Below are 72,089 nucleotides of genomic sequence, written 5' to 3'. Positions count from 1 at the left end.
GATATGGGTTATTGCAAGTACATTAATTTAGTGAAGAGGTTTGCTGAAGTGTTTACTTAAGGGGGCGGTTCATTAGGAATTTGTTAACATTGGACTTGAAAATGTATAGATATCCGGGTTTTGCGTTAAATTCCCGTTAATTTAGTTAAGAAGTGAACAACACAATTTCTCCTCATATATTACTAACGGGGTGGGAGTGCCCAACTTTGCCCGGTCGTAAAATATGCCTAAATATGATATTTTAATTTGTCTAGATTTCGTATATATTGGGTTGGTGCAAATATAATGTTGTTCTTTGACGTTCAGCTTCAATTTCATAATAAACTTTATTAATCGAAGTAAGAACCATTAGAATCGACATATTTTTGCCAATCAGAAATAAGTTTTGGTGCATTTTCTCAATTTGTGGACAGTACTTCTCCGCCGTAATGAGTTGTGATGGATAAGACCGGCTCCAAACCACCAAACAGTCACCATAATCTTTTTGGGGATCAACTTCGGCTCTGGGAAGTGTTGTGGAGCTTCTTCGGCATCCACCTACTGTACCGAACATCGCCGGTTGTCGTAGAGGATCCAGTTCTCATCACACGTCACAATCCGCTCGAGAAATGGGTCGTTTTTATTGTACAGAAAGAGCATAGAAGAAACCTCAAAAAGACATTTTTTTTTAATTATTATTGTTCAATTCATACGACACCAATTCATCCAAGTTTGTTTTTACGTCCTTATTTTGCTTTAAATGGAAAACGACTGTTGAGTGGTCGACTTCGAGTTCAACAGCAACGTCTGTGATTTCTGAGGATCGGCTTCAATTAAGGCTTTCAAATGTACGTTATCAACCGCAGTCGGCCGGCCGTAACCGTCTTTATCTTCGGGGTTCTCGTCACCGTTGCGAAATTTCTTGAAGCAGCAGTGTGCCACACGTTCTTTAGTGGTTCCTGGGCCAAAAGAATCATTGATATCAGGAGCTGTCTCGGCAGATTTCCACCTAGTTTGAAGTGGAACAAGAAAATTGTGCAGATTTAAACGTTGCCCATGCTGTTGACAAGCCTGCAAAAAATAAATGAATAGATTGAGAACGCTTACGAATAACGGCAATCGATAAAGCAAAAAACGCACTTCAAAATAATATATAACATGGATATATATATATATATATATATATATATATATGAATTAATTCAAAAAATTCATATATAAAAGTAAAATATGTGAGAAAACGATATTGTTTTTGCACCAACGTGATATTATTATAGAGTCGTGTTTTAAAAGTAAATAAAGTATTTGAGTGCCATCAGCTAGAATCGAAACCGAATGCTTAACTGTAGCATTTTAAGCTAGAGACGTTATCACTGTACCAAGGTGACTCGCATATGAACTGATCAAAAATAAACTAAAATGAATGTAAAAATTTACAACGGTTTTTTTTTTTCAATTTTAGCTCTTTTTGACCCTTTAAAAGTATTTTAACTGGCTAAAGACCTATAGAAGAACGATCCATAAAACACCCAAGCATTTGAAGCCCCAAGAGCCGCTCTGTGACATTTAGTTTCGGAAGAGATAAAGTCTGAAAATTTGGATACAGACATAGCGAGTTTTATAAATTAGAGTTTTATTGAAACCCTTTGAGATGAGTTATGTGTGTGAATTCGTTCTTTTTTTTTCTTTTAGTTGTTGTTTAACTGCGTTTCGGCCAACTCATCCTCTGGCCTTCTTCAGAGACGTGGTGAGACAACAACAACAACTAGGAAGATAAGGATACCGGTCCGCAAAAAAAGAAAGAATGAATACACAAATTTTCTTCTCCCCAATTGGTCAGTTAATGGAGTTATTTCTTTCTTGTAGTTTCTTGGTCGTACCGAATTTCAAGACAAGAATTCATCTAGTCTGGTAGAGTCTTAATCTTAGTGATGATTCTATAGACAGCCTCATTAACATCACTATTGTCTCGGTGTTTCATTTTACTTCAGTCGAGGTTCTCAGAAATCAAGAGGCCTCTTTCCTGGGGCTAACACTTAATCTCTATATGATATGCATAGATATTCGAATATTCCATTAAAGTTCTCGTTTACCTCGCAAACACTGAATTAGTAAAGAAATTAGGAATGTAATTTTCCTTTCCCCAATTGACTAGATGTTATAGTAAATCGTTTTTTTTTCCGATTGAAATATGTTATAGTATAAATTTCTGTGGTTTCTTGATCTTACTGCATTCCAGAATATGTATTTATCAATGCTCCTGTTGTTCCCTGAGGTAACATCACTTGAAGAAGGTGCACTATTCCTCCTTAAAACCAGTGTGGATTAGACATAGCGTGGAGATCTTATTTGTCATGTGAATACTGTTATTTTTCATATTTGGTCAGGGTATACTTGCAGGGAAATTATATTCGTGTCAGATTTTCCTGACGAAACCCTGTACAAGAGACTTTAGACACTGAAGTATAATAGTGTCTAGAAAGCATTCAAGTTCTCTACCTATTTGTTTTATTTTTCTTCAGTCGAAATCAAGGGACCCACTTCCTGAGGCGAACACTTGAACTCTATATGAGATACATAGATATTCGAATGTTCCATTAAAGTTCTTTATCTCTCAGACCTTGAGTTAGTAAATAAATTGAGAACATACGTTTTCTCTCCCCAATTAACCATTTTCATATGGTGTAGTATTTCTTTCATTTAAGTCTTTTGGTCTTACTGGATTCCAGGACAAGAATTTATCTAGTCTGGTATAGTATCTATTTTAGTGTTATTACTTGAAGTAACATCACTTGCAGAAGTTGCACCATTCCTCGTAAAAGCTAATGTGGGTTAGCCAGAGAAAGAAGATCTTATTTGGGCTGTTATTTTAAATATCTGATCAGGGTTTACTTCTAGGGAAAATTAGCCTCATGCCAGGTAGTTCTGTACAGAGAGGCCTCAAAGTGTCTAGTAGGCCCTAAAGTCCTCTCCTGTAAGCATTCTAGTTCTCTCCTGTACGAATTCATGTTACCTTTAGTAGGCATTCATGTTCTCTCCAGTAGGCCTTATTATATAGGTATGTCTGTATGTCGGGTTAAATATCAAAACCGAACAGACACGCCCTTTTTAATACAATTATGGAGTAAATATACACGATTTTTTTTTACAACAACGATTGAGTGAAGGCTCCTATTTTTACTTAAAAAGTTGTAGAAGTACGAAGACAATAGTGTTGCCATTAAAATGAGTGTTTTTTGTGTTCTACAATTTATTTTTCTACATCTGTGCTTCGACGCACATCAATGGCAAGGCTTGCTTTCTTAGAGTGTCAAACCGGCAATATATGCAACAAAGAATTGAAACTTTCAGTTTCTGAATGCATAAGTACATTTATCATGGCAATGCAACGTGCAATCCTCTCTGGCCCATTATGGTGGAATAAAAAACATGAGGAATTAATCTTGGAACGCGCCTCGTATTTATTCTATGGCGTCAACTGAGACAAAATTAGTCAGGGGAGTTGATACTTAAAGTGATTTATGTTATTATCAAGTAATTTGGAAATAAATTTCTGTGCATGAGAAGCACTAATTCCTTGGCGGATCCTTAGTGCTGAGAGGAAAAACAACAAATTCAGCGTTGCCCGGGAGAAGTAACTTAAAACTCAAATCGAGGCAGTAAAGTTATTTTTGAAGTATTTAACAATTCACAATATTTAAACTAAAAAATGCGCATCCTTATAGTTTTATTGAAGGAGTTGGAAGGTCAAATAGTTTGCGTTGTCATAAAGCAATAATATTAAAACTGAAAGCTTTATGATTATTTTTTTTTTGTACATGTTTATTATTATTTCAATAAAATTAAACCGAGAAACGAGAATGAGCAGCGGAAGGCGAGGTAAAAAGAGAGAGAAATAATGGAAAGGAAGAGATGCGGAAAGGGGCGGAAAGAGAACGATTGAGGGAAGTAAACAGAAAGACATAAAGAAAACAATTATAAAAGAAGTAAAAGTAAATAATAAACGGTGACTTACAAAAAATTATACCGATTAAAAAATTATACCGATTAAAAAATTATACCCATTAAAAAAATTATACCCATTAAAAAATTAACACAGTGATGCGAGGAGTGTGAAATGGTTAAAGATAAAGAGGTTTTAAAAGTTTTAAAAGAAAAAGATTCACACATTTTTTTTACCCTTTCTATTTTATTGTTTCTGTCTCCGGACAGCCATACTAATCTATAATAATTATTCATTTTATTGTACTATACTTTTTCAATTTGTTGCAGTATACTATGTTGTTAAATATATATTGTTGAAATTTTAATAATTGAAATTCTATCTTTTAATTTGTCAAGAGAGATTAAGAAGAAAATAAATTAAACTATAAATACACGCTTATAATAATTATCTATATAATAAAATAAAGTCGGTGGTTTTCTGCATCTACAGTTTTAATAGGAAAAGTACTACGCATATTTTTTTAAAATAAATATTTCACTCACACTACTTGCATCACTTCCTAAATCGTGTTTCACGAAACTATGCGTGCATTTAACCCTCATTAAAAAGAAAAACAATTAAATTTATCCCGAACGAACAACTCTCAAACACAAAGTTTTAAAATTAAGGTAGCAAACAGGTAAACTCTCTATGTATTCAACACTTCGACTCTCCCCACATCACCGTGTGACTTTCTTAATGTTTACAATTATTCTTAAGTCACCGTTTATTGTTTCATTTTTTAACTCATACTTGTTCATATATAGAACACTAAATTTCAAAACTAAATAACAAAAGTGCCTTTGCATTCTACTTGCATTATCGTATCTAAAAAATGATGGAATATTCGTATGGGTTCAGTTAAACACTGCCATTTGACAATTCACGATACCCAGAGTTGCTTTTCGGAATAATAGAATAAATAAAGTCGCATTTACAGTTAAGTTTTAGTCTGACGTTTACGCGCTTTGTAAGCCAGTAAACAAGTACTAACATTTTTATTGAATAAAATGAACAACAACGATAAGTAATTTTAATTGACATCTTTCTTTTAAAACTTCATTTAAAGAGTTAATCGATTTTTGATCCCCCGACAAAAGGAGAGTGGACATGTAAATCCACCTTTGTTTGTTCGTCCGTCTACACTTTTCTCAATAAGTGCGCCTTAGGATTTTTTTAAAGTTTGCACAAACATTAAGCATGATATGCGTAAAAAAAAAAACAGAACGGATTTTCCGGGACAACTCCGGTTGCCTTCCTAGAGGAGCCTTTCGAGTTTAAATGGCTAAAGTTGACACTTTTGTGTTTATTTAAAAAAAAACTGATGCCTTGGATTTTTATAAAACTTTCTAAAAAGTTGTAACTAACTGATTTCTATATAATGTTGTTTGTCTAGACTTCACGATAACTCTTGGGTGTGCCCCAGGGGCTCTTTTAGGACTAATAAAAACACTCCATGTTTGGGATTACTTTACCATATTTGCCCAAAATTTTTCTGTGAATGTCTATTTAGCAGTTTTGCATGGTTCTGAACTCAAATTTAAATATGTTAAGGCCTTGGGGACTTTTGAGGCTAAATGGGGAGCAAATGGTGAACTTAATCATTTTTTTTTATTTTTGCATGGTGCAGAACTCGAATTTACATATGTTAAGGCCTAAAACTGCACCGTTTGTTCATTTTCACCAGGATTTGACGTCCCCTGGCACTTTTGAGGCTATATGGGGGGAGTCCTGAACTTTTATACGCCACGTTCACTGTGCACCCACGGGGGACCATGCATGTTTAACTTCTTAAATCTAAAACTACGTATAAAACTGATTCATCCGTATCATTTGGATTTTTCTGACAACTGTTCTATTCATATTACCAAATCTTTGGTCGTTGTAACCTCCGACCTTCTGCAAGTGCATCTTGTCGAACTCTGAAATTCCCAAAAGGTGTCTGTAGGTATTTAATTATTATAGTAAATAATATATATATATACATATATATATAGATATATATATATATATATAGAGAGAGAGAGAGAGATAGATAGATAGATAGATAGATAGATAGATAGATAGATATCCCGAAACCTCTGGCCATGATGGAGGGGAAATATCTGGTCTTGATGGTGGGGGTCGAGCCGGCTCAAACTTGCTATGGTTTGAAATTATCTAAAATAACAGGAAGGGGAGACTTGATTCCAAATATTTATCATGTTATATCTTCCCTATTTCCAATATAGGAAAATATAACATAGTAGAGATATTGCTTCTGAATATCACCAGTATCAATAGTCCTTCCATACTATGAGATGTAATTTATGTATGAAAACCAAAGCGGAGAGATATAACATATAAGAAATATTTGGAATCAAGTCTCCCCTTGCTGTTATTTCAGATCATTTGAAACCAAAGCAGCAAGTTTTTGTCTCCCCCCCCCCATCAAGGACAGAGGTTTTGGGGAAATATCAGATACTTTGACTTATGCAAAACTTGGAAAACAAATGACTGTGATTGAAACATTGGTAAAGGTGTAGTATCTTTCCACCCTTAAAAATCCTTTTAAATTATCTCCATGACAGTTTTTCCAGGGTGCTGAAAACGAAAATAACGTTTAACATTCCGGAGGGAAACGAGCACTTTTCAAGATTTGAGGAAATTACAGTTCCAAAAATTGGGGATCACTTTTCCATATTAATTTAACGTAAAATGAACACCCACTTTATAGCCACCATTGGGAGGAGGGCGTTGGAGTATTAAGCAATGTAATTATTTATGTCATAAATAGTGAATATTGTTCTTCGCACAAACGCGTATATTTTTGCTAAATAAAAAGGTTATAGTAAACACAAAACTCTTTCTGTATATATTTACGTAGTAATTTATAAAATATATATGGCGATTAAGCTACACTGAATATTCGGCGTTTCATCCACTCTAGGATTCGTCAGGCTTATGCGCTCTACCTACGTATTGAGCACTTTTGAAGTAAATACTTGAAGTTTACGCATAAATCTATACTTTCGTATATTAATTTATGTGAGTAAATGAAGTAGTTATATATATTTACGTATATATATTTTGGTTAAAAGATGTTTCCTACCAAACTCCTCCTAGAGTGTTTTGTCTACATACATGAAACCGCATATATAAGTTATTTGAGCCTATGCGAAACTTTATATTTGGATTTTAGGCCAGGAAAATGGGTACAAAAGTGTGACAATTAAAAAAAAGTGAAATTTGCCAGGTGAAGGTTGAACGACGGCATTACGAATATGCGCGCATGACGTATAAGCTATTTGTTTATGTCTTAATTTTTAGCTTTATGGCAAACATGTCTTCATAGCTCAATAATTACCGACAAAGAAAGAAAGAAATCGTAAGCTAAACGTTTGGTTTCGATACTTGCTGCTGGCGCCCGAGTCATTGGTTTTTAAAATCATTACTATATATTGGGTCTCATATAATCTATATATCTATAAAAGTGAAATTGTCTGTGTGTGTGTCTGTCTGTCTGTGTGTGCACTACCAAATTACTCTGTCAATTTTCAGTTTACAGGCTCGAGATTTGCCATAAGGGGTATTGAGATTTGGAAAAATCGTTTTGGTCGGTTTTCGGCCAGACATTTGGCTGTTAAGGGGCCAAAGTTCAACGATTTGATCTTTTAAAACTCTACCAACCCCACCTCCAATTTGAGATCTAAACACTTGAAATTTTAGATGTAGGTTACTTTGATATGGATCAAATTGTGTCTTTGTAAGATGCAGGACATTTGCTGGTGCATGTAATTTTCTAGCATTATAGAAGAACCCGCATTCTTTACAGAAGCCTAAAATCAATATTTTATAGAATAGTAGTAACTTTAGAGGCAACTTTAGACGGGATAACAGCGTTGAAGATTAACTTTATTAATGTAAGTCATCTTTCTATACGAAAGGCTATACTTTTGGTTTCTTGCAATCGTATTTATATTCTGCTTTCTGTCTCTTTCGAAGTCATTTTGGTATGTAACAAATGTTGAACATATTTGTTCATATATTTATACGAAGATGTTTTAACACTATATACGATATCAAGTTATTTAGTGATATTTTAAAAGTCAGACCTAAATAGTATTCAAACTCACGTATCAATCTTTGATTCTGTCTAGAAAAGGTTATTTAACAGTAGTATAGTATTTGTACTAAAATAATTGCAGTTTATTTTCAAAAATAGATATTGTCCCGTACAGCCTGATATATTAAGGGCATCACCAGGTTACCCTACACGTAATAGCTTGTTGCTTTTATGCCTTGTTCATTATTTCCTAAGAAGTTTCGATTGCCTTCGCCTCTTCGTAGAACAAAACATACGGATTTGGGATACAGAAACATATGTTGGAGTGGCGATTGTTTCCTTCGGTCGATGGGACAGATATGCGAACGGTTTGAATCAAATCGTAACATTTCCAGCTCGCCGATTGCAAACATTGGTTTTTCCCCGTACACAAGCTTTCCAGGGAGATTAATCCCATGGAAATCCGTGTCCTTCGAGACAAAATTGTATTAACGCCGGTTGCAACAGATGCGCTTCTCTCAGAAATAAATAGAAAAGTCAAGTGGGTAGGTGTCGACCGAGGAAATGAAAGTTGGATATGAGAAGAGCGTCCCTTCCCCTTGCTCGCATCCGCCGACATCTTATGTCATCAAAATAAATGTCTATCATCGTATTCAATTACGGAATATTATTCCCTGTATGCCTTGCTTAGATAATCAATACCAATGTGTATATATATATATATATATATATATATATATATATATATATATGGTAAAACTGGTAATTAGTAAACACATGAAGAGAGTGCTCAATACTATTGTAGAGCAAATACGTGTTTTATTTTTTATTACCGTTTTATCTGTTTGGTTATATATGTTTCGGATGTTGGACCGTGTTTACGATTTAACAGTCTCGTCAGGCTTACAAAATGGTCGGTTAGTATTAGTAATAACTGTTTTTAGAAGAAAAAAAGAAAAGAAAAAAGGAGGGGGGTTAGGGTAGGAGTTAATAAAGGGGAAGGCGTGTAATGACAATATTTCAGTTTTGAATGTTAAAATATATTAGATTGTATTGTGTGTGGGGGTCGTGGCAGATTCGGGTAGGCTTGGGTGAAGATATGTGGATATAGGGAGAGGGAGATGGCGATAGGATGATAAAGAGAAAAAAAGAGAGAAGGGGGAAAAAGGAGTTTCAATTTTGGGGTTTAAAAATTTATACTACTTTTTTTTCCTTATTCGATAAAGTATATTTATTAGATGAGAGGGAGAGAGAGAGGAAGAAAGAGAGAGGGAGAGAGAGAGAAAGAAAGAGAGAGGGAGAGAGAGAGATGGGAGGAAAGGAAGAGAGAGAGGGTAAGGGTTAGTGTAGCTGTCATGTTTGGCAGTTACAATGTTTTATTTACGTTTTTTCTGGTCGCTGTTCATATCATAGTGGGTTGTTTTTTAAGCAGTTAAGAGTTAATACCGACGTTGACGCACGCATAAAAACGCATAATACATATACATACATATTGCACATCAATATGTAGGCATATAGGCACGCACATATAAAAACAATGCCCCTGCAGATGTACATGGATCTACATGCAGACATATACACACATATACGCAACTCTCGTACACATATATATACTCCCATATATATACAGATATAAATGCCCACACACATATAAATATATACATACACACACCCATCCATATACATATAAGTGTATATACAGATCTCCAGTAAGAAGTATATGCACACTTACACATACACATACATATACATACAAGTGCATACACACGCACTGGCTTGCACACGTATACATAATTACATAAAAATATATATTTATAAAATATAAATATACAGACCTATATAGGCACATATATATACACATATACATAAATATATACATGTCCATACATACACATACATACACATACTGGCATGTATACATCTATACCAAGTAAATAAAGTAAAGTTAGGATAAATAATAATAATAATAATAATAATAAATAACTAAATAAGTGAATACATGGTTTTATTTAGTTAAGTAAGTTAATACCGCGGGGATTATATAATATATATATATAAGCATATACAACTATACAAGTATGAATAGTCATAAAAATAGAAACATACATACACATACATACAGACGTATATACATATATACACAGAGATGCGTAAATTTATGCTGAATAAGTAAAGTTAAGTTAGGGTACATAAATGAATGAATAGATAAAGAATAAATAAATAAGCGGGTATAGATAATGCAAGGTTAGGTGGACATGTTGAAGTTCGAAGGGCATGTTGTTGATTTAATTTTTAGCGGTCTGTATTGATTTGCTTTGCTTATTGGATGGGGATTATTTTTTAGTTTCTAGAAAAAAGGGGGGTTAAATGGGGAATAAAGGTTTAAATCTTAACTATTAGGTTCATATGCATAGAGGGGGGTCCTAACATGTTGCTTTGGGCAGTGGCCATGCTTAATTTATTTTCAGTGTGAAGTGTATTGTGGATATATGCATACACATACATACAGACACATATATGTATATAAATCACGCATAGCCACATCTGTACATATACGTAGAAACACATATACATATAGTCACTAGGACAGCAGATGCATGCATACAGATATATGTGCATGCAGGCATAGACATACAAATATATATCTATGCATACATACGACCCATGATCACACATAATTATGACCGCGTATATAGAGAAATAAACATAAATACAGACAGGGATACATACATAAGTCCAATCATGGCTGCACATACACATACATGTCAAGATACATGCATGCACATAGATAAGTAAGATGGTGCGTTAAATATAATAGTGTTTCTGGCATATCTACAAAAAAATACATACATATACATACAGATATCCATGCAAGTTGTCATGTATGCACATTCATATAAATGTGGGGAGTTTTCGTCGTAATTGTTAAGTGGGTTGGGGGTAGTAGGATTCATGGGTAGATTAATGTGTAATTGGGAAGGGTAATATAGGATATGGGGAGAGTTGAGTAAGGGGTTTGGTTGTGTTGATGTTACAGTAGTTGGGTGGCTGCGGTAGATGGGTGTATTGTGTGTATTATTATTCAGCGGTTCTGAAAAGATGTTGTCTAGGGGATGTTTCAGAAAGGTGCATAATTGCTAAGGAGGTGGGATTTGTAGTGCCAGCAATTTATGGTGGTTTAATGTTTTTTTTTATTTAGTAATTTGTCTCCATCTTTAAAACTGAATATAAAAAGGTTTTCGTTCAAGCAGAGGAGACATGGGAAGTCTAAAGATTTACATACGTTAGAGTTTTTAAGGATTTCCCAGGTAATGGTTGGTGTAAGCTTATTTTGGACACGATCTATATATTGGGAGGTTAGTGAGGTTTTGTTGGGGTTTGTAAAAGAGCATTTATGTACTCTAAACCTATTTTAAAGGAGGTGCCTATCAGGCCAATATAGTATTTTTTATCGTTTGGGTTTTCTTCGGGTGTAATTGTGGCTTATAGAATACTTCCGTTTGTAGGTATTATTGATTAATTTAGCACTGAAATTTGTTGGTGCAGTTACAATTATTTCTGCTGGTGTTATTTGTGTTCTAATCTTTGTTAAGTATTTTTCTATTGTGTTTCTTGATTATTTGTTCTAGGTTATCAATACAGCTGTAGCTAAGTTTAATTGTGTTTTTATTAAATATTTTGTGGTGTGTGATTAAGTTGAAAATGGTTGTTTATTAGTTGAAATAATTTTTCGCCTAGTTTCGTTTTAACAGTTATATTGAAGGGGGTGAACCAAATTATTTTCCTGGCTCTATTTTCCTTGTTTTGGGTATTGGATGGATTAGGTTCAATGTAGTTAAAGGTGGTGTTTGGGTGGCCGCTTTCTTTAAGGGCATTTTCATAAAATGCTTTATGTTTGCTGAATGTTTCAGGTTTAGAGGAATTATTACTAAGTTTTTTTTTCGATAGATGTTGGGATATGTTTAATGATATGTGTTGGGTGGTTTGATAGTGGGTTTATATAGAGTGGGTAAGTATTGTCTTTAGTGTAAGGTTAATATGAGTTATTTGAGAGGTTGAGAGTTATATCGAGAAAGTTAACAGTTTTTACGTTAAATTCAATGCCCAGATTTAGGTCTATTCTGTTCATTTCTTTAGTTCAGGTGTTTTTCAATTTTTCACATTTGGGGCCCTTTGAATTTTCAACTACGTTAAGGCCATCGCCTCTATATAGTCCTATGTTTTTGTTATCTATAGTTTTTGTGAGATTATATAGAATGAAGGAACCAACTAAGTCGCTTTCTTCTACTGAATCCAGGGATCACATTGAGATGGCAAATGATCCGCGTTGGTTCTTCTTAGTCCATTGGGTGTTTCGGCGGATTAGTACTGTTTTCCTAGATTTTTTGATAATCTCATTCGGATCGATGTAGGTCAGAGAGTAGAGAGGCAAAGTAATATAGTAGCTTTCAATGTCGAACTGGATGAATGCGGCCTTCTTTTTGTTTGGCGTATTATTGAACAATGTCATTGGTGTTAATCCATTGGTTTAGTTCATATTTGGTTTTAATTTGTAAGTTGATTCTTTCTAGCATTCTTTTATATATCTTTCCTATTTCTGGCTTCGTGGGGTTTATAAGTCTCGTTTGAGGTCTTATGGGTGTGTGTATGCATATATTTATGTGTGTGTGGGCATTTATATCTGTATATATATGCGAGTATATATATGTGCACGAGAGTTGCGTGTATGTGTGTATATATCCGCATGTAGATCCATGTACGTCTGAAGGGGCATTACTTTTATATGTGTGTGCCTATATGCCTACATATTGGTGTATAATATGTATGTATATGTATTATGCGTTTTTATGCGGGCGTCAACGTCGGTATTAACTGCTTAAAAAACAACCCACTATGAAATGAACAGTGACCAGAAAAACCGTAAATGAAGCATTGTAACAGCCAAACATGACAGCTACACTAACCTTTTACTTCTCTCTCTCTCTCTCTCCTTTTCCTCCCATCTATCTCCCTTCCTCTCTCTCTCTCCCTCTCATCTAATGTATATATCTTATCTAACAAGAAAAAATGTAGTAAAAATTTTAAAACCCAAAAATTGAAACTCCTATTTCCCCACTCCACGTATTACCCCCTCTTTTTTCTCTTTACAATCCTCTCTCAACCCCCCTCCCAATATCAAAATATCTCCACCCAAGCCTACCTGAATCTAGCCCCCTACACAATACAATCCAATATATTTTACCATTCAAAACTGAAATTTTGTCATTCAACACCTTCCCCCCTAATATCTCCTATCCAAACACCCCCTCTGTTTTCTTTTTCTTGTAAAGACAGTTCTTCCTAATACTGAACAACAATTTCTGTAAGGTCTGACCAGACTGTTAGATCGTAAACACGGGCCAACATACGAAACATATATAACGAAACAGATAACACGGTAATCAAAAAATAAAACACACAGACACAAATATATAAATAATAATATGTATATAATTATACATATATATGTAATTATATATATATATAACTATATATATATATACAATTATATATATATATATGTATATATATATAATTATATTTGGATTGTGGACATGTATATAAATATATATATATATATTGGGTTGTGGATATTATATATATACATATATATATACATATATATTATATATGCATATATATATAAATTATATATACATATATATATTATATAAACATATATATAATATATATATATACATATATATATTATATATACATATTATATATACATATATAAACATATATTATATATACCTATTATATATACATATATATTATATATATATTATATATACATATATATTATATATATTATATACATATTATATATATACATATATATTATATATACATATATATATATTATATATACATATATATAATATATACATATATATAATATATTTACTATACATATACATATAATATATACATATATATACATGTATTTATTATATATACATATTATATATACATATATATACATATATATATTATATATACCTATTATATTTACATATATATTGAATATATATATATTATATATATACATATATATATATTATATAAATATATATATATAATATAAATATATATAATATATAAATACATATAATATATATATAACATATACATATATATAATATACATATATATTATATATACATATATATATAATACATATATATCTATATATTATATATACATATATATATTATTTATAGATTTATATATATGATATATACATATATATATTATATATATTATATATACATATATAAAGTATACATATAAATATATATATTATATATACATATTTAGCAATGTGATTGATAATTTAAAATTTAACTATCAAATTATAATTAAATTAAAAATCCGTTTCATAAGAAGGAATAACAACAAAATCAATTATTTGTACGATCGTTTCGGAAAACAGTGTTTTTATTGTGGTAGACATCACGTTACGGACAGTAATTATTACATATAGTTCTTTAATAAACAAGGTTTCCTCATCAGCAAATTGTGAAGGTTTTTATTAAATTTAAAAGACACCATAAATAAAGCTATCATTAAAAGTAAGGCAGATGTATCTGGAAAAAATTAAAATAAAGGTCTGGATTTTAAATTGATTAGAAAATTAATATGGGTTTGAGATAGAAAAGAAATAGAGTAAAATATAAATTTGAATTTAAATTATAAATTTGGTTTAAGTACAATATTATACATACAAACATACACAAATATATGCATGCATATATATGAAAAAATAGACATATATATATATATATATATATATATATATATATATATATATATATATACATATACATAGATATACAGGTATATACATAAAAACATAGGTACAAGAATTTACCTTTTAATTTTTCGCCTTTTGAAATCAGGAACTATGGTTAAAGTACTCATATAGATGTTTGCTATAGCTTTTCACATCATCGAATGATGAATTTTCAAAAGGGACGCCCGTGCAATAAATAAATAACAAAATATTATATATACATATATATATAATATATATATTATATACGCATATATATATACCATATATACATATATATATATAATATATACATATATATAATATATAAATATATATATAATATATACATATAAATATATATTATATATATACATATATATATTATATGTACGTATATATATTGTATAAATATATATATATTATATATACATATATATATTATATATGTAAAATATATATATTATATATACACATATATCTATATTATATATACACATATATATATATTATATACACATATATCTATATTATATATTCACATATATCTATATTATATATACATATATACATATAATATATTCATATATATATATTATAAATACATATATAAACATTATATAAAAACATATGCATATTATATATACATATATATTATATATATATAGATATATTATATATATACATATATATATACAATATATACATATATATTATATATACATATATATATGGTATATATATTATATATACATATATATCTTATATACACACATATATTATACATATATATTATATATACGTATATATTATATATATTATATATAAATATATATTAAATATACATATATATATTATATATACATATATTTTATATACATATATAAATATATATACATATATATTATATACATATATATATATATTATATATACATATATTATATATACATATATTATATATACATATATATTATATATCCATATATATTATATATATATTATATACATATATATATTATATATATCGATATATATTATATATATTTTATATATACATATGTATACATATATTTTATATATACATATATATATATATGTTATATATATATAATATATATATATATATATATTATATATACATATATATAATATATATACATTATATATACATGTATATATATTATATACATATACATATAGTATATACATTATGTATATATATCATATAAATATAATACACATTATGTAAATATTATATATGTTATATATATATTATATATATTATATATATATATATTATATAAATATATTATATATATATTACATATATGTTATATATATTATATTTATATTATATGTACACATTATATATATTATATATATATTATATGTATTATATATATTATATACATTATATATATATATTATATATAATCTATATATTATATATATGTTATATATATGCTATATATATTATATATATTATATATATGTTATATATATATATATTATATATTATATATATATATTTTATGTATATTTAAAATATAAAATATATTATATAATAATATAATATGTATATATATTTTATATATACATATTATATTTATATATTATATATATTATATCAATATTATATACATCTTATATATATTATATATATAATATATGTACAATATAATATATATATACTATATATATATCATATATATTGCATATATTATACATATATTATAAATATAATATATATATATTATATTATATATACACATATTATATGTACATATATTATATATATACATATTATATGTATATATTATATATATTATATCAATATTATATACATCTTATATATATATATTGTATATATAATATATGTACAATATATTATATATATATTATATATATCATATATATTGCATATATTATTTATATATTATATATATAATATATATATAATATATATATTTAAAAGAGTGTAGCCATCAACAATTGTGGGTTTTTTTAAAAGGTTTTCATCATATCTTTATTTTAAAATATTTTTATAACGCGTTTCGAGCTTAGGGTGTGCTCTCTTCAAATGGTTTCGTAATAAGTTTTTCTGTAAAATGGGAGTTTGGAAAGTTATTTTTACCTCCGCTGATACTAAATGTGTTTTTCAGAGTAGTGTGTTGTCTCAGACATTCTGTCTCCAACCGTAAGTGTTCAAAGTGTCATGTCAAAGTTAGGTTCAAGGAGGGCGCTTTTTGTCTATTTGATGAAGGTTTTTATCGTTTTTAGGGCTTTTTTAAGGACTGTCTTTCCCTATGTATAGCACACACTCATACACAATCACACACGCATACATATACATACATGTACATGTACACATGCACACTCACGTAGGCACACACACATACACACACGCATATACATAGAAATATATGTAGGAGCATCAATATATACATACCCACCTACACACTCACACTCACACATCCACCACTAACATGTCAGGCACATATTGGGTAATTATTTTTATTTTTTTTTTTTTTTTTTTCACCAACCAAAACCCGCATGTATATATGCGCTTAATCATTCAGACATAAGTACTCGCACACACACACACACAAGTAAGATGGAGAATAGGTAGGAGGAGATACATATACACACATATACGTACATACACATATTTATATATACATACATGTATGTGCATACACACTCACAAATATCCACATGCTATGTAGGCACATACACATACACACACACATGCACACACATAGAGAGATATATGCAGGGGCTCACACATACGCGTATATCCATATCCACACGAACACATTTACCCACTTATACATATGCATACATATGTATATACATACACACACATACAGATGCGTATACATTCATCCACCCATATATATATATATATATATATATATATGAACACATGCACGCACAATCACACATACACATACATATTCATACATCCCACCTTATGTATATATTGGTTGAAGTTTTCTATCTTTTCTAATCCAAGCACATATGCATACATGTATTCGGTCACCCAAACATAAGTGCACGTACACACACAAACAAGATGAAGCACAGATAACAGATGATATATATATATACATATACACACACGCATACACAATCATATGTATACACTCACATACACACACATACATACATACATGCATACATGTGCGCACATACACATACATACGTATAATTTCTAATTGTTTGTTTAGTTTAGAGAAATGGTACTGTTCCGGGTATGGACGCGCGCACCCGTGAAAGTGTGCGCGTGCTTTATTGTGCTTCTTTTGTTTCGTGTGTGAGGGTGCACATTTACCCCAGTATGCATGCATGTAAGTGTATTCTGTGTTCTGCCTATTTATATGTATAATTATGGAGAGATGTTTAAGGCGGGGTTAAACTTTGCTATGAAGTTTTTTTCTTGTGTTAGCAAGTAGAAGTACTTGTCAGTTTGGAAGATGGGCATTATCTCGAATCTGCCTCCACTACATGTGTGTATATGTTGTGATACATGCAGGTGTCTATTTTCCGCGATTTTGATGTTGGATCGGTGTAGGGCTACTCTATTGCTAAGTTTTTTGTAGCGCCTTTGTAGGATTTATCGCATGCTGGACATTTTATTACATAGATCACGTTTTTTGAGGTGCAATCTAGTTTTTTTTTAATTTTGAATGTTTGTATGGGGTTCGTAAATGTGTATGTGTTTCCCTCTAATATTATGTTGCAGACTTCACATCATTGTTTGTTGCATTTTGTGACTCCTTTTGTTGCGTCTTGATTGAGTTTGGATGAGGTAAGAATGCGTTTTAGGTTTTTGGGTTGGCGTTTTCTTTTTATTATTTTTGTTGTTTTAAGAAAGTTGTTTAGTTTGCTATTTTGGTTAAGTAGGACGAGGTTTTTCGTTATCTCTGTAAAAAGCTCTGGGTTTTTTGTGTTGTGTGTGGAGACGTATGTTAGGATTTGTTCTTTGTTTTGTTCTTTAGGGGTTCTCAAATCTTCTACTGGTATATTTGTCGCAAGTTGGATCCCTTTGTCTATAAGTTGTGATGGGTATTTTCTTTTTCTTAAATTTATTCGTAGTTCCTTGAGTCGGATTTTCCAAAGGTTATTGTCCGTGATTATGGTGCAGATTCTACGTGCTAGGGTGTAGGGAATTGATTTTATGCAGCTTTTAGGGTGGTGACTTTTAAAGTGTAGATATTGTTGGGTGTCTGTAGGTTTGCGGTAAATGTCTGTGATAATGTTATTTTCGTTAATCTTTATCAGTATATCTAGGAAAGGTGATTCTGTAGAGCTTTATTCTATGGTGAATTTAATTTTTGGGTGTAGGTTCTGGAGTATGGTGTGTAAGTCTGTGATGTCCCCCCATGTGTGTTTCCATAGGATGAAGCAGTCATCTAAGTACCTTTTCCATGATTCTACAAACAGTTTTTTAGTGCTGTGGCCAAATTTTTGTTCTACTTTTTCATATAAGCTTTCTTCTAGGTAGGCCAATGTAAGGGTTGCGTAAGTCGGTGCCATTTTCGTTCCCATTGCTGTACCTAGTGTTTGGATGTAGTTGGCATTGTTGAATTCGAAGGAATTATTATTTAGGATTATGTCTATACTATCGATAATGAATGGTTTTGTGAATCTAGGATGTAGTGTTTGTGCGTGTCTGTTGATCCAAAATATTATTGCTTCTTTTCCTAATTCATGGGGTATATTACTATATAAGCTGCTAACGTCAAATGTAACTAATAGTGTCCCGTTTTTTACTGTATGTGGTAAGGTGGTAAGAAAATTGATGTCGTATCTTATGTAGCTCTTAACTTGATCTGTAAAAGGTTGTAATAAGATGTCTATTAAGTTGCTAAGTCTGCTTGTCGGACAGGCTGGTTCTGCTACAATGGGTCTACATGTAAGGCCATTAGGGTTTGGAGCGCTAATATATTCTGAGTTTTGTGTATTGATGGCAAGTTTTATTACGCCAGATTTATGTATTTTAGGCAGTCCGTAGAAGTTGTTGGTCTTTGTAATGAAATTTGTGAGGAAGTCCTTTTCTTTCTTTTTTATTATTTTGTTGTGTGTTGTACAAAGTTTTGTGATTTTTGAGATTGTGGTGTTATCTAGGTTGGTACTAATGGGTTTATAGTAGTGTTTGTTATCCAGTAATTCTGTAATTTTTGTTTCATAATACGTTTTGTCCATGATTACTACGGCACTGCCTTTGTCTGCTTCTTTTATTATTATGTCATTATTATTACGGATCTTTTCGAGTGCTTGTTTTTGCTTATGTGTGAGGTTGTTTGTGTTTTTGTCTTTTTTTTTTTTGAGGTTAAGGTTCCAGAGATTTTTGAAGTAGCTGTTTAGTTCTTTTGCGTTGTTCTGTTTGTTAGGGAAATATGTTGATTTGTTTTTTTACTAAATAATACACCTTTGACCCCTTTGTTATCTAGTGTTTCTATTAGTCTAAATGTCCGTTCGAATTCTTTAAGGTCATTTTTTATTTCCGCTATATTGCTTTTAGGGGTGGGGCAGAATTTGAGGCCCAGCTTCAGTATTTCCATTTCGTTCTTTGATAAGGAGTATGTGGATAAATTGATGATTTTGGGTCTAATTTTTTCTAACGTGGAATTGTTGTTCCCTGGGGGTTTCCTAAAAATAGTGGGGGTTGTTTGTTTCCTTGTTTCGAGGAGTGGTGTGTTTTAGGGTGATGTGATGGCTCCTTGTAAAATGAGTGTTGTAATGTCTGAGACCACACATCACTCTGAAAAACACATTTAGTATCAGCGGAGGAAAAATTAACTTTCCAAACTCCCATTTTAAAGAAAAACTTATTACGAAAACATCTGAAGAGAGCACACACTAAGCTCGAAACGCATTATAAAAATATTTTAAAATAAAAATATGATGAAAACCTTTTAAAAAAAACCACAATTGTTGATGGCTACACTCTTTTAAATATACATTTTTTTCTCTCGTTGGAACTACACAACCATCACTTTAAATATATATTATATATATCGTATATACTATATATATGTTATATTAAATATATTATATATTATATATATTATAAATATTATATATATATATATATTATATATACATTATATATATACCTTATATATATTATATATGTACATTATATATATATATATGATATGTATATTCTTTGAAGTTTTAAACCTTTAAAACAAACCAAAACTTTTTTTTGTCACTCGTTTGAAAACCATCTAGTCAGTAAGCCATTTAATCACCTGCAATCACTGCATCAACTCGCTCTCGAATTTATTATAATGTGAATAATATATTTTTCAAGGGACCATCAGTTGTTTACCATGAAACACTTTTTCGAGGATTTAAAAACAAAACAGTATATTACATGATGGCTCCCCAGCAGTGTTGATCAAACACCACCACCCTTAATCTTAGGAAGAAGACATGTTACAAACATTTGATCAAATTTCCTATTCTTAATTGCTATTTCTAACATTTTCATACTATAAAAATGAATATGTGTGTATATATATATATATATATATATATATATATATATATATATATATATATGATGTATATTATGAGATGATGAGATGCAGTACATCTAAGCACACTTTGGGTCTGACATTGTCTGTTGTGGATGCAATTTCTCGATTCTATATACTTGTGGGTTCTATCTTTATCGTGAAAGGTTTATGTGAACGGTATTTATATATATATACATATGTATACATATACACACACATATATACATATATATATACAAATATATATACATATATATACACACATATTTACACACATATATATACACATATATATACGCATATATACACATATATATACACATATATATATACACATATATAGATACATATCTATATACACATATATATACACACATATATATACACATATACCCACATATATATACACATATACATACACATATATATACATATATATACACATATACACATATACATACACATATATATATACACATATATATACATATATACATACACATTTATATACGTATATATACACATATAGCATATACCTACACATACATATACACACATATATATATGTATTTATACACATATACACATATACATGAACATATATATACACATATATACATACATAGATATATACACATATATATAAACATATATATACATATATACACATATACACATATATATACATATGATGCATATGACATGACCTGACATACATATATACATATATATACACATACTTGTATATATACATATATATACATGTATATACACACACATATATACACACATATATGTATACATATATATACACATATATATATATACATATATATACACATATATATACACACATATATATACACATACATATACACACATATATATACATATATACACACATATATATATACATATATATACACATATATGTATACACATATATATGCACATATATATACACACATATATATACACGTATATATACAAATATATACACACATATACATTCACACATATATATATTTACATATACAGATATATATATATATATATATTTTTACATAAGAATCCCCACATTATCAAGGCCCAGAGGCCACTCAAGGATAAGGGTTAAAGAGTGTACAGTAGAAATTGGACAATATAGTAATCATTAGTAATGAAAATTTGGTAAATTTGATAACTTATATGGAACGGCTCATCAAGAATTTATTTGCGTTAGACTTGAACACAACCATATTGTAGTCAGCCGGAAAGCAGGAAAATGGAAGACAATTCCACAGGCGTGCAGTTCTAAGAAAGAAGCTTTGTTCATGGAATCTACGTTTGGGTTTAGGCACAAATAAGAAGTGGGGGGAATTATTGATAGTGTTTACAGCTAGACGAGTGTTTCTTGTGAAAATTTGGCGAGGGGGGACCATAGATGGAAGCTCAGTCGAACACTTTCCATGAAAATAACGATACATCAGAGACAAACTCGCAACATCTCTTCTGTGAGATAGAGGTTGCAAGGAAGAGAAAAAGACATCTCCTACGAGGCTAAAAAGTCTATTTTGAACTCTATCAAGGCAGGACAAGTCCTTTCTAGCAGCTCCTGCCCAGATGTGGCAACAGTATTCCATCCTTGGACGTACCTGGCTCTTATATAGATAGAGAATAGCATCAGCAGTCAGATATCTACCGGATCGATAGAAAGATCCTACCATTTTTCCAGCGGGCTTAGCAACAGATTTGATGTACATGTTCCATTTAAGATCAGGAGTAATGGTCAGGCCCAGAAGCTTGTCAAAACTTGAGGCCTCCTTAAGACGAGAGCCATTCATTTCAATTGATGCCAGATGTGGATCAGAATGTCGATGATTTAAAGAGAGAAGCTTGGTTTTAGATGCATTAAAAGTGACCAGCCACTCCTTTCCCCATTTTACTACGTGCTCAAGGTCAGAGGAGAGAGAATTGGAGAGAATTTGGTCGTTTACTTTCTTAGATGTGCTACCATAAATGGTAGTGTCGTCAGCATAAATGTCTACAAATGATGTAAGATGTGATTTGGAAGATCATTAATGTAGATCAGGAAAATAATTGGGCCCAGGATGGACCCCTGAGGGACACCGGCATTAATACTGTGAGCTTCTGATTTTTGCCCCTCAACTACTACTCTTATGAACATATCAGAAAGAAATGATTTAATAATTAAGAAGACATTTTCAGCTATACCATAGCTAAGTATCTTATAAAGTAAACCTTTATGCCATACCCTATCGAAGGCCTTAGCTATCAAGAGCAATTGCCCTAGAAAGGTTGCCTTCGTCGAGAGATTTGCTAATCCTATGAGATATAACTGTAAACAGATCTGCTGTAGATCTATCAGAACGGGAACCATATTGAGTGTCACTAAGAAGGTTATTTTTGTTGAGATGTTTGATTACTTCTGTATTTAACACAGATTCTAGCAACTTACTCATGACGCACAGGAGACTTATTGGCCTGTAATTAGAGGGGGATGAGCGATCACCTGAATTCTTAAATATAGGGCATACTGATGAAATTTTCCAGGGAGATGGGAAACTATTCTCCTTAAGACAACGTTTAAACAGTTTTGTAAGTAAGGGCGCTAGTTCAGGTTGAAGTTTTTTTAGTACTATAATTGAAATACCGTCAGGGCCAGTTGCTTTACTCGAATCAAGGTTTTTGATTAGCTTGGCAACATCACGTACAGATATACGTATATCACATAGCGTGTTTTCTGATACAGAAGGAAATATTGGGGGTTGGCGGCCTTGGTCTCAAAGGGTAGAATTAGCTGCAAAGTTCTTGACAAAGAGTTTGGCTTTGTCTGATGCTGACGAGATTACCTCAGGTCCATTGATAATAGTTGGGATGGAGCACACGCTTCTGTTCAGGATTCTGTTTGCTATTTGCCAAAACTGGTGAGAAGCAAGCCGCTGCTCAACTACTTTGGACTTAAACGATTGAGCATACAACGCTCTTGCGTTCTTTATTACTTTCTTACAATGGTTGCTGGGAGTTCTGAAAGTGGCTTTTGTTTCCATACATCCATTACGTTGGAAACAGTGGAAAAAGTGATTTCTGTGCGCAATGGCAGCAGCACATTCTGGAGAGAACCATGGCTGGCTGTTAGGTTTTTGGTGAAACTTTTTCAAGGGTATGAAACGGTCAATACCTACAATTAACCATTCCGTCAGGTCTAATACTATAGAGGACACATCTTTTTTAAACATGAAATGCAGGGGTAGATCAGATATAAATGCTGAGTTACGTCTGGTTCGTTAAATGCACAAATAGACAAATTATAATTAATTACTGGGACAAATGTACAAAGCGAGCAAGCTAGAGAGAGATAGAGACAGACAGACAGAGACAGAGACAGAGAGAGGGAGAGAGGAATAAAGGTTTGCTTTTTCTTCGGCATCACCGTTAAGAAATGTAAAAAGCCAGTAAGAGAGAAAGAGAGAATTGGAAAGAATATATGCAGAGATATATAGGGAAGAAGGGAGTGCTTTTTTTTTCTTCGGCATCACCGTGAAGAAATGTAAAAATTAAGCAAGAGACAGAAAGAAGGAGAGAGTGAGAGAGAGACAGTTGGGAAGAATATATACAGAGAGATAGGGAGGTAGAAATGAGAGAGGACATGCAAACTTACGCTGTTTAATGTAAAAAAAGTGAACGCAACAATTTACACAGAAGGCAATAGTCACCATATTTGAATGGTACATTAGCGTTCGTTTAGCATGTAAATAAAGTTAAATCGGAATATAGGCATGGTCAGAGATCAGCCAATCAGATTGAGCGGAATTAGTCTGAGAAACTTTATTTATCTTTGAATTAGGAAAGGGGAAGATTATGTTATGTCTAGGAGTTTATGATCCAGTTACGAAAGGTGAAACCTCATATCTATCGAAAGTGCAAAATACCTCCCGTTGACGACTGGGGGCGGTAAGAGAACTTGATATTTAGAGGGAAAAATAAGTAATTACTTCCTGTAAAAGATGGTTGCGACTGTGATAATATTGCTCCTAGGATGAAATGTAGGATTATATAAGAACGAATAAATGTACCTAAAAGACGTTCTACAGCTTTATAAGATAGTAGTTTATAGTCTAGACATAATACATTTGAATGAGACACCTGTTGTTTTAAACCTACGTTACTTTGATCCAGAGGAAAATTTCTGCAATCGAAATATTATATATGGAGTTTCCATGAAGATTTTAAAATAAGATTTCTGCTGCAGGGTAAAATAACAAGTAAAATAAAAGCATAGATTTTTATAGAATTTAGCATAAAATAATTCAGTGGCCTTGGCAATGGTACGCGTTTATGTACGCGTTTCATTTCAGATCAGAAGCTTGTTAAAACATAGAGCATCCCCAAGACAAGAACCATTCATTTCAATTGATGCAAGATGGAAATTAGCGCTGTGATGATGTAAAGATAGAAGTTTGGTTTGAGATGCATTAGAAGAAACTAGCCACTTCTTTCCCCATTGTACCACGTGCTCAAGATCAGAGGAGAGTATCAAAGAGAACTTCGTCGTTTACGGCTTTTGATGTGCTGCCATAGATGGCAGTGTACTCAGCATAAATATCTGCGAATGATGTAAGGATGTGATTTGGAAGATCATTGATGTAGATCAGAAAGACATTTGGACCCAGAATGGATCCTGGAGGGACTCCAGCATTAATACTATGAGCTTCTGATTTCTGATCATCAACCACTACTGTTATGAACCTATCAGAGAGAAATGATATAATAATTAAGAAGATATTTCCAGCTATACCATAGCTGGAGATTTTATGAAGTAGACCTTTATGCTATATTCTATCAAAGGCCTTTTATATATCAAGAGCAATTACCATAGAAATGAAGGCTCCATTGAGAGATTCGCTAATCCTAAGCATATCTGCACGTCACTAATTATTTACTAAGTATTTTGCCAAATCTGAAATACAATATTTATTATCAAAACTTTTTAAAAGAAAGAAAATACAAATTGATTAAAAATGTTCAGCATGTGGTTAGAGATTCCGGCCGCACCCATCGTGTCATAACCTAACACAGAGCCAACACCTAATACTCGACAGCATCTAACTTATCGCATAGTTTGCTTCCACAAAACATGGAAGGGTTTTATGGTCAGATAGCCAAGTGCCTGTAGAAAAATAAGAGTACCGTTACAAGCGCCATAATGCACATTAGACCAAGCGGCAATAACATGCAAGAAAATACCACACCGCATGTAAAGTGGATTTAAAAAGTATCTCGAGTCCGAGATCAGTGCTGAATTTATAACACTGCATGACGACCAGTGTTTCACTTTTTTTCAACTTATCTCATCAATCGTTCCCATACTCTACATGCCCTCCCCACACCAAATGATTGCAACACCGATGTTTTGTGGTCACTTGCTGGGAAAGTTCTGTAAAGTTGTGAGTTAGTCCTCACATTCGTAGGGATAATGGTCTTGGTGGTCGTGCTACTCCTATGCTGCGTTATGAGATCAGACTCGTTGGTTTGTCTCTGATCGGGTCTTGGTTATCTTTCTCCATATCTTCGTCAGATGTGTCATCTGCGATTACTATGTCAACATCCATCTTTTTCACGTCCATCCTCTCGTGTATATCACACGGAAATACGCTGTCCTTCATTCTTGGCCTTTGTGGACGTGGTTGGGTGGTCGTAGTACAGGCGAATAATCTGCCTATGCATGATACATTAAATCCCCCGGAGAAAACGATGATTGAGTAGTGTCATCCTGCTACTTCTATCCAACCACATTTGGTATTGTCTATTACCTATGCTAACGACAACACTCCCCATTTTCGTCCATCGTCATGGATATGGTCCCTCCTGATTCTGCACCTAAATGGAATCGCCAACCTAGAGCTGTCAACAGCTAGGCATGTTGTACTGTACTTTGTTTAGCATCCTTCTATCGATCCAGTAGATATCTCACTGCTGATGCATTTCTCTATCTATATAAGAGCCAGGTACGTCCAAGGATGGACTACTGGTGCCACATCTGGGCAGGAGCTACTAGAAAGGACTTGTCCTGCCTTGTTCATAGCCTCGTAGGAGATGCCTTTTTTCTTCTCTGCAACCTCTATCTCACAGAAGAGATGTTGTGAGTTTATATCTGCTGTATCGTTATTTTCATGGAAAGTGTTACACTGATCTTCAATCTATGGTCCCCCCTTTGCCAAACCTTCACAAGAAACACTCGTCTAGCTGTAAACACTATCAATAATCCCCTCCAAACGTTGGTTCCATGAGCAAAGCTTCTGTCTTTGAACTGCACACCTGTAGAATTTCTTCCGTTTTCCTGCTTTCCAGCTGACTACAATACGGTTGTGTTCAAGTCTAACGTAAATAAGTTCTTGATTAACCGTTCCATATAAGTAATCAAATTTACCAAATTTTCATTACTAATGATTACTATATTGTCCAATTTCTACTATACACTCTTTAACCCACATCCTTGAGTGGCCTCTTGGTCTTGATATTGTTGATGCGTATGTAAAAAAAAAACGATACTTCCTCTCTGAATATTCCTGTCTCTATCTTGCGGGAGACGTCACGTATTTCGTCATACGGCATTTCTTCAACAATACTGTCTCTACTTTACAGGAGACGCTTCGTATTTCCTCATATGAGATTAGTTCATCGATACTTCTTCTCTTAACATTTTCGTCTACCTTACAGGAGAAGCTTCGTATTCCGTCATACTGAATTACATTGGCAATACTTCAACGATACTTCTTCTCTAAATATCCCCGTCTCTACCTTGCAGAAGATGTTTCGTATTTCGTCGTACGGGATTTTTTCAACGATACTTCTTATTTGAATATATCCCCATACGGGATCCACAATAGGAAATTTATGACATCAACAACTTCATACGCTTGAAGTACTTAATATAAAAAATCCCTCGATTATTTACTTGGACCAAAATTCCTGTTCCTTTTCTAAACCTTTTAATTATAGTTTACTCATTTCTTTATTGCGTACTTACGTCTCTACCGTACCGGAGACGTTTCAAAAGGAGCTGATAGAAAGGACTTGTCCTGCCTTGATAGACTTCAAAATAGAATTCGTAGCCTCGTAGGAGATATCCTTTTCTCTTACCTGCAACCTCTATATATAGATATAGAAAAGTATTGCTTAAAAATGTTTAACATGTGATTGGGTATTTATTGCAACTTTTTTTCTCATAAGACAATGGTCTTATGTATCCATTTTGGTGCACTGCAGCATCTGTTATGTCTATGCAGTTCGAAGCTGGAATTGACTCTCTAGATGCAGGCCTGAGTAGGTTATAAGGACCTTGGTTTGCCCAGTTACCAAGGTTGCCCCCTCGGCATTGCAGACAAAGTCTGACAGAAAACCAACCCATATGGTCGGAGTCAGTGCAGCTGCAAAAGCTGCCAAAAAATGTTGTAGTGTTTCACCATCCGCCAGTGGATCTCCAAACCAGATTTTTTTTCGGGCTTTACTTCTTTAGCATTTGACTTTTCCAAAGCATCTGCAAGTCAGTTGATTAGGAAATAGCTATAAAATAATTTGTCGTCAATAATTCCTGAGCAAAGCATGATTTACATATCGAAGTTGCCATAAAGAATTTTAATGCCTACTGGGAAAAAAACTCGAATGCGTACTGGAGAGAACTTGAACGCCTACTAGACATTATTCTCGAGTGTCTAAGGGTGTCTCTCTGCACGGGAGTTTGTCATGACAACCTGGCATAAGAATATTTTCCCTACAAGTAAACTATTATTACATTTTCACACCAAACAAGACACAGAGCCACTTTGATGTAGGGGGCTACGATCAGTAACATAAGTTGCAAGGATACTATGTATGGAATTGAGGAGCAAGATGTCTGTTCACATTACACTTGAACTTCTGCATGTCAGTACAGTTGGGGAAGCAGTAACCCAGAAGGGATTTCTAGAGTTCAGCAATTCTGGAGAAGAAACTTTTAAGTAGAAGTCTTTCTTACATCTAAAGATCTCTTCTGTGCAGCGGTGGGGTGTAGCTGCTTGTCAGGTTTAACAGGATTATTTACATTAAGGGGGTACAACGGCGTGTAGTTTGTCAGAGCATTCACCATTAAAATACTTGTAAAACAGGCAAAGGGATATGACAGTTCGTCGATGAGACAGAGGTTGATGCTTAGAGGACAGTTCAGGACCTTGTCCATGCGTGACAGACTAGTAGCAGATGCACCAGCCCAATGTGACAACAATACTCCATACATGGGCGAATGGTACAGGATACTTTCAGGCGTAAGTAACTTTCTAGCACGGTAGAAAGAACCTACTTTCTTTGCAGCAGCCTTGGCAATGCTCTCAATGTATATGTTCCAACTCATGTTTTCTTTGAAGAAGTACTCTTATGTAATATATCTTTAGCCATGACTATTAATGGTTGAGAAGTTTCTTATAATTATTGAAGGAAACAAGCTTAGTCCTGAATGTTACCATCCATGTTTGTTTGTTCCCATTCCACTCCAGTCCGGTGGTCTTCCTCTAGTGTTTCTGTCATTGCCTTAGATATGTGTTCATTTATTTTCCTCTTATGTCTGTTATAGAGTTTGGTGTCATCAGCAAATATACCCATCTTGGAGAAAATGTTATAATTGAGGTCATTAATGAATATTAGGAATAATAAAGGTCCAAGGATATACCCCTGAGGTACACCCGCATTTATATCATTTTATTCACACATATGACCTAACAGCCAGCCATGTGGTGGCTGGTTACATTTAATGCATCTAAAAACAAAGCTCCTATCTTTACATCATCAACGCTCTGATCCCCATCTGGCATCAATTGAAATGGATAGCTCTCGTCTAGGGGAGGCTCTATGTTTTGATAAGCTTCTGGTATTGATCTTTACTCCTGACCTGAAATGGAACACGTACATCAAGGTCCATAGAAAAATGGTAGGATGCTTCTACTGCTCCAGAAGATGTCTCATTGCTGATTCCATTCTCTATCCATATAAAAACCAAGTACGTCCAAGGATGGACTACTGTTGTCACATCTGGGCAGGTGCTAACAGTCTATCCTGCCTTGACAGAGTATAAAATAGACTTCGTGGCTTAGTGGGGGATGCCCTTTTCTCTTCCCTGCAACCTCTCTCCCACAGAAAAGACGTTGCGAGCCTGTCTTGTTTTATCGTTACTTCCATGGTAAGTACTCGTCTGAGCTCCAATCCCTGACCCCTCTTTGCTAATCTCACATGATAAACACCCGTCTAGCTGAAACCACTACCAAAAATTTTTCCCACTCTTTAACTGTGGCAAAGCCAAAACGTAGATTCCATGAACAAAGCTTCTCTCCTAGAAGTGCACGCAAGTAAATCTCTCACGCAAGTTAAACTCTCTTCTGTCTGCGTGTTTCTTACCTGACTCCAACTTGGATGTCTTCAAGTAAAGCATAAACAAATTCCTGATGAACCGCCCCCTTAATAAGACACTTTATCAAATCTCCAATACTAACGATTACTACGATACTATCACATTGATTACTGTACACGCAATAACCCTTATCCCTGAGTGGCTTCCGGGCCTTGATAAGTGGTGGCTTCCATGTAAAAAAAATATTAGATGGTATTCATGACTAAATGTGATCTCGGTATGACTAACCAACTGGGTTTTACGAGGAATTGTGTAAAACCTCACGATATTCTCAAGGTAGTCGGTCGCCCAACTGAGAAAATTCACCGGTAAATGAGTTAATTTAGAACTTTTCTGGTCATGGAATGCCCAAGAAAGTTCAACAGTTGTTTTCTTCACCCAAAACCACTCTCCCAATACGAATGTTTAGCCTTGATCGGCTACACATGGACAGGGTTTTTGGTCCCTTCAGCTTTCTTCACTCTATTTGTTGGGGCAACCATGAATGACGTAATCGATTTCTTGAGTCCAAGACAACGGGACACGACCAACGTTGTGATTAAGTTAATTTTTGTGTACGGTCACTCAAAATTAGGGCTAGTTCTTGCAACTAAAGGCACATTACTCCTTACAGCAAGCAAAAAAAAAAAATATCAATGAAGCCGTTGATAATTTTTTACCACTATAGGATATATTAAGAGCTAAATTATCTAATTACAAAGTCTATTATAATACAATTGTACAAAAGATGTGAATATATGTATGACTGTTTGAAATCGTGATGCCAATAGTCTATTCAAATAAATACCCTTTTCATATATCGTAAAATCAATAGTCACAAATAAGTGAATTCGTCTTTTCTTTCTATTTTTTAATGTTGTCACAATCAGTCCGTTTATATGGATTAAGGGGCGCCTTCTGTCAGCAAATCATCAAGTGATGAATGGTTCTAGCAACAGGGAAGTTTTCACTAGCCACAAATCTATTTTTGTCCAAGTGGAAAGTTTTGATTAGGTTACCCAACCAGGGGTCTTGTGGCTTGCTGGAGTAAAAATAAATGAGGTGCGATGCTCAACATTTACGTATGACTCAGTGGTCAGGGACTTGTCTAATTTTCATGCTCTCTTCTCAACTCTACTCTGATCTCCTCTCGATTGTCCAAAATCGCTTGCGCATGAACTTATAATATGAAGTAATGGGGTGGAGACTGATGCTCCAAAGTCAATTCTAGTCAATCGGTGATCACTGCCTCATATCACCCTCTCTTCTTATTGGTCCAGTGCAAACCATACATAATCGCTTATTGAGGTAATTTTCCACCTCTCGCCAAGAAGTCCTTGGGAGATTACGTCAGGGTCAGGTACTGTTCCCGGTTGTAGCCCAAATAACATTTCAATACCATTCTTCGAAATACTTTGTTTTCTTAGTAAAAAAAAAATACTATTAATATTTTATTATCAATCCCAAATCTAGTAGCTGAAGTTATTTTTCCTTGTTTTGGGTTGCATCATCGATCAAGCAAATGGAGTAAGCAAGGCAATCGAGAATTACCTGGGACTGTTCACATAATGAAAGCTCTTAGCTCTATTATAACCGTCATTAATGTAAAATTCGACCACCATAGATCAAAGTGCACCTTCTCAAAATGCTGCTACGTCAAGTAACAGCACGAAGCTGGATAGTGCACCAGAGTAGATGACTTCTTGACCTGGAATCCAGTAAAACAACAAGAAATGTATACTATAATATTTACATGATCAATTGGATCGAGGAAAATTATGTTCTCAATTTCTCTTCTCAGTGTTTGAGAGGTAAAGAAGAACTTTAAGGAATATTGCCGCTCGAACATAAGGCACTGCTAATTGGGATCACATCTACAGGATATTATGTAGGGGCGGGGGCTAAGCAGCAAGATGTCTCTTAGTGTTACATTTGTACGAGCCTTTTCTAGTCTCACACAAAAACACGCGTTCACATCTCAAGCTATATTACTTGTCACATGCATACGCGCGCACGCCCACACACGCACATATATTCACGTTCCCGTACATACACTTACATTCACGTGTATACACACACACACACACACGCTAACGTACGCACAGATGGACGACGTCACTTCCCTTTCAAAGGAAATCCACGCATGTGAAAAAAAACCATCGGAAACAATTTTAAAAGCAAGAGACAAGCTGTTTCCAGCCCTTTTAACTCTGGAGCTGAGCGGTCGTCGTACCATTCGCCCCCCCTGTCGGAGCGCCCACGTGCGTCACGTCCCCTGCTACTATGTAGGGGGCACGAGCTAACAGACAGTATGTACACTTTATACGCTTCTCTCTCCATGAACTGGATTAACATTCTCACTCTTTCTCTCTCTATCTACTACTTGTGCCAGAGAACACAACCGCGTAATTGACGGCTAACATGGCACACAATTTAACTGATGTCAACCTCTATGCTTTGTCTTTGTCTACACGCTGGACTATCGTTCCCATTACCCACTACATCCCTCACTTCTCTTCCCACGCGCGAACAAACGATAGTGACCCAAACGTGAGATGAACCTACATTTCCTTTTTCCTTCTATACTACCAATCCTGCAACAAACGATGGTTACACCCGCGCGTACATGAACATGTGTTATATCTAAAACATTCACTCTTTCAACAGTAAATAAACTACACCTTTATCTTATCCATCAATTGAGTTTTTGTTTCCTTCATTCCATTCGTTTCATTATTTTTTCTTTTGTAACAGGATAAGGATTTATATATCCTAGTCGTCTACACATTTAAATTTCTGCAGGATACTACAGTCTGAGAATGAGAGACTTTCAAAGTTTACCAGTCTGAGGGAAGAAACTATTAGAAGAGTAGAAGGATTTCCGGTATCTAGAGATTTCAGCGAGTGAAAGGGTGGTGTTTCGCTACTTATTGAGTTAGTCAATACAAAAAAAATATTAAAACCGAATGTACAAATAATATGTTTCTATATGAAACTAGCACAGAGAGCCAAAGTTGCCCAGGATTTAATGAGGATCATCGACTGTTCCACATTTTCGATACTTTTATTATCACCAAAATCAGCGAAGTAGCTCATTTTTCAATCAAATAGATTGGTTGCCTGCTCTTGTCGGGAACGCACTGCTACGCATCTGAACAGAGCTTCACATGCAGTGACTTAGTCCACAATACATTGTTGCCTACATTGGACTGTAGAGAACATAATTTGTATTAAAAAAAAATTACATAATGGCTTGAATCAAAGTTTAAGATGCAAAAGTCAAGTATCATGGTTTAGTTGTGTTTTGAACAGATACATTCTTAATTTTATGCGCCGAGCCCTTCTGTTTGTGAAGTTATAACACTTCCTGAATGCATTTGAAATGTTAGCTTGTATAAGGATGTTAACTTTGGTCGAAATTATACTGTTCCTTCTTTAATCGATTTTTTTCACTTACAGATTTTTAATAAATATCCTGGTGGGGGGGGCATTCCGATACAAAACCTGTCTAAGAATACTCCCGGAAACAAAAGGTATCTTTTTGTGAATTTCTTTTAAAATTATCCCAACCGCTTCGCAGTTCATAAGAAACGAACACACATATACACAGACAAAATTCTTTATATATACAAACACGCATATTATATATATATAAATATATATATATATATATATATATATATATATATATATATATATATATATATATATATATATATATAGATAGATAGATAGATAGATAGATAGATAGATAGATAATCGCAAAACCGTGGTGTTGCAAATTATTTTTTATTTGTTAAATTTTCTCATTCCAACGAAAAAGAAAAACAATATTTTTTTAATCATTAATTTTACCTGTAATCATCCAAAAATATAATAATCATTTGGGGAGGAGTTAAACAAAGCTCAAGTTGTTGCTTTTCTTTTCTTGTGAAATTGATTTAAAAATTCATTTAATATTTACTGTGGTATTTTAGTGTGTGATTGAGGGATATTTTTCCATGTACGAAATACTTAAAAAAAATTAAAACAACAAAAAAACAGAGGTTATCTCCCTTAGATCAGTAATATAAGAAAATAAAAGATGTTTACAGTTATCTCCCTTAGGCTACGTTATTTTCTAAAAGTTAAATTTGAAGTTTTTATTAATTGTATTGTCATTATCATTTGACGATTTTCTGCATAATTTCCTCCAAACTTTGTAAATATTGACTGATTGTATTTTTTTAAACTTCTGGAATCTTTATGTTGAACTCGGGAATCGATACGGAATTTTACACTGAACACATTATATGAGAAAGTGTTCTCATTCCGTCAGCCATGATCTAGTTAAATAATTCGCATCAGCCAAAACGTTGAAAGAATAACAACCAACACAAGAGTAGGAGTTCAACTACGAGGTGCCTTCAATAAATTTCCAGACTCTTTTTGTATGAGCACTTTTATTGATAGTACGCACATTAAACTCTAGTCCCCTTCAAAGTAATCTCCTTCGACTGTAATGCACTTGTTGTACCGTTCCAACAACCTCCAATTCGGACAAAATTCCGGACGTTGTATCAATATTTTTTCCTCTTTGGGTGTTCTATGAACGGCTCGGTGATTTTCCTTTTATTGCTTGAACGTCGTTGTCTTGAGGAGGCTCAATATCAAACGTGTCGTAGACGGTTTCAATAGCCTCTACATCTTGGGGAATTTATTGTTTTGGGCGAAATTGTTTCCTTTGGTCGGCAAGAAAAACGTTTTATTGCCATTTTCTCATGTATTAATCGGGATAATTTAATAAAACAATTTATTACTTGCGTGGGTAGACTCCACCACAAGTAATTAAGGGGCCAATAAACTCCACCTAGAACTCTGCTTGTCATAATCCGTCAGACAAGCAGCGATATTGTCCCAAGGGTTGCTACTAGAGTTCCTATTTACAATGTCTCCCCACAGGACAGAGTTAGACACCATGGTCGTTTTTAAATATGGAGAAAAGGAACAAAAATAAAAATTGTCTCAGTCGTGAAGGATTTCTCCTCAACTGACAGAGAACACCTGAAGAACAGATACTACACTTTGAGGTATTTATTTGCTCCCCCACTGAGCAAATTAGGCACAAGGCCGATTTTTAAAGTGAGGAGTGAAGGGGAAATCAGAAACCAACTCCCCGGGGAGTAGGGGAGCTGGATAGTGACAATTGGTATAAAGGGTTGCCCCTACATTGACCAAGGTCTTTATGTGGGGGTAACCCCACATATGGTCTTTGCTTGCAGTAATGTTCCAATACTGGGAAAAATACAGTTGCGACTATTATCCGTTGCGGTGTAGCTGAAGTTTCCTTATCCGGTGACAAACCGCCTGCAATCGCATGGACATTTACGACTGTGTCGGTTGGTGAGGGTGTCATCACTTTAGGACTAGCGAAAGCGTACTCTGCCTGATTTTCCTTCCTTGGTTTGTGAGCAGGTGCTGTTCTTGTTAGGTGAAGGCTATTTTTGTTCGGTTTACAGCAGTATCGGTTTGTTTGCGCTTCCGTTTGGCTTTTCGTGGCCTAGAACAAGAAATGTTTCCTTTTAATTTGTTTTTCAAGGCATGTGTGTTGTGTGCCTCGTTTTGCAAAACATTGCTTGGCTAATTTCATAATTTACATTCATGAACCCAGTCTGATCCGAATAGGTTAGTGGCATTCCTTAATAATGAGCTTTTAATTTTTTCATCTTTCCCAATAATGTTACGTTCGTTAAAAATTCACCCTGGAAGTTAAACTGCGTACACTTAACAACCCTCGCTGTTTTGTGTGTACTCGGCATTGTCGGTTCAATTTCTTCCAGGTATTTAAATTTACTATCGAAAGGTCTGAACCCGAATCGAGTTGCATTTTTATTTGTTTATCATGAGTTTTATAGTCACATAGTTTCACAATTCTTCTTTGTTATTTTCAGTCTCCGCTAAACACAATCGGATTTTGTATTTAATTTTATTTCTGCTTTGTGTCCGATTTTTATATATTAAACATTTTCTTTATAAATATGGACAGTCCTTAAGCTAATGCCAATTACTACATCGATTGCACGGAGAAAGATTTTTCTTTCTTCAAATTCTTTCTATGTGTTGATATGTGTATCTCTCTTTCCCAAATTGTTTTTTACGTGTTTTAACTTATCTGCGTGTATATTTATCTGCGCGAATCTAGCTTCGATATCCATCGAAGCTTTTGTAACAATTTCTATTTTCTAGCAGTCGGTCGTTTACTTTTGTAGGGTTAAGTTTGGTTCATTTTCTAATTTTGTTTGGATACGCCTCGTAATTTCTTTATCGAGACCAGAAGTCCATCCTTGCGCAAATACACACATTTAAAATTGTCTGCACTGAGGTCTGCAAGTTTGTATTGATCGCAATAGGTATTTACCATGGCTGCGTACGTTAGGAAATCATCTTCGGCATTCTTCTGTAAATTCAGACATGACCAACACTTATGAAATAAAGACTTTCCAGCTAAATAGTTCTGTAGGAAGTTCCACCATCTCGGCGAAAGTTAATTTCGACGTTTTCCATATTAAAATAAAACCCACAAACGTTTTATGTTCGACTGGCTCTGGTTTCCGTAATAGTAAACAAACTTTTTTCTGGCCCAACCACTGTTTGCAGTCGATACTAAAAAAAAAATCTTTATACCGACGAAAATAAGCTTCAAATGATTTACCATCTTCAGATCCATGATAGAAATTGTCAATCGCATTCCATGTTGATTCTTGTGAAAATGCGGTATTATTTTTTATGACTTGAGTAAGCAGCTCCTTCGTCTGTGCTGATATAAATATAATATAAATATTGCTGGACCTCTAGCCTCGTTAGTTGTTCTTAGTGTCTTTTATCTGCGCGCTTTTAGTGTTCAAATAATTGTTGTTGTCTTTCATTTGAGAATTTCTGGTGTTCAGTTAATTATTATTGATATTATTGTTGTCTTTCGTTTACGCATTATTGTTCAATTTGCAGTTTTAATAATTATTCCAATGTACTTCGTAATAGATACATTTTTGTATGATGGGTAACAAAACGGTATTTAGATTAACCAGTTTTAAGTATTTTAGAACAACTGGGGAAAAGAGAACAGTATTTCGTTTCCTTTAATAATTTTGCATACGAACGTTGAACGTTTAAAATTCCTTGGAAAGAATATTTTCTCCAAAAAGATTTTTTTCACAGACGAAAAAAATCTATATCAACCGAAATATTCAATATTTTTTCAAAGCATGTGTCTTATCCAATAGAATAGAAAAAATGTTGGTTGTGATGAAAAAGGCCGAAACCCGTATTTTCATTTCTTTTTTCTTCTTTTTTTTTTTGGTAAGTAAAAAAAATGTTTGCTGACGCACTTATTTAATGACGCGAAAAAAAAAAAAAAGAAAAACAACAAATAATTCGTATTTTTCCTTTTGTATTTGCAAATGCGCCAAGATGTCGTAACAGTCCCGAGCAAAGAGAAGAAAAATATGAAAATAATTTTACTTTCCGCAAGTTTGTAATTCAAAATTATTTTTGTCTACGCACGTATTTGGTTTTCACGAGTTCCTCTCTTTCTCCTTCACTCAGTATTTTCTGAACAATTGCTTGGTTTAATTCAGCTTTCCTTCATATGTTCTTTTGAATGTTGTGGGTATTTTAAATTCGAGAACCTCGGTGTGTTATAAATCCGACGTCGCCATTGTTGTAGCCCTGTTAAAAGGTTACAAAGAAAAACTCGAAAATAAAGTAACAATATATATTGCAAAGCATACATTAGGTGGATTTTTTGTTGTAGCCGACGAACAACCGAGGTTGGTTCACCAACTATCGACTGACACCTTACGACTTAGTCTTCTGGTATTTATTGAGATTGGTATAGTCTATTAGTAGGAAGCATAGATTAGTTCAGCCACAAAAGAATCCCTACTTATCAAATCTCGACAGCCACTCGAGGATAAAAGGTTAATCAGTGTCACGTGGTCGTTGAAACAGCACAATAATGATCGGTCGTGGTGGAAATTGTGTAGAATTTTATTATTTAAGAAGACGATTCAACAAGAATTTGTTTACATTGTACTTGAAAACGAACATATTGTAGTCAGCTGGAAAGCAACTTCACAGCCGGGCGGTTCTAGATTCAAAGATAGTTTGATCAGGAAATGGCAATAGATTTGATGTAGTTCTTCAATTTCAGATCAGGAGTGAAGATCAATACTGGAAGCTTGGCGGAGCAGGGTGCTTCCTTGAGTTGAAAGCCATTCATTTTGATTGAGGCCAAGTTAGGATTAGAGCGTTGATGGTAAAAAAGATAGAAGTTTGGTTTTAGATACATTAAAACTAATCAACATTTTTTTACCCCTTTGCACCAGGTGCACAAGATCAGAAAGATCTTTGTCATTACTAACATTTAAACTGTTTCTGTAGATTACAGTATCTTTATTTATCTCACTCTCACGGCGAGATTAGACACTAGGATCGGAAAGAAGGATTGAAGAACTAGCGCTCTCGAGAAAGAAGCAGTTTGGCCTGAAAAAAAAAGAAAAGAAAAATGTTTGGGCTGACCTGTTAGGGGCGCTTCGAGCAATTAGCAACAAACTAACACCTTCTCAAAGAGAGAAGGAAAAGCTTGGGAGGGTGGAGCTCCTAAAACTACACATGATCAGTAATATATCGGAAAGATAAAAGCCATTTCAGAAATGATATAAACTCTGTTGATTTTGGTGCCGTGGGTCTGCATAAACGTCGACGAATGTGATTTGGGAAGCTTCGCTTTTTTTTTGCTTTTTTTTTAAAGTGGGATTATAACGACACTTGCATGTTTCACTTGGCAAATAAATTTGACTGACGGACCATAAACGGAAAGGTTGTAACGGTTTTATAACAGCTAGCTCCTTTTACGAAGGGTACTAATTCGTTGCACGTATGCAAATTAACTCTTCAGAGCCCACCCGTCAAGCCAACTTCTTCCACACAATCGGTACGGTAGCGGTGTCAGAAATTTCGTGAAAAATAGTGAATAATTCCACCCCATCTTTCCAAGCTTATAACTCCTCGAAAAATGCAATTCAAGCCCTAATTTTTTTTTCAATTAAAGGAGCAAGGACCAAGATTTCATTAAAAAAAAAAAAAAAAAAAAACGTGTTTTTTTTTAAAAAAGGTTTTAAACTTCGGACTTTACAGGTAAAATTCTATAATAACACTATGTTTTTTTTTGTTTTAAATTTGAATATATTATGTATTGACCTTTTCTCTTCAATTTGTGAGTAAATAATTATGTACTCATCGGGTTCTAAATTAATTATTATTAGACATTTACAAAATGGGAGGCGTGAATTATTCGACCCCCTGTCTTTCCAACCTTATAACTCCTCGAAAAATGTAATTCAAGCCCTAATTTTTTTTTCAATTAAAGGAGCAAGGACCAAGGTTCCATTAAAAAAAAAAAAAATAACGTGGTTTAAAAAAAAGGTTTTAAACTTCAAACTTTACAGGTAAAATTCTAAAAGAACACTATGTTTTTGTTTGTTTTAAATTTGAATATATTATGTATTGACCTTTTCTCTTCAATTTGTGAGTAAATAATTATGTACTCATCGGGTTACTAAATTAAGTATTTACTTTTTAATAGATACTTAAAAATTGGGATGGGGGGGGTCGTGAATTAAAAAAAAAAAACGTTTGTCTAAAATATTATATTCGATTTATTGGGAAGAACATAAAATTTCACATTTACCCTGAAAATATCGTAAAAATAGAATCAATAGAAAAATTTTGATAGATTTTTAAAATTTAAAAATTGAAAAATATTGAGTTTAAAAATTGAAAAATATTGAATTCGGAAAATTCATTACTGTTTTAAAAAAAATATATTTCTATTACTTTTAAAACAATTGTAATAGTTTATTTTGGAAGTATAATCCATAAAGAAAATAAATAACCCACTTTTAACAGAGAAATTCCGAGATTTTTATATTGTATTCGCAGTTTCGTGTTAGGGGTGTCAAAAATTCCTACAAAAATTCTGATACCGCTATCGGTACGGTAATATTTTTTTAAATTCAATTTTTACCCCAAACAAAGCACAGTGCCACTTTGAAGTAGGGGCTAATATCTGGGACATAAGTTGCAAGCATATTATGAAGGGATGGGCAGCAGGATGTCTGTTCACATTACACTTGAACCTCTGCATGTCAGTACAGTTGGGATAGCAGGATCGCAGAAGGGAGTTCCAAAGTCTAGCAGTTCTGGGGGAAAACTATTGGAGTAGAAGGCTTTCTTACACCTAGAGATCTCTACTGTGTAGGGGTGGGATTTAGGTGTTTGTCCAGTTTGTCGGGGTTTTTACGTCGAGAGGGTACAAGTGCTTGTAGTTCGTCAGAGCATTCATTCACCATTAAAATACTTGTAGAACAGGCAGAGAGATGCAACATATCGTCGATGGGACAGAGGCTGAAGCTTAGACGACTGTTCAAGACCTATCAGTTTGGCGACTCTCTTTTGAACCCTGTACAGGAGGGAGAGACAAGTAGCAGATGCACCAGCCCAAATGTGACAACAGTACTCCATACATGGGCGAATGGTGGCCTTATAGAGGTGCAGGATACTTTCAGACGCAAGTAGCTTTCTAGTACGGTAGAGAGAGCCTGCCTTCTTCCCAACAGCCTTGAACTTCCAACCCCCTATTTAAAACAAAACAAAATTACAATGAAATGAAAAATGTCACACAAATATGAAAGTTATAACAATCCCGTGTATCTAGTGTGAATGACATGATAAAAATACAGTAAAAAATATGCTATTTTCGTTAAGCTAACATAAAGTATCGGCAAAAGAATGTATTGCCTACTTTACGTTAAATTGTCGTAAATACGTATTTTTTTATAAATTGCTTTGAACATTTGAAATTTACTATCTTTGCGTTAAATTGTCATGAGTGCGTATTTTTTCCATGAATTACTTTATGCTTTTGGAATTTACTACCTTTCGAAAACGCAAAACAGTCTGAAAAACGATAAAACACGAAGCTAAAAAGAAAAATCAATCATTTCACCATGTACATATGACTTATTCTTTGTTTCATTGTTAATGTTACCGTTTGTGTAAACGACACAAAAAAATAAAACGTTTTAAACTTTTCCACGTTACAAGGTATATTTCCCTTTTCTATTTTTCTTTAATTATTTTTATTTTTTAAATAAGAAAATTGGATTTTATTTTTTATTAACCAGAGATTTTACTTCCGGTAAGGGGGTTCTCCTATTTCGAACCGCAGCTAAAATTTTTTGCCGTTTTGCTGAAGGGGCTTTTTACACCATTGTAAGGTATTTTATACATATTGTTATTACTTAAACATATCGCCATATTTAATATATAATTTTATTCTTCAGATTATTGAAACATAATTCATATTTGAATAAAATAAAATACGCATCAATTGCGCTTGAAAGCCAAACACAACGTAATGTTAGAAAAATAAACAAATATTGTACTTGTTTGAAATTTATCACAAATATATTTCAGAGGTATCTTCCATCTTCAGCGTGTTGTTTCTAGGATCAAAAAGACGGATTGAAAAGCAAGAATGAGAGTTCATATAGAAACGTATATTTCAGAGGTATCCTCCATCTTCAATGTGTTCTTTCTTTTTTTTCCTTTCTTCTTCTATGCCATGTTGTAAATTTGGAGAAAGAAGTCTGTAAAGAGCCGCGCATTGTTTCTAGTGGTTGTATTTTGAAATGTTTGAACTGTGCGTGGGCAACGCGAGAATAACGTCAAGGAATGAGAGTTCATATAGAAACGTTGTTTTAATTTGAATTATTCAAATTAAAACAACGTTTTCATGTTGACGACCTACAATACTCATCCTCACAACACACTACTGACGAGAAATCTCCTAAAAGGTATTGGTTGCGAAACCGTGCTCTATTTTTCATAATTTCCAAGACTCGTTTCCTCGGATTATCATTTATTCCGAGGCTTACAAAACCATTTACATGTCTTTAGGTTAACATCGCGAGAGAAGATTGTATAGCAGCCATACGCAAAAGCAGGTATGTATTTTCTCTTGCGAATTAATGCCCATGCAAACAATTTGGTCGCACGCTGACCACTCAACTCGTCTGAAGCGTTGATTCCATCTGTCTCCTAATCAATGTCTTTAGCCCCTTTCTGAATAACAGTCGGTGAGCCGAGCCAAAACGCGACAAGCATCGAAGATAGACCTTATCTCTCTCCTGCCTCCTAAACAATGTCTTCAGCCCCTTTGTGAATAACGGTCGGTCAGACTAAAGAGGACCTAGAAAAATTGAAGAAGAACTTCTCTTCTCTCCCTATACTTTCCCTGTCTACTGGATGATCCAATATCGACAAACTTCGCCTAAAAGTAACAGCTGTCCGACCTTCGACAACCCATTCATCTCTTCCTTTTTACCACTCGGTCACTGTTCACTTCTCTGTCGCTAACATAAGGCTTTGGTGGTTCTTTTAGAAGAGGTTTTGTTTTTGTATTCCCTGCTACGTTTTCTAACAACTAATTAATTTGTAGAGGTGCAATCTCATATCTCAAAAATTGAACACAAGTTAGATTCATATTTCACACTCAAATCTAAAAAGGATTTAACAATCGAGGAATTTATAAGCTCGCTGACAGATGGAATGAAGTTATAGAGAGCAAAGCTCGTTATTGTTATGAATAAAGATTTCAGAAAACAGTTTTTTTTTTGTTTTTTCTTTTTATGATGAAATCTTAAATCGGCTGAAAATGTTGCACCGACCTGATGCATTAAAGTGATTCATTACTAGAAAAAAAAAAAACATCCAAAAATTCCAGGCTTAATTAGTTTTTTTTTAATTATTTTACTAAGTGGATAATATTGGTCACAGTTTATCAATGGCAAAAGTCACTTTTATGGAAATCGCCCCAAACAAGGAATAAAGCCACTCGATGTTAGGAGTTAAAAATACTATTTCAAGGTCAAAAACTTTCCTACTGTGAGTCTTAGATGGAATAAATCCTAACCTAAAAAATAGTAATTCTTCGATTTTTATCAGAAATATAAATCATGGAATGTGAGGACTAAAGGAAAAAGTAAGGTAAGTAACAGTTGGGAAAGGTTCAACATGTCTGACTGTAAACCCAGGAAAATGGCATGTGAACAACAATTGGATTCAATCAACAATAACCCTGATGACATAATCGACCCTAGAAAATATCGTGAAATCGCTGGTGAGTTTTATTTATTTGACGATCTGTACTCGGCCAGATCTGAGTTATATTGTCGGAAAACTATCACAACACCTATCCGAACGATATTACCAGCACTGGACAGCAGCCAAGCATGTACTGAGGTACATAAAGGGTATTATGTAGTACAAAAACGCACGACCAACTCCAGTTAATTGTATACAGCGAGGCAGATTGGGCATAAGACAAAGGCGACATATGAAGCGCGTCTGGGTAGTGTTTCAGTTTAACCAAAAATGGCTCACATATTTCCTGGAAACCCAAAAGACTATCCACGGTTGCGTTATCTACATATGAAGCTGAATGCGTGGCACTAGAAAAAATAGCCCCAAAAGTATGTACTTCACAGAAATGGATCCATATAAAAAATACGCCTCCATTAAGATATTTGAGAACAATCAAAGTGCTATAGCGCTTTCCAAGTGCTCTGTACGCTGAAAAAAGTGTAAGCATATAGATATAATATACCATTTTATCAGAGACTCCCTAAATGACAACAATATAGAAATAATGTATTGTCCCATAACAGATATACTAGCTGACATGACAAAACCTCCAACTTGAGCAAAACTAGAAACATTTAAAGGACTTTTATTCGGACTTTGAAGTTGTTTACCAATATGATTTTCTTACACATTTGTTATAAATAAAAACAGCACTTCTACCGCTCCAGAAGATATCTCAATATTAATGCAATTCTCTATCTATATAAAAGCCAAGTACATCCAAGGATGGAATACTGCTGCCACATCTGGACAGGAGCTGCTAAAATAGCCTATCCTGCCTTGACAGAGTGCAAAATACACTTCGTGGCTTAGTGGGGGGCGCCCTTTTCTCTTCTCTGCAACCTCTCTCCCACAGAACAGACGTTGCGAGTATGTCTTTGTTTTATCGTTATTTCCATGGGAAGTGCTCGTCTGAGCTCCAATATCTGTTCTCCTCTCACTAATCTTTCACACTCGTCTATCTGAAACCACTGTCAGTAATTTTCCTCACTCTTTATCTGTGCCTAAATCAAAACGTAGATTCCATGAACAAAGCTTCTTTCTTAGAAGTGTACGCCTGTGGAACTCTCTTCCGTTTGCCTGTTTCCCACCTGACTACAACTTGGATGTCTTCAAGTCCAACATAAAAAAAAATTCCTGATGAACCGCCCACTTAAGTAAAATCCTTTATAAAATCTCCAATACTAACGATTACTACGATACTATCCCATTGATTACTGTACACGCAATAACCCTTATCCCCGAGTGCTTCCGGGCCTTGATAAGTGGTGACCACCATGCAAAAAACAAAAAACAAAACAAACATAACATTATAAAAGAAAGTGGGAGTGTTGAAAGTCCGATAACTTTTTTCTTTTTATTATCTCCTTTTTGTCTGTAAATATCCAATAATCCATTGCTTGTATTCAATAAAAACACATCGTGTCTACCCGTCCACACGTGTCGCAACTTTCCGTCCTAGAACTTCTGTCTATTTCTTTATTCTTTCCACTCACAATGCAATGCATACGAAAGAAAACAGCTGAAATATTACGAAAATCATTGAGTGCGGAAACCAACTAATGTAGCCAGATAACACGGGCTAATTATAATTAAGATAAAATAAAATAGTCCTTCGAAAACTCCACGAGAATATGAGAAAACACGTATTAAGACAAACGCAAGGGATTAGCAAATTCGGCAGATATAGAAGAAAAAGAGTATAATATTTTTTCGTCCATCTTCACTCGACAAATGGAAATAATCGCAGAGGTGACATCATGGGTCAGTATTCTAGAAATAAGTTTTCTCGGTGTGACAGAATGGAAAGACCGGGGAGAGAAAACACCATGTAGACATCAACTGGAAAGACAAGGTGATTACTGGAATAAGGAAAAAGCTGATTGCCACTCGAATTAAAGAAAAACCCAGCGCCCGTTGTTTACGAGAAATAACAAACGGCTGTTGCCAGAACATAAAGGGATTTGCAACCTATTGAAATTTATACGTAATAACTACTTACGTGACAACTCGTAGTTAGTAAATAATAATAATAATAATAATAATAATAATAATAATAATAATAATAATAATAATAATAGAGACTAAGATATAGAAGAAACAGAAAAAAAATGAGAACAATCAGAAAACGGAGAAGTAGGGAAAAAAAAGGAGCAGGAGGATAAAGAAGAAAAAGAAGAAATAAAAGAGAAAGAAGCAATAGAAGAAAAAATAAAAAATAAAAGAAAAAGAAATAGACGAAAAGACAGAAAGAAGAAGGAAAAAGATGATATAGGAGAAAAAGAATCAGTAAAAGAGAAAGAAGACGAACAATAGAAGAACATGAAGAAGTACAAGTAAAAGAAGGAGGACGAAATTGAGGAAAAAAGAAGAAATAGAAAAAAAGAAGTAATAAAAAGAAGAAAAATAGAAGAAAAAGATGAGGAAAAAGAAGAAGAAAAAGAAAAATAGAAGATAAAAGAAGAAAAAAGTCTTAAATAATTTACACAGCTGTAAGGGACATAAATTTAAAAAAAAAACGGAATTGTTTTCTTTTTTCTTTTTTTGCTTGTCTTTCTAGACATTTCAACATTTTACGATTTAGTTTTGGTTAAAACAGGTCGTAATCAAATCGGCACAGAATCGCATATAACGTAAGTGAACGCATTATTACATTCTGTATTTTTTTTATAAACAAATCCATGAATAATATGAAAAAACAACATTTATACCATTTTACATAACTAGCAACATTTATAACATTTTTAAATAACTAGCCTTCCAATTTCTGTGTGTGTAAAAACAACGTCTCTACTTTCTAAATATTAGCTTTATGTGAATAACATATACGAATAACCTACATGAATAACATATATGAAATACATATATGAATTACATACATGAATAACTTATATGAATAATTTATATGAATTACATATGTAATTAACATATATGAACAATATATATGAATTACATATATGAATAACATATGTAATTAACATATATGAATAACATATATGAAATAGATATATGAAAAAATTTTAAATAACATATGTAATAAACATATATAAGGAAGATATATGAATTACATATATGGATAACATATATGAATTGCATATATGAATTACATATGTAATTAACATAGATGAATAACATATATGAATAACTTATATTAATAACTGTAACAAGGAAGTACAATGCAAAAGTAACGGAAAAACGCAAAGTGAAGCAGATGAATAATAATTTTATTGGTACAACTAAAAATACATGTATATATATTTAGATATTTCATACACACATTTTATTTGTTTTATTTATATTTGTACGTGATTACCTGTGGCAGCTGGTCTGATGGAATATCTGTGTTCCATAATATTTTGAGAAAGAACTCTTCATCAGGTATGTGTTTGACTTTGATTCAATAACATTAATAACGTATATTGATAACTTATATGAATAACTTATCAAACAAAATCTTTATCGAACGTTTGTGCGTCTCTATCTCGCCCATGAATAACTTCCATCAATAAATTTTTTTTTTTTTTATTCACAAGCAATCAAATATTTATTGAAATCGAAAATAAAATAATAAAAAACTGCAACTTATTTTTTAAATCTTTTTTTTTTTAATCCAAAGGCAATCTTGACAATCGTAGGTTGAATGCTGAAACACTGATAACATGGCCGAAAAAGGGTGACGTCACTTTGGGAAATGAAAAATACGACATTGGGATACATGAAAGGAAATACGTTCCAATAGTTGTTGCGTTTTTTTTATTTGATTTATTTATAACGTTAACCCCAAACAAGGCATATCGCCAATAGAACGTAAGGGGCTACCATTTTGGACCATGCGTAGGGAAAGTTAACAAGATGTTGTTTTACGTTACATTTAAAATTCTGCTTAGCAGTACAGTCAGGGAAGCATGTAGTAGGAAGCGGATTCCAAAGTTTAGCCGTTTGAGGGAAGAAACTATTCGAGTAAAAGCTTTCTGGTATTTAGGGAATCTCAACGATGAAGGGGTGTGATTTTTTTGCTAAGTGGGTTTGTAGGGGATATGTATGGTTTATTAACATTGTTAGATTGAAAAAGAAAGCAGTTACAACTTTTTATATATATATAATGTTTCTAGGGTTAAAAATTAGTTAAAAATAAAATAGAATATCTGACGAATTTTAAATTATTTCACAAGAATTTTTATTTAAATGTACGCTCGATATATATCATGGGTGAATAGCTCTGTATGAGTATTTTTGTTATTATTGCTGTTGTTGTTTTTAAGTCAAGCGTATTTTCTAGTTTTATAAAGAGATTCGTCCATTTTTTTTAATACGAGTATTGTTTTAAATATATATTTTAAAAAAAAGAACGGGTATATCACCTTTTTTCGTCAATGTTTCGGCATTCGACCTACGATTGTCAAGATTGCCAATCTGACCATGAAAATTTTGTTCGGAATTTTTTAGATAAGGATTAATCCTTTATATTATTTGGATTATTCGGACTACTGTTCTCATCTTAAAAATTATTATCATAGCAAAAATCATATTATCTATTCGAGTCGTATGACTTTAAAATAAGAAATAAGGTGCTTCTTAACTATGGCACCAAGATGAAAAAAAAAAAAAAATTCTTAGTCTAGACGCATAGAAAATTTAGCACAACAGATAACTACTTAAAATATCTTCTTTCATTTTTAAATTAGAAAAGGTAATTGTACAGTGTCCTACTCAGAAAATAAGGTACTTGTACAGTATAGTACTCATATGAAAAACAAAGAAAATCTTACATGTGACGTACATAAGTTATCAAAATCGAAAACCATGTAATATTCGAGTAGTATATGCTATGCAGAAATTTAAATATATTCGAGTAGTATGATATAAGAAATCAGGTGCTTCTTCACTATAGCACTCTGATGTAAAAACAAACAAACTTTTAGCTGTGACATACAGACAATTTAGCACTACAGAAAATTAAGTAAATTATTTTAAATATGTGTTTTACATTATCCACGGGAGGTAGGATTTTTTTTTCATATAGGTTCTTGTTATGGCTCGCAAATACCCACAAAGAAGAACAGAACAACGGATAACAGTTTAAAACGTATTACATGAAAACACCGGAAAGGTTACAAACGAAAAGTGTAGGTAATTGACCGAGCATGCGAGGGTCACTCTGGAATTAGACCCCCCCCTCAGGATCGCCATGAGATATAGTTTATATGGCCGATAGATTAGTCCATTTGGAGGGCGGTTCGCCCACAACATCCCCCTTCCAAGCTGATTTTTCCAGGTGTGAAATCAGCATCCTTTCTTTTGGGGGCAGACCAGCTTCCTTTTCCTGCTGGAGCGTCTTAGTTCTGACATGCCTTTTGGAGGTTCCACACCAAAACAGTCGTATACTATATCAATTGCCTCTCTGTCTTTCAGCGGTGGTTCTTCTTTATCTTCGGAGGTACGGTTTCCTTATTTGGTTCAGGTGCCTCTTATGTTCGAAATTTGGTCCTGAATGATGTATGTAACATAGCCGATTATTTGTAAGATCGTGTCCTCTTCCCAAAAGGAAACGTTATTATTAATGTTTAAAATATACTTTATCTCCGCGGTTAAACGATTTGTTGGCATTATAGAGATTTTTGTATTGTATTATATGTTTGGGCAGCAGTTTATCAAATACTGACTTTATTCTCTACCCAGTTCAACCTTATCAATTATTAAGAAGGAAAATAAGATATAATTCTTAACATGTTGTTCTTCCTGAAATAATTTAAATTTGATCGTATAACATTTAATCGAGCATTTAAGCAGCATCATTTTCTCCAGGCGAATGTCATTAAACAAAGATGACCAGGCTCTGATATCATCTGGTGTAATTTACTGGGTGTTAGACGTGAAATGCATGGTGTGAAATGTATAAAAAACTTGTTACAAAATTGCAACTTGTACAAATCTAGGTGGACCAAAAATGAACGAAGAAAAGAGAAATGAAAATGGTCGTCTGATCTCTTTATATGCCTGCAGTGTTATCACCTGACATGCAAATGAGATTCCTATGGTGGGAGATAGAGGCCAGATTTTTCAGAGTTTGATCAAGTTAGAGAAGTTCGATCAGCGGAAGTGTTTTCGAAGTTAAGAGAATAATAGCAGAGAGTTAAGTTTTGGGGCTAAGGAGATTTGGCAGCAGTGTGTCAAATCATACAATTAAGACGTAACTAATTTAACCACAAAATGTAAAGACACAAAATAGAAATTATCGTTATTTCCATCGGAAGTGCTCCTCTGAGCTCTAATCTCTAGTCCTCCCTCGCCAATCTATCACGAAAAACACCCGTCTAGCTCAAACCACTTTATCTGTGCCTAAATCAAAACGTAGATTCCATGAACAAAACTTCTTTCTTGCACGCCTGTAGAACTCTCTTCCGTTTGCCTGTTTCCTACCTGACTACAACTTGGATATCATCAAGTCCAACATAAGCAAGTTCCTATTGAACCGCCCTTTTAAGTAAGGCACTTTATCAGATCTCCATTACTAGGGAGTACTACGATATTATCCCATTGGTTACTGTACACGGAATAACCTGTCCCCCCGAGTGGCCGCCAGGCCTTGATAAGTCGTAAATTCCTTGTAAAAAAATGACTTCAATAGCGGTCATGATACATCCTCCAAAATCATTTGTAATCAATTCTAAATGCCCTAACTGATTATTGTTGATCAAGAAAACCTATGATTATCTAGTAATAAAACATATTTAACGAATGTTTCGATGTTAACTAGGTGGTTTATCTTAAGTACAATAAGCCAGTAAGTAACATACGTCGTAGTTTGATTATAAATGTGATTGCATATATGACTTCGCTTTTTTTGTTTACAAATATCCGGTATCAAGAGTTTCATTTGTACGGCACAATCATGTCGACACACCGGTTCTCACCAGATCATAGTAGTTAAGCAACTTCAGCCTGGCCAGTACCAGATGAGTGACCATTTGGGAAGGCTAGGCTTTGTATGTAACTTCTGGGAAGGTTGGGCGTGGGCACAGCACCCTCACTCTGTAAAAAGAACTCCTTGCTACAAAAGCATCTACAAAATTGTAGATGGCCTATGCCCCCCCCCAGGGGTTCAAGGCGATGGATGGATGGATGGATGGATGGATGGATGGATGGAAGTGTTTCATCTCGTGTTACTACTTTTATTGATAGTAGATACATGAAACTCTGGTCCCCTTCGAAGTAATCGCCTCCGGCTGCAGTGCACTTTTACTGTTTCGACAACTTCTGGCAGTCTACATGGAAGTTCTATGTGAGAGTGTTAGTGACCCTTCTCACAGCCATTTTCGTCTCCTTAATTGACTCATAACAACAGCCTCTAAGGGTTTTAATGAGCGTAGTTATTAACCAAAATTCACAAGTAGCAATGTCTGAATTATAGGGGAGGGTGATGCCAATCTTGGTCAAATAGTCTGTGACAAGGATAGAGCATTGTTGGGTCAAACTTCGTACAAATCTTCCGCATCTTCAGTCCCTCACGAATAATTGTCTGTACAGTGCTCACACTGACATCAAACTGTGCACGTATAGTCCCTATAAACACATGACGGTCCTTATTCATGAAATTATATATTTCGCCAATTAACTCTGGTGTTCTGACCTCCTTACTCCCCCTATACCTCTCATCATCCCTCGCAAACTCCCTATCTTCCTTGAATTTCTTATACTACTCAAACATTAATTCTCGATTCATGCAAGATAGTCCAAAGGCAGTGTGAAGTATTCTATACGTTTCTGGTGCATTATTTCCAAGTTAAAGTCTTTCTAGAAAAATAAGGGAAAAGTCAATACGAAGAATAGAAACTTTGGATTCATACGATATTATAATAAGTATCTATCTATCTATCTATCTATCTATCTCCCTCTCTCTCTCTCTGTCTCTCTCTCTCTGTATATATATATATATATATATATATATATATATATATATATCAAATCGCCAGACGAATACTTCTGGTTTTAACCGACCATTTGTTCAAAACATTAACATGTCAAGTGTCGCTATTATATAAATTTGTACTAGCCGGCCGCCCGGCATTTCGCGTTCGTAAAGTCCGCTTAAATATGATATATTCATTAATACAGCTTTTGTATTTATTATTATATTATATTGGACCCAATATGTAGTAATAATTTACAAAGTTAAAAAAAAAAAATTGACTCATACACTACCAACGAGAATCGAAACCAAACGTTCGCTTTGACGTTAATGCCTGACCTATAAAGACATGCTTGCTGCAACGCTAAAAATTAAAACATGAACCAATAGCTATTACGTAACGCATGTATATTCGTAATGCCGCCATTCGACCTTCAGGAGTACTGTTATATATTTGTTATCATCGAATATGTTATATAGAGTTCTTCATTTAGGGGCGCCATTTAAATTATTGAGTGGCACTTTTTACGTTTGGGTGTATACACTATATAACATCAAAGATTCCGTGTGAGTGTCTCTAATATAAATGGTTGTGTGTTTGATTATCAAAAAGGGAATCGTGTGTGTGACATGTAATTTCTGAACCTACCTCTGCTTCTTCTCGCTGTTGAACCATCTGGAAATTTCTCATCCTGGAGGGAGACTTGATACCTGTTTGACGAAGATTTATCACTCCAAGACGATGAATGGGTTTTATAGTTTTTATTTCACTTTCCCCAGAGGTCCTGCAGAAGTAGAAGTGAAATCTGCTTGTGTGGTTCTTCTTCACACACGTCAGCGTTCGTCTCCCCCCTCCCCAGTTAAGAGGGGGAGACCACGGAAAAACGTCCGTCTTCTTCAAAGCTCAAATCAAATCTCACCGATCTAGCCAACCTCGTCACACATACGTAATTTGGTCAGCTGACCTTTGGTTCTGGTAAACGTGTCTACCTCCACGTTTACTCACCTCTCTCTCTCTCTCTCTCTCTCTCTCTCTCTCTCTCTCTCTCTCTCTGTAACAGTACTAACCAGATATCCACTGGGAGTGTGCAGTTCAAATCTGGTACCTTGGTGAGGTATTTTGTCACCCCAGACCGCTGGAAACTCCAATGGCCGATGTCAACGATCAATCAATACCAAACGGTTGTTGCAATAACGTGCAATCATCTGTACGTGTGGCCAAGGGGTCGAGAACATTGGAAATCTAGGGAGACTTGTCACACGGGCTCCAGCGAATACCACAGGTTACTGCTTACTGCCAGTGAGCGATCACTGATGATGTCCTGTGAGACAACTTTTAGTGAGTGAAATAATAATGATAATAATAATAATGATAATAATAATAATAATAATAATAATAATATTAATGCCCCCCTCCCAAATTCACCACTACCCTGATTTAATATCGTAAAATTTTACTATATTTTCTTAGTTTTTAGCCAATGTTCACATTATGATATGATTGTCTATTAGTAGTTATGTGACCTTCATTCCCTTATTCATGTATTCTGCTCTGATAAATGAAGACTATAGTGGAATATAGGATTCTTAACCATAACCGATGAAAATACGCTACACATTTTGATGAAAAACATGGGAAAAACTGAATTAGAAAAACAGAAAACCAACACTTTAAATGTAATTTCTGGATTAAATGTAATATATTTTTGTTTTGTTTTTTTAAATATTACAACATATAATATTGTGGGGAAAATCCAACTCGCCAATAGGGGGCACCTGGATAGAAACAAAAACAAACATTGTCTCAGTCATAACGGATTTCTTCTTCACTGGAAAAGGTGAATTATAGCTTCAGAACAGATATTACTACGCTGTGATCTTATCCCGAAGGCCAAGAATTGTTTTTGTTTTATGTTTCTTTAATTGTGTGTTCCCTAAATTCATAATTCAGTTTTATCAGTATTAGATTGTATATTGTTTTAACCTCATTCTTTGATGCATCATTCATTGCGTAATTTTACATAGATAATATTTACATTTTATATTGAATAAAGTTCAGTTTCATTGTTAATCGAATTGGGTCCCTTTCTTTTCTTTTTTTTAAATGTTTTAATGCTCTTTTAAAAATGCCGTCATATAGTATCGACAGTAACAGTTCGACAAATCTTACCTACATTGCCTTCGGCATTTTTCAGTTTACAGGCCTTCTATATCTTGGTAGCCGTGGTTTAACCCGCCTAGGGTAAATGCAATTTTTGATGTCCCGCCGTGAGATGATAGCCTCTATGCTAGGATCTGTGAAACTCTCTGTTAACAAGAACATACAACCACATATTGCATTAATTAGAAAACATAAAATAGGCGCTAGTATATGACAGCAAAAGTGTAGTGACAGTGCACACACACACACACACACATACACACACACACGCATATATATATATGTGTGTGTTAGAATTTATTTGGCTTCATTGCAGTATACATACAAACCTTTTGTATTATAATGGGTTATTATTATTTAATTTATTATATAATGTATCTATTATTCATCACCTCATTCTTTGATGCATCATTCATTGCAGGTTTTACCAAAATCATCGATAAAAATGTTAAGGAAAAGGTTGCCATTCCTGTTCATTGTGTTTGTGCTGATGGCTCAAGTGGTATCATGTAAGGAACAGTTACATTATACACATATAAATATACTTCTATAAATAATTGCAGAAAATATGTGCAAAAATATTTATCAGTTGTGGAATTGAGTTTTGTGTTAAAATGCTTCTATCTCCATTGTTCTGATTAGCCGAGTAGTAACCCGCCAAGTGAAAAATATCTTACTAACGTTCGAACTATCGTCTTCACCCTCTGTCATTCCGTGTTGTTGGAATTCCTACTCTCATTCCCGCTATATGTTTATAAACAGTCAAGGATGAAAAATAAATGATTGGAATAGTGCATTCCTAGCAGGCAGACGTGACGTTTTCCGGGATTAAATTGAGAAATAAAGGAATTTATTACAAAACATAAAAATAATAATCTTTTTTAACGAACAAACTCAGCTATCTATAATTGAATATAACTTAACTTGATTTATTAAAATAATAGGGTTTCTACGAATTTACTTAAAATAAATCTATGCTCATATTTAATACTACGAAATAAATATAATTTCGTTTATACTGTTTTATTTTTTCTTTTGATCTTTTAATGAAATAGCGCCTGGTAATTTCAACTGCAGTTATTCTTTGAGATTATACCGTCTACAAAATATCACGTAACCTAAATATTTGTAGGCCAGAAATTTGGGACTGATAAACCTGGTGAGTCCGTGTCTTGGGGGCGTTGCCGGAATGGTTGTTACTTACTAGGCGGAGCAACCAACTCTCCGAGTGTTAAACACTATAAAACGATAGGTACATCCCTTTTAGATCAAGGAGTTGATAAGTTTTCGGCTACACTTGCTTGACGAATGTAGTTTCGAGTTTCCGGCGTCATTAGACGTCATTAATTCTTTCCTGAGATTTAATTATCTGGGCAGTGATCTTAGTTGCTAGAATTAAACGATCGTGTGCAATAATAGAGCAACATATCTTTTATTAAAATATTTATTTCAATTTGAAAAAGGAGTATTTTCTTTAAGTCGAGTGTTAAGCTGGCATGGAACCCGCCTATTCTCAACAATAAGGATAGTCCAATTTTTGCAATCGACTCGTATATCTCGCAACTTTATATATCATCATAGTGTTATTTCAGTCACTAATCCGTATTTTCACGTGGTACTTAGGGTTTGATAAGCAGTGATCTTCTAGTAAAAATGTAAAAATAAACTCAAGTAGAGAGTATGATAAAATAGTGTGGACTTTTTCAATCTATTTCACTAACTTTAAAAGTATTTAATACGTTTAATAGATCTCAAAATACATAAATACCAAAAATTTCAGTGATAAATCATGATTAAATAACGTTATATGTATGACTATTAAACTAAATATTCATTTATAATTAACTCTAAAGCCTAAAAACCTAGAACAAATTAAACATTAGACTTTTAACCTTCAAGTCAATTAAAGTAAATTTATATATTTATATATTCTGTCACATTCTATATATATATATATATATATATATATATATATATATAATGAGTAATAAATATATAATTTATAATGATTAATAAATATATAATTTATAATGAGTAATAAATATATAGATACATCAGTACAAAAGGCTGGGGTGCCCGGGTTTCCTGGTTGTCTGGAGCATGCGGAAATGATTTGGGGATCAATTATGTCGGCCAAAAAGACAAAGTCAGACCTTCATGTAATTTGGCTTGATCTAGCCAACGCATATGGGTCGGTACCCCACGAATTAATTGATATGGCATTAAACTATTTCCACTTTCCGGAAAAGATTAGGGACATTATAATGAAATATTTTCGTTTGGCTTTCATGAGGTTTACAATGAAAAAATACACTACAAGATGACAGTCACTTGAAATCGGCATTATGATGGGGTGCGTCATCTCCCCACTATTGTTTGTGTTAGCAATGGAACCTATATTAAGAAGTGCCGCTAACACTACAACGGGGGTTACGACTAATAAACAAGTAATTATTCCTCCATCAAGAGCGTTCATGGACGATATTACCATCATTGTCCCTTCCAAAACAGCTGCTAAGTGTTTGCTTAACCGGTATTTTGATCTTCTTACAATGGTGAAAATGAGGATTAAACCAAAGAAAAGTCGAAGTTTGTCAATCATTAAAGGTTCTGTAAGGCAAATTCACTTTAATGTCGGGGAGGATATTATGCCGACAGTTAAAGAAATTCCTGTGAAGAGTCTAGGACGCCTTTACGAAATTCCACTAACAGACAGACATCGGGGTATGGAATTGCAAAACATGGCCCTGAAGGGACTTGAGGCAATAAATAAAACTTTTTTGCCGGGAAAGATGAAAGCTTGGTGCTATCAATATGGATTAGTACCCCATCTTTCGTGGCCCATGCAAATTTATGAAATAGTACTATCTCGTATTGAACGGATAGAACAACACGCAAATAAATATCTACGTAAATGGCTTGGAGTCCCGCCCTGTTTTTCTAAAATAGGGTTATACACGAATTCTGGCAGCCTGCAACTTCCTTTGTCCTCATTAATAGAAGAATTCAAAGTTGGAAAGGTGCGTCTTCAAATGATGATGGATGACTCAAATGATGAATTTGTCCGGGAAACACATCCAACTGTAAAAGCTGGCACCAAGTGGTCAGTTAGAAAAACAATCGAAGAAGCAGAATCCAGCCTTCGAACTAAGGAAATAATGGGTCTTGTTCAGGTTGACAGGGCTGGTTTAGGATCCACAAATTATGAGCCATTTTCCAAAATGTGCATTAAAGATAAGAGAAAAATGGTGACCGAGGAAATAAAAATGTTTGAGGAGGAAAAAGAAAAGCTACTGCTGTTACTCAAGCCAAGCAATGTGCGTGGACAACATGGAGTGATATTGAGCCAGTTAAATTATCATGGGACACCTTAATCGAAATGGAACCACTGGCGATATCATACCTTTTGAGGTCTACATATGACCTACTGCCATGCGCATCGAATCTCAAACAATGGGGATATATAGATTCTGATCTATGTACTATATGTCAAAAAGAGCGCGGTACCTTGCGTCACGTCTTGTCTGCATGCTCAAAATCCCTCACAATGTTTACATGGCGACACAACCAGGTTCTAGAAGTGCTGGTTGAGATAATATCATCCCAGTGTATATTAGCTAACAAACAGCCTGTAACAACTAGTGAACCCAGGGTTCAATTTGGCCAGGAAGGCAAATGTCCATCAAAGAGGAAAAATAAATTGAATCCCAATATGAAGTTATTGAATGGGGCAAAGGATTGGAAAGTTTCAGCAGATCTGAAGACATCTTTGAAATTTCCAGTGCACATCCTCCAAACAGAAAAGCGGCCTGATATTTTGCTCTTATCTGACTCTAAAAAGAGTATATTTTACATCGAGCTAACTGCCCCTTGGGAAGAAAATTTCTCAGAGGCTCATGAACGAAAGAAAGATCGGTACGAATGCGTGCGTGCCGAGTGTATAGAAAAGGGATGGATGTGCAATGTGATGCTTATCGAGGTTGGATGTCGAGGATTTTTAGGACACTCCTCCATTTCGCTTCTTTCGAAAATAGGCGTCACTGGAAGGGATTTAAAAAAACAAAAATGTCGCCTGCAAACAATTGTTAGACAAGCGTCATGCTGGATCTGGCGCAATTCGAAGACATTTGCAAAGAGAGCATAATATTGTCCACTTCTTCCGTTCTCGGGCTGCTCTGGGAAAAAAAGAAAAAAAGGGAAAAAGAAAAGGATAGAGGGAGGAAAAAAGGGGGAGAAGAAGGAAAGAAAAAGAAGGGAGGGGGGAGGAAGGAGAAAAGGAACGAAAAAAAGGGAAAATTAAAGAGAAAATAAATAAATAAAATTTAAATTTAAATTAAAAAGTTAAAAATGAAAAAAGTTACAAACAACGTTTTTCCTCTACTTGAATATGCCAGGTAATTATTTTTAATCCTATTTATTGCTTTGTTCAGCAGCAATAGCTGCTGGTGGCGCCAGAGGTGGCAGTCCTGCTTTAGCCACCGAAACTGTGTCATCACATCTGGTTAGCGGCTAATGAGGGCAAAGTAAAAGCACATGTGGTCACATGTTGTATGTAGAATATATATATATATATATATATATATATATATATAGAGAGAGAGAGAGAGAGAGAGAGAGAGAAAGAGAGATACGCATGCATTTATATGTAAGTATATGCATATATATATATATGTATATATATATGTGTGCGTGTGTGTCTGCGTTTGTATATATAATACATATATATACATAAATATATATATATATATATATATGCGTGTGTGTGTGAATGTGTGTGTAATATGTATACATATAGGGTTTTATTCAATTTAGGTAAACAAAATTACCATAGGTCGCTACAATAAATATAATGTTTCAGTCCTAAAAGACATGGTCAGACGACAATATGCCTCTGTTCTTATTTGAAGCCAGTTCGTTTAATGAAAATGAAAACTAAGAATGAAATTATAAATAATAGAAAAATAGAAAGAGGAGAACAAATCGTTTAAACATGGATAATTTTTATAAGGAAAGGAACACGAGTGTACTCAATTTTATTGAAGATGACTTTCGTTACTTAAAGTTTTAAAGCCTACATATTGAAGTAGCAGGATTACAATAGAACTATTAGGGTTAAGGCATGTAATTATAATAATTATAGAGAGGAGTTTATCTTATTTCCTATATAATATTATGATTGCAAAAATCCCCCTTTTCACAAAAGTACAGAAGGTTTTCAATGGCAGATGCGACATACAAATCTATTATGTCTAGACTATGAGTCTCTATCTTATGTAACCTTAAAACACCTTTTTAGACACATTTAGTCGTTATAATAAAATCCTGCATTTCATCCTAAGAACAACATCATTACAAGTACTTCCTATTTTCCCCTCAAAATATCAAGTCCTCCTACAACCCCAACTCATTATCGGGCGGATTTTTGAACTTTTGACAGATATGGGATTTACCCTTATAAACTCGATCATAAATAATCCTTCCATTTTCAAATTCAAATGTAATCAAATTTTCCCTTCTCACATTCCGCCAACTCTAATTGCCTGAAGGCTAGCAACTCTAAAATTACAAAAACGAACGCTCCAGAAATTTTCGAATATGGCGTCACTCTACAAGTAGTAATCATTTTAAAAAAATAACCCTAGTACAAACATAATAATCGACTGCGAGACATCGAGACATATTCATAAGTCAAGAATTATTTTATTTTTTACATTAAATATACCGTAGACGTTAATTGATTGTATATAGTTATGCGACCATGCTAAATCTGTTTTGTTTACAAAGATCTTACATGTTGTTATTAAATACTGTCTTTCAACACATCGCGCATGCTGATAAGGCATTATTTTATCTTTTTAAGCTAGATAAATCTTTTTTTTAAGTATGACTAACTAAAATTCTTTCTTTATACGCTAAAAAAAAATAAAAGTGATTAAGTAAAAAATATAGCCGAGACCCGGATTTTGCCGAAAATTGACGGTGAACTATACAGCTTAACACTAACATAATCAAAAGTTAACAGTTTATATACTTCAAACTCTCCTTATGTGCGATTTTAAGCCTTTAAATTGTCTACTCCTGACTATTTGCATAGTGTGTGCGTGTGTGTACGTCTATCTGCTTGCGTGTGTGTGTCCATATGCGTGTTATGCGTGTGTTTGTTTTTGTGTGTGTGCGTGTTTGCGTCCGTGTGTGTTTGCGTGGGTTTTTGCGTTAGTATATGTGTGGGTGCATTGAGTGTATGTATTTGTTGTATGTGCGTGTATGTCTTTTTGTGTATGCGTGTGTGTGCGTGTGTGTATATGTGTATTTGCCTGTTTGTGTGTGTGCGCGTCTCTGTGTTTTTTGTGTGCGTGTGTGTGTTTTGTGTACGTGTGTGTGTGTTTTTGCGTGTGTATGCATGCGTGTGTGTGCGTGTGTGTGCGTATGTGTGCGTTTGTGTGCGTGCGGGTGTGTGCGTGTATGCGCGATTGTGTGTGCTTGTGTGCGTATGTGCGCGTTCGTGTGCGTGTGTGTGCGTGTGTGTGCGTGTGTGTGCGTGCATGTATGTGCGTTTGTCTGTGCGATACAAATCAATCTAATACTTGCCCACACCAAACTCAGCCACGGCAATGTGTGGTCGGACGGGTACAATTAGTGGTAATATAAAGAAAAATGTTAACTTTAAGCATGACGGGTTGATTTATTTAATCGTAAAATTGATTATAATGACCCTGGCTAGGGGTATATATTCTTGCAAAATGTTTGGGTTAATTTTCACTTTTTAAAAATCTTTGGTAAGTTCTAATAGTAATAATAACAACAACAAAAACAACAGCAGCAGCAATAATAATAATAATAATAATAATAATAATTATAATAATAATAATAATAATGATAATAAGTGTTGTAGAGAGACTTTAATATGCTAGTGAAGGGAAAGTATTTGTAGGAAATTGAGATGAGATTCTATATAAATATTTCTCCCCATAAAAACTTGTAAATATTCACTTTCCGTAATTTGTGTTTTTGATGTTTAGATTGCTGTGAAGGTGTTTTTATGACGCCTAGGCATTATAAAAAGCACTTTCTCAGCGACTATGGTAATTTTGAAAATTGAATTGAATGAAAATTGAATTGAATATCATCTTGCTTTTTTAATTAGCCACTATCAATATATAATATACGGCATAATCACGTTAACACACCGGCTCCCGCTGGATCACCGAAGTTAAGCAACGTTGAACCTGGTCTAGTACTAAATGAGTGACGATTTGAGACTTCCGGGTGTTGTATGTGCTCTCCGCTTGTCTCGCTATTGTTTTCAGTCACCCTGGACTTCTCCATGCCACTGGACTCAAACAGTGCCGATTCAGGAGATTGAGGGATTGCGCAACCCTTGTTTCACAATTACATGCGCAGCTGACCCTAAGGGGGTATCCTTTGTCTTTCGAGACTGAACGGAGGCATCGGATCAATATATAATTTTTATACTTGTGAGATCGTGCGCCTCGCCTCTCCGCCAGCCGCCAATGTAAAAGACGATGACATGACCAAAAGAAGAAGTAGAAGAAGAAGAAAAAGGAGAGCTGAGTAGCACGTGATCTCGCCCAAGCAGCAATCCCTTTCATTTATATATGCATTTATATCTACTTCCACTTATTGATTTCAAATAATTGAAGTATTTTGTTCTTTTTTTCTTTCTAGCTCTCTATGATTGCGATCTCTACTCAGATCATTTGTGCCATGCTATATGTTATTTTGCTGAGAAACCCGAGTAAGTGAATCGATTTAAAATCATGATAGCGCGTCTGTATAAAACAATAACAATAAAAAATGAGGCCAATACAACGGAAACAATGTTTAGGAATTTTATTAGATAAGCTATTGATGATGTTTATTGTTTGTATTATGCAGACTTCTATTTTTATCCTCATTGTATATTTTTTTATTACGTTTTGGCCACTGAAACTTCTGGGCTTTTTCGAGGTCTTCTTCGTGAACTCGGGAATCTTTATGTCGAACTTCCAGAATCAATACGAAATTTACAGCCTTTTTCCCACAGAAGAGACGTTGCGAGCCTGTTTTTGCTCTATGGTTATTTTCATGGAAAGTGCTCGTCTGAGCTCAAATCTATGGCCCGCTCTTGTTAAGCGTAAAAGAAAACATTCGACTAGTTACACCTACTATCAACAATTTCGCCCACTCTCTATATGTGGTGAAATCAAAACGGAGATTCCATGAACACAGCTGCTTTCCGATAATTGACCGCCTGAGGAGCACTGTTCCATTTACCTGATTCCTAGCCAACTGCAATATGGTAGCCTTCAAGTCTAATGTAAACAAGTTCTATTTGAACCGTCGTCTTAAATAATCATATTTTACCCAATCTGCACCATTAACGATTACTACACCTTACATTCATTAAGCCTTATCCTCAAGTGGATTTCAGGCCTTGTTGAGTGCTGACTTTTTTTGAAAGAAAAGCAAAAAGGAAACACGTTGCAAGTATAACTCTGCTCTATCGTTATCATCATGGAAGTTTCAATCTATAATCCCATCCTGTAAAACATTCACAACAGGCACTTGTCTAGTTACAACCATTGCCAACAATTTCCCTTACTCTCTATCTATGCCTAAAACTAAACGAAAATTCCAGGAGATAACGTTCTTTCCTAAAACTATCCACCCATGGAACAAAATACCGCGGGGCTGCTTTTCAACTAATTACAATAATATGGTCGCTTTTAAATCCAATGTAAACAAGCTCATATTAAGCTGTCCTCTTACAAAATTGAATTCTCCCAAAGTTCCACCAGTATCTATCATCGACCACCTGACACATATTAACACTTATCTTCAGGTAGCTTTCAAGCATTGATTAATTCTCCTCTCATTGTTTGTTTGTGTTCTGTTTTAGATCGAGGGTGTTTAGTTCGTGCTAGTCCCGTTAGAAGTGGCGTGTAAAGATGCGGAGCTGAGGGATAGAGACCCCAGGAATCTAAATTACGGATGTCATCCAATTATATCCTAATCATAATCGTTTCTCATAATATTTCCCGGTACCTCGACTTATATATGAGTCTTTTCAGGTATTATCAGTTCATAAATAAACAACTTTATACCACTGCTCGCCAACAATAATCGGGCATAACGATGGCTAAATGGTTAAAACAGCACAGATTGAAAACTTACGTGTGCTAGGTTTGAATCCAGTTGCATCCACAGAATCGCTTTTGTCAAACCCACACTTGACCTTGTTCCTAACCTCCTTATGAACAAGAAAATTAAATACCCATCACTTTATCTATTGCGTCACGAATCATGTGAAGCAGCGGTGCAGTGGAGATTACAGTGAAGGTTATATAGGCTGAAACTTTGTAAAAAAAATATCACTACGAAACTAAGTTGAGCAGTTAATTTGTTTATTGCAGACTATTATCCACATCTTTTTTGGTTGTTGTTTCACGACGTTTCGGCCAACTATTCCTCTGGCCGTCGTCAGTTGGTAACCGCGACAGGATGGGAACCACGTTTTGGCCAAGTAAGCCTCTGGCCGGCTTTGGGTATAATTGAAACCGCTATCTTCAAAGACGACCAGAGGCTTACTTGACCAAAACGTGGTTAGACGACAACAACTACGGATGGCAGCAATTGCTGAGAATGCAGTTAGGAGATTCGGAGTTCCTATCCCGTTGGCTAGAGCAATTGTTGGCCGAGACATTGTGAAGCAACAACTAAAAAAGATGTGGATAATAGTCCACAATAAATAATTAATAAATAAATTAATACTCATCTCAATAATGAATCCCAATTAAATAATATAGGGTAAGCAGGTTTTGATAAATTAATGTTTCCGATTCGACTGTGAATCATCTTCAGGTCTAACTCATGGAGTTGATAAGATGAAGTTGAATTGGAGTTAAAATAAGAAGTAGAAAAGTGCAAAGTAAACTACACAATAAATTGTCTTGAGTTATGGGAGGTTAAAAGTATATAAAAAGCAGATTAAGAGTCGATTAAAAACTTAGTCGATTAAAAATCTGAGTTTGTAAATCAAAGAGTCCATAAGCAAATATTAGTTAAGCAAATATTGTTTACGCTCTACGCCACACATTTTAATGCATGGTGACTCTTCGTGAAGGCAATGATCTTAATAGTTTTAACCGATTCTTAATCGACTTTTTATATACTTTTAATTAATGTCACCACTCGATAAAATTTACTGTGTATTTTACTTTTCACTTGTGTACTTTACTTTTTATTTCACCTTACGAATTCCATCTAAAGCCGATTCGCAGTTGAATCGAAAGTGGCCGTGATAACTATGAAACATTCATTGATATTTTTAATGTGGATATATAAAGATTATGTGCATATATTTAATTTTCATTCAATTCATCTCATCCAATATTGTTTTATTAAACATATATAAATTTTAATCAAATTTATTTTATTCGTCGTTTAATCATTAAATATATAAAAAAATTTCATTCGATTTATTTTATTCAGTGTTTAATTATTTATTTCATCCAATATTTAATTATTATACCTATATTATTTTTCATTCAATGTCTTCCATCCAATATTTAATTATTACACCTTTATTAATTTTTCATTCAATTTATTTAATCCAACACTTAATTATTAAACATATATTAATTTTTCATATAATTTATTTCATCCAATATTTTATTATTAAACCTATATTTTTTTTCAATTTATTTCACATAGTACTTAATTATTAAACCTATATTAATTTACATTCAATTTATTTCATCCAATATTTAATTATTACACCTATATTAATGTTTGATTCAATTTAAATCATCCAATACTTTATCATTATACCTATAATAATTATTCATGCAATTTATTTCATCCAATATTTAATTATTACACCTATATTGATTTTTGATTTAATTATTTCATTCAATACTTAATTATTACACCTATATTAATTTTTATTCAATTTATATCATCCAATATTTAATTTTTAAACATATATTAATTTTTGATTCAATTTATTTCATATAATACTTAATTATTACACCTATATTAATTTGTCATTCAATTTATTTCATCCAATGTTTAATTTTTAAACATATATTCAGTTTTCATTCAATTTATATCATGTAATACTCAATTATTACACCATTATCAATATTTAATTCAATTTATTTCATCCAATATTTAATTATTAAACATATATTCATTTTTCAGTCAATCTATTTCATCCAATATTTAATTATTAAACACATATTCATTTTTATTCAATTTATTTTATATACTAATTAATTATTACACCTATATAAATTTTTCATTCAATTTATTTCATCCAATACTGTATTATTAAAAATATATTCATTTTTCATTACATTTTATTTCATATAATACTTAATTATTACACCTATATCAATTTTTGATTCAATTTATTTCGTCCAATTCTTAATTATAAAACATATATTCATTTTTCATTCACTTTTTAAACAAATTAATGAACAAATATTAATTTTACATTCAATCTCTTTCATATAGAACTTCATTATTACACCTATATAAATTTTTGATTCAATGTATTCATCCAATATTAAATTATTAAACAAATATTAAGTTTTTATTCAATTTATTTCATATACTACTTAATTATTTAACCTATATTAATTTTTAATTCAATTTCTTTATGAAATACTTATTATTAAATATATATAAAATTTTGATTTAATTTATTTCATTCAGTGTTTTATTATTACACATATTTTTTACTCAATCAATTTATTCGATCAAATATTTAATTATTAAATATATAATAATTATTGATTCAATTTATTTCATCCAATATTTAATTATTAAACATATATTATTTTTCATTCAATTTATTTCATATAATACTTAATTATTACACCTATATTAATTTCTATTGGATTTCATTCATCACATATTTTATTATTAAACATATATTATTCATTCAATTTATTTCATATAGTACTTATTTATTACACCTATATTAATTTATCATTCAATTTATTTCATCCAATACTTAATTATTAAACCTATAGTCATTTTTCATTCAATTTATTTCAGCCACTATTGAATTATTAAACATATATTAATTTTTCATTCAATTGATTTCACATAATACTTCATTATTACACCTATATTAATTTTTAATTCAATTCATTTCATCCATTATGTTATTATTATATATATAAATTAATTTTTCATACAATTTATTTCATCCAATATTTAATAATTAAACATACATTAATTTTCCATTCAATATATTTCATACTATATTTAATTATTAAACATGTATTCATTTTTTATTCAATTTATTTGATCTAGTATATAATTATTACAACTGTATTAATTTTTCATTCAATGTATTTCATCTAATATTTAATTATTAAATATACAGTGATTTTTTCATCCAATTTATTTCATCAAATATGTTATTATTAAACATATATTAATTTTTTATTCAATTTATTTCATCCAGTACTAAATTATTACACCTATATTAATTTTTCATTCAATTTATTTCATCCAATTCTTAATTATTACACTTATATTAATTTTTGGTCAATTTGATTTACCCAATACTTAATTATTAATCATATATTAATTCATGATTAAAACTATTTCATCCAATAATTAATTATTAAACATATATATTTTTTCAATTTATTTCATTCAGTATTTAATTATTAAACATATATTCATTTTACATTCATTTTATTTCATACAATACATAATTATTATAACTATAATAATTTTTAATCGAATTTATTTCATCCAATACTAAATTTTGAAACCTATATTAATTTTTCATTCAATATATTTCATTCTGCATTTAATTATTATACATATATTAATTTTTGATTCACTTTATTTCATCCAGTATTTAATTATTACACATATATTAATGTTTCACTCAATTTCTTTCAGCAAATATTTCATTATTAAACATATATTAGTTTTTGATTCAATTTATTTCATCCAATATTTAATGATTAAACATATATTAATTTTTCATCTAAATGATTTTATTCGGTATTCCATTATTAAAGATAATTTTTTCATGTAAATTATTTATTCAATATTTGAAAATTAAAATATAATTTTTAATTTATTCATTTTATTTAGTGTTCAATTATAAAAGATGTATAATTTATTATTTAATATATTTATTCGGTGTGTAATTATTAAACATATATTAAATTTTCATTACAAATATTAATTTTTCATTTTATTTATTCCACGAATATTTACTTTTTAAACATATATTAATTTTTCATCAAATTTATTTTATTCGGTGTTCAATTGTTAAATATATTTAAAAAAATTCATTCGGTTTTTTTAATCGGTTTTTACTTATTAAGCATATATTTATTCATCATTTAATTTATTTCACCCAATATTTAATTATTATTTAGTTTTTTATCAAGTTTCTTTTATTTGGTGTTCAATTATTTAAGATAAATAAATGTTTATTCGATTTATTTTATTCGGTGTTGAGTTTTCAAATATATATTTAATTTCCATCTAAATGATTTTATTAGGTGTTTAATTATTAAAGATGAATTAATTTTTTTCGTTTTTTTTCATCGAATATTAAATTATTTACCATATGTTAATTTTTCATCAAATTTATTTATTTGGTATTCAATTAGTAAAGATATATTTACTTTTTAATTAATTTATTTTATTTAATATTTAATTACTAAACACATATTAATTTTCATTTAATTCATTTTATTCAATGTGCAATTTTAAAAGATATATGCACCTTTTATTTGATTTTTTATTCAGTGGCTAATTATTAAATATTCATTTTTCATTCATTTTATTTCACCCAAAAAGAAATTGTTACATTTTTTGTAAAAAAAAATAGTAATAATTAATTATTCTTTTATATGTTGTTCGACATCGAGAGAGAATAGGAGTTTATTTGTTTTTGTTTCATTTTCATCAATTGTATTGCCGTCTGCGCTCAGTCAAAATAACAAAACAAAACCAGAACAAGAAAACAATCACAACGAGAGAGGATATGAAGAGTGGTAAAAAAAGAAAAGAAAGAATAACTAACGAGCGCTGACAGTAGAGGAGAAAGAAAGAAAAAAAAGGAAAGAAATCAGCTAGGGAACGTTGGCAGGCTGTATAGAGAGGTGGAGGTGAAAATATATTTAGAGAGAGAGGGGGGCGTTTTAACCTGCGCGCTTACGAAGGACACAGGGGACAGTCTGCTCCTCGCTACTGAGGGAAGCAGCCGACAACGGCGACACTGGGAACAGATCTATGATTGGCAATCTTACTGCGGTGGATAAAAGTCGAGGAGGTGTGCTTAATAAACGTTGGAAAAGGAGTCTATTTGATATATTTGGAGCCAGTTTTTTTTTAAGGAAATCGGATAAGAAGAAGAACGAAGCAATTTCGCTAAGACAGTGAGTGAAGCAAAATCGCTCCCTGTCTCTCCCTTACCCTCTCTTTGCTTGAACTGAGCAGAGGGCAATAACCAGTATGAAAATGTCGTATTGAGATCTGACATTTTTCTTGAACATTCCCTCTCGATCAAGACAATTTATTTTCTTTCATGCATTACTTCTTTAAATTATCAAAATAATTGCATTTTTATTTATTTATTTTTGTGCTGTTATAAATAAATTTACATTCATAATTCCCATCGGCCTTTTGTTGTTGTTTTAGTTGTGTTTTTCTGTCTTATGTTTTACCGTTGTCTCTAGAGAATTTGGATAATCCCTTTCCGTAATTATTTATTTACGTTTTAATCCTGGAAGAAAAAAATATTATTATCGTTGCGATCATATCTCTACAGTTCCCCGAGTCGTAACATAATTTATTAAACATGTATAATATTTTCATCTTATTTGTTTCATTCGGTGTTTAATCATTAAATATATATTTATTTTTCATTGAATTTATCTTAACCAATATTTAATTATTACACATATGTTAAGCTGTCATTTAATTTATTTTATTCGGCGTTAATTTATTAAAGATGTATACATTTTTATTTGATTTATTTTATTTGGTGTTTAATTATTAAACATATATTAATTTTTCATTCAATTTTTTTTATCCAATATGAATTTATTTAACATCAATAATATTTTTATCAGCTTTATTTTATTCGGTGTTCAATTATTAAAGATATATATCTTTTATTCGATTTCTTTTAATTGTGCTTAATTATTAAACATATATTTGTTTAATTCAATTCATTTCTCCCAATATTTATTAAACACTTATTTATTTTCCTTCACTCAATTTCATCTAATATGTAATTATTAAGCATATATTAATATTTTTCATTCAATTTGTTTCATCCAATATTTAATTAAGCATGCACTGCTGATCAAAAATTTAAGCTCAGTTCAAAATTTTTAAAAAGAAACCTTTTTTAACGATATATTTTAAACTCTTCCGACTTAAGGTAACTAATACTACAGTCTAAAAGTTTATGGGAACAAAAAGGTGCATTCCCAAAATTTTATTTAAAAATTTGCATTTTCATTAAATTGGGCTTTTTACACATGATCAAATTATAAGACTAAGGGTATAAATTGTTAGATTTATGCTAATTCTAATTATTTCGATCAGTTAAAGATGAGCAATCACTGTGTAAAGGTGTTACCATGCTTAAAGCAAATAAATAACTGGAGTTGAGTGCTCTCGAATTCTAGGATTCCATAAGCAAGGTTTGTCACAGCAAGCGATAGAAGCTATGGTAAATCGCAGTAAAACTGTTATTTGCAACTTTTTAAAGAACACTAAGAATTATGGAAAAGCAAAATCCTTTGGTAAGATCCCCCCCCCCCAAAAAAAAAAATAAAAAAAAATCTCTTGCATTGAGTACGAGAATCAGACGAGTTGTTATGAACTACAGAGGGTTTTCTTCTAGTAAAATTAAGGCGGTTAAATATGCTGATTGCAATCCAATAATCATCAGACGACAGTTACAAGGAAAAGGCATTATAAATTAAAAGCGTAAACAAATTCCTCGATTGCTACCACACTACAAAGTAGACCGATTAAGATTTGGTCGTGAATACCTAATCTGCGACGTTGGAAAGTGGAAGAAGATGCTGTTTTCCAATGAGGAAAAATAAATTTAGATCGTCCTGATGACTTCCAGCAATATTGGCATGACAAAAATATGAAATTTTTTTCAAACGTCATAGTGGTGGAGGGTCCGTAATGGTTTGGGGTGCCTTTTCTTTACAGAGAGCCGATGGAGCTCCAGGTGGTGCAGGGTCGTCAGACAGTAGCTGATTATGTTAGCATGCTACAAAAAGCATATTTGATGATGGATGGTCATCGTTTGTGTGGGGATGAATGGTTATTCCAACAAGATAATGCTGCAATCCACATTGCAACACGTACCTTGAGCTTTCTAAAACAAATGAAGTCCATCTTTTGGAACATCCTGCATGCTCACTGGACTTAAATTCAATTGAAAATGTTTGGGGATGGATGACAAGAGAGGTTTATCGAAATGGCTAACAATATTCAACAAAAAAAGGAACTTCGTGAAGTTATCTTCAGATACACGCTCTGATCCCCGTCTGGCATCAATTTTGATGGATGGCTCTCGTCTGGGTGAGGCCCCGTGTTTTGACAAGCTTCTGGGTTTGACCTTTACCCCTGATCTGAAATGGAACACGTACATCAAGTCTGTTGCCAAGGTCGCTGGAAAGATGGTGGGATCCTTCTACCGCTCCAGAAGATATCTCACTCACTACTGATGCAATTCTCTATCGATATAAAAGCCAGGTACGTCCAAGGATGGAATACTGTTGCCATATCTGGGCAGGAGCTGCTAAAAACAGCCTATCCTGTCTTGACAGAGTACAAAACAGACTTCGTGGCTTAGTGGGAGATGCCCTTTTTTTCAACCTTGCAACCTCTCTCCCACAGAAGAGACGTTGCGAGCCTATCCTTATTTTATCGTTATTTCCATGGCAGGTGCTCGTCTGAACTCCAATCTCTGGTCCCCCCCTCGCCAATCTTTCACGAAAAACACCCGTCTAGCTGAATCCACTGTGAAAAATTTCCCCCACTCTATATCTGTGTCTAAATCAAAACGCGGATTCCATGAACAAAGCTTTTTTCTTAGAACGGCACGCCTGTGGAACTCTGTTCCGTCTGCCTGCTTCCCACCGGACTACAACTTGGATGTTTTCAAGTCCAACGTTAACAAATTCCTAATGAACCGCCCCCTTAAGTAAACACTTCATCAAATCTCCAAACTAACGTAATGTACTGCAATTACCCTTATTCCTGAGTGGCTTCCGGGCCTTGATAAGTGGTGATCACTGTGTAAAAAAAAAGAAGAAAAAAAAGGATATCCCGTATCTTAATGGAAACCCTTATTTCTAGCATTCCCGTAAGAATTTTTGAAGTCATCAAAATTAGTGGAGGTACAACTCATTATTAAGTTTGATTGTTGAATGTTTTCATACACTTTTCATACACTTTTTGTATAATTTAATAGAATGTTTGTATCTGGTCTGTACCTTTTTGTCTTCATAACCTTTTAGATTGTAGTATTGGTAACTTAAATTCGGAAGGGTTTAAAATCTACCCTTAAAAATGTTTTTTTTTTAATTTTAAGTGGTCTTAAATTTTTGATCAGCAATATTTTTCACTCAATTGATTTCATCCAGTATTTAATTCAACATATATTCATTCTTCATTCAATTTATTTTATCCAATATTTAATTGTTTAACATATTTTTGATTTAATTTGTTGTGTCTAATAATTATTTATTAAACATATCTTTGTTTTTCATTCAATTTATTTCATCCAATATTTAATTCAACATATATTCTTTTTTTTCAATTTATTTCATTCAACATTTTTTATTAAACACACATTTAATATTTAATTCAATTTATTTCATGCAGTATTGTGTTATTAAACATATATATATATATATATATATATATATATATATATATATATATATATTTATCTAATTGATTTTATTCGGTGTTTGAT

Source organism: Euprymna scolopes, chromosome 23 (assembly GCF_053919585.1).
Source record: "Euprymna scolopes isolate OS-2025 chromosome 23, ASM5391958v1, whole genome shotgun sequence".
NCBI lineage: Eukaryota > Metazoa > Mollusca > Cephalopoda > Sepiida > Sepiolidae > Euprymna > Euprymna scolopes.
This window is presented reverse-complemented; position numbering follows the sequence as displayed.